Raw genomic sequence first — 72,089 nt, 5'->3', positions numbered from 1 at the left:
CCATCTATCGCTGAACACCATCCAGTTTTGATTTCTATTTGCCATATATTTTCAACTGTGCTGTTTCACAAAAGTTCTAAACCTTTCTACATTTTACAGACACAGTATATTTTACATTAGTTGTCTCATTTTTGTTTTACAAAAGTTCTGATCCTTTCTAAAGATAACATTTTATGCAAAGAGTATTATTATATTATTTATCGATTGACTATGACTTTTCAAATCACCCAGCAGTGCTATTTGCAGAGTTAGGTCCAGGTAAATGTTGCAATTCTTCATCCATTCCTTAACCTGCAACCAAAAACAAGCTACATTTGGACAACACCAGAACAAATGATCTAATATTTCTGTCTCTTCGCAGCAAAATCTGCAGAGCTGGGATGGTTGTATCCCCCATATATATAACATTCTATTGGTTTCAGAAATGGTGTATAATAGTTTAAATTGAAAAACTCAAGTTGTGAATACAAGTGTCGTTTTGTGTATCAGTTCATAAACCATGTGCCATGGAATCAGTACATCAAAAATCTCTTCCCAACTATTTTACAATCTATATAGCACAGATGACAATTTTTGGGCTGTCAACTGGTACAGTTTTTTATTTAACACCATTTTCTTTAACCGATTTTGGTCTTTAATGCAAGGCCGAAAGACAAGTTCCTTACTTTCTACCCCTTCCACTTGCCTCTTCCATTTTTGTGGTAATGCTGCAATTAGTTGCTTGTAATTTTGGATAGAGCAGACATTTCCATATATTTTTGTAAGCTGCATGTGTGACATAACTCCTTCATTAGAACAGTGAGCCATCGTATTCATGCATGAAATAACAAATAATGAAAGAAAAGCATTGCAAGTTTGAATTTTGTAAAGTAAGTGTGGGAGAGTTGGAAAAATGATTGTTATTGATCAATAATGACAAACCTCTTGGCATTGACAATTTAGATGGAAAGCTACGGAGAATCGTAGCATTTATAAGAAAGATTAATGTGATGAAAATCCCAAATTGTTTGCATAGTCAACTTACACACAGCGCTGACTGGTTTAAAAAAAAAACAGATAAAGCAACACCTCATGTCACAATGCCTCTCCACTATTTGACCTAGATAGTTTGTGTGTATGTATTGATATATAGGCTACTTGTGCCTTTTGTTAAAAACATTGTGTTATGTAGTTCTGTTCTTGTCTATTAATGTTCTGTATTATGTCATGTTTCATGTTTTGCGTGGACCCCAGGAAGAGCATCTGCTGCTTTTGCAACAGCTAATGGGGATCCTAATAAAATACCAAATAGCAGTCCTATTTATGATATCATTTAAAAAGATTATACCGTTTTCAAAAATGTTTGTCTTTTCTGGTGGATTAAACTGAAATTTCAACCAACTTTCTATGGCTTGTTATAAAAATAGTGATATTTTGGATATGATTTCATTTTCAAATAACCGAAATTTAGGCCATTCTTGAACATTGGGTGAGACATTGTTACTAATCTGCTAGTTTGGATTTAAGTATAACTTTTGTATGACTGAAGCCTTTAGTGAGAGGTCTAACGCTTTAATATTTCATCATTTCTGCCCTCTGAATTCATATTCATTATATAAATAGGCCCATTTCATTTTGGCTGGTTTACCGTTCCAAATAAAATGGAACATTTTTTTGTTCATATAATTTTTAAAAACAAGTCACTAGGTGTAGGCAAGGCCATAAGAAAATAGGTAAACTGGGATACGACTAAATAGACAGGTATTTTCCTTTCCATGGTAGCAAGATCATATCTATTTTTGTTAACTTTCTATTCAAATTTATTGTAGTGAGATAATTTCTTTCTTTTGGGATTTGAATACCGAGTATGTCCACTTCACAATCAGACCATTTTATTTGTAAACTAGATGGTAATGAAAAAGTTGTCTTTTTTTAGTGATCCAACACGTAATATAGTACACTTATCATAATTTGGTTGTAATCCAGAGGTTAATAAAATGATCTAGATCCTCTATGAGGCTGTATAAGGATCCAAATTGCGGATTAAAACATGATTTGTCAGCATACAATGACACCTTTGTTTTTAAACTCTGTATATATAGCCCCTTGATATTATTGTTGGATCTGATTTTAAAAGCTAACATTTTGATGGCCATAATAAATAGATATGCCGATACTGGACAACCTTGTTTTACTCCTCTTGAATTTAATACTTTCTAAGAAGTAGCCATAATTTACTATTTTACACCTGGTGTTACTATACATAACGTTAACCCATTCTATAAGAGATTCTCCAAAATTAAAATAGTGCAGGCATTTATATATAAATTCCAGTCATACTTCAAAGGCCTTTTCAAAGTCAGCAATGAATACCAGGCCTGGTTTCCCAGATTGTTCATAGTGTTCTATTGTTTCCAGTACTTGTCTTATATTATCTACAATGTATGGTCCATGTAAAAAACCTATCTGATTAGGGTGAATAATATCAGACAATAACTTTTTAATGATATGCGCTATGCATTTTGCTAGGGTTTTAGCATCACAACACTGAAGTTTACGGGGTCTGCAGTTTTTTAGGTGGATTGAATCTTTATATTTACCACCTGGGTCCTGTTTCAGTAATAGTGAAATCAACCTTCTTGTTGAGTATCTGACAGTGTACCATTTTTATAGGAGTGGTTAAAACATGTTAATAACGGACGCTTGAGTACATCAAAAAATATTTGACATACCTCAACTGGTATGCCATTCAGCCCTGGAGTTTTCCCAGAATTGAAGGCTTTAATTGCATCTAGAAGTTGTATCCTGTGTAGCTCAGTTGGTAGAGCATGGTGCTTGCAACGCCAAGGTTGTGGGTTCGATTCCCACGGGGGACCAGTATGGATAATTGCATCTGCAAAATGTGTAAATGTAAAATGAAGATCCTCTTCTGTAATTAGGCCTTCACATGTGTCTTTCTGTATCGCTGGTAATTTTACACTATTAGTAGAAAAACATTCTTAAAATGAATTTAATTTAGTGGAGATGGAGGAGACTGAAATTAAAATATATGCTTTGCTTCCTCTTTCAAAAATATTTTGGTGAATTATGGATGACTCCGACAATTGTAACAAGTTTCTGTAAATACTTTTTGGTAGCATTTCTATGTTGAAGATTTAAGAAGAATTTGTTGCATTTTCCCCCATATTCCATCCAGTTTGCTTATGTAATTTCCTTAAGTGCATGAGGGTGATAGTTTGTAGTGTGATTTCCTTTACGGTCCATTGAAGTATTTAAAACAGTATTATAATCTCCCACCATAATAATTTAGTCATGTTTTGCCTGTAAACTCGATAAATTATTGTATATTTTAAAAGAAGCGTGGATTATCATTATTTGGACCATATAGATTAATGAGACAAATCTGTTTATGGTCCAATAGCATATTTAAAAGGATCCACCTTTCTTGCAGATCTGTTTGAACAGTTTGCACATTTGGATCAAAATATTTGTTAATTAATATCAACACCCCTTTTGAGTTTCTTTGCCCATGGGAGAAATATATTTTTCCATACAACTTTGCCTAAAGCTATAGAATGAGTTTCCTGTAAGCAATAGATATTATATTATATATATACCTATATATTCCTTCTCCTCCAATATTCCACCCGCTAGAACCTCCCCCCATCCCAAGTTGTGTTGTCGTCCCAGTGACTGGCTGACCATCCCTGTACACATAGATCCTAACTAAGGCCTTTAAGAGATAGGGGCCCATCCACCTACAGTACAGAACCAGATCTGCAGCCAACATAATTTTGAACGCTTTTGCCTCAGTCGTACTGCATCTAGTTTATATAAAAAATAAATATATACTGTGTATATAAAAAAATCTTTCATATCTTAATTTATTCCCACAATTGACAAATAATATGCAGAATAATATAAGCACTCCTACAAAGGATTGTTACATATAACCCCCCCCCACACACACACACAAGCACCCACACACAACCACAAAAATCAAATGTTTAACAGTTGTTCCATCTTTAACCCAACTCAAGAGAACACTTGATGTGTGTATGCATATACAGTTTGCCTGTTTAACACCCACACACGCTGGACCCCGTTTTGACCCATCTTCCGAAGCAACTCTTCCGAAGCAAGTCAGACCGTTAGATTATTCTGTGCCGCCAGGGCCACAATAATATACCCTCTCTCTGATTGTCCGAGTGAGACTCCCTCCCTCTGGGTTACTACAGCCAGTGTTGCCAACACTGCCACTACCTGGGTGGGGTACTGCACCGGAATTCCAACATGCTTGGTATGAGGTCGTCAAGGTCCTCATTAGCAGCTTTGAGAAAATCCTTGTGTATTAAGGCTTTGGCTTTTGGACCTACCTTCCCAGACAGGTTCAGACTCTTGTGGGGGCGGTGCTGCTTTAGTGGGTCTCTGACCACATTCACCTTTCTGTCATGGCTGCGTAGGCTACCTGCAGTAGACCTATAAAACAGAAAGGACTTCTCCGTAGAGGGTGGGTTGCTCAAGTGGGTGTCTAGGATATAGGGTTGGCACCATTATTGTAATTTTAAAATGTATATCCCATATATGTGCAAAAATGAAGACTCTCGCTCTCACTCCTGTTCACAGACACACATGGGCTCTGTCATTCGCAACCTTTTTCCTTACTTAACTCATCACATTTTTCCAATCACACAAAACACACAGGCACACCATCTTTCTACACACCCGCACTCCCCTCAGATATACACCTGTACATAAACACATACTGTCTTTTATGTCATCTGTTTGCCGTGTTTTTATTTCTACCTTGTTGATTCCTACCTAATTTCTGGCCTAATTTTTATTTAATTTTTTTCTAGTATTTAGGGATTTATTATTTCATTATTTTATCTATTTATAAATACTATACATAAAAAATAGAATACAAATTATTTTACAACATTCCCTAACTATTTAAAGTTTCTTTATTAATTGTTGCATTTTATTATTTCTTTTTTTATTATTATCACAATGCCTACCATTAATAGTGTTGGATTTTCCATTCTATTTAGAATAGCTATGGAGTGGTCTTGGTGTCTTGGAACAGTTGGTGATCAATATATAGCTTGTCGACTACGAGAGCTACACGTCTCCAGTACTTTGTATTGTTCTGCGATCTCATTTGGGAACTGATCGTTCATGCCTATTTTAAAGCAGACAAGTCTTTTGCCCAGGATTTTAACCAATATTTTATCTTTAAAGGATGCAAATTTGGCAGCGATTGGGCGCTCGCATCGTTGTCCTTTCTGTCCAAAATGATGTACGCGTTTGAGTTTAAGTGTTGCATGGGATCTGCAGCGCTATAATTATGAATTCTTTCACTATAGTCTCTGGATCTTCACCTTTATCCTCTTTAATTCCAGTAAGCACCAGATTTTGCGCATTGATCTAGTCTGTATATCAAGTAGGGATTCTCTTAACAACTTGTTCTCTCTTTTAAGTTCATTTAAGGTCAGATTCAATAACATTGACTGTACCCTTCAGCTTTTTAGTTTCTTTTTCCAGTGTTGCAGCTTTCTCAAAATTCATTTCAAGGCTCGCCTTTATCTCAAGCATGCCTAATGTATCATTTATAGATGTTAGCAGTTCGGTTTCCACGCTTACCGTACAGGGAGGTGAAAATAGTTCATCCGTGTCAGTCGAAGAGTATGTTACTTTTGTGTTAGAGTGTGGTTCTCCATTCTTTCCATGTTTACTCTCCACCATGTTTTTGTTTTGACTGTGTTGCTAGTGTTTGTCTATAAAATTATCTAGCCTTACAAGTTGTTCGAGTTATTATCCAGTTTGGATGTTGTTGCCCACAAGTGAGCAGATCAGTGTAAAAGTACTATTATTTGGTTAGTTTGAAGGACATTCATTTTTATGTTTTTTCACATTCCACCGTAATCTGTGGTGGGTTTGTTAGAAGGCTTCCTTACGTTGTTAAGGTGACCAAATACAAACGCTGAAAGCGACAGTTTCCTCTCAAAAACACACCTGCAAATTTCAGTTTGGAGGAACTTTAGTTTAGGTACAGTGATACACATGCAATCACATGGTCATTTTACATGCCGACACCTAATTAGCCATATAATTAACTTTACACAAAAGTTTTGACCCTGATTCTTGTCTGGATATTCCTACATTCCTATCCCCTCCATTTTTTTGCATTAGTTTGAGGACTTTTTTTCTCCACTCCCCTGAAATTGACAAAGGCTAATGCACTCTGCAATGCCAAATGAAATGAATTCTTAAAATGCATTTATACAACAAACGGAGACATTTGCCATAACTGCAGGTAACATAGATATTACGTTTCTTGCCCTTTTAATTATGAAGTGTTGTGCCATCTGTAGATTATGTTGCCGTTTTAAAACCCTCAGTGGGGTTTAAAGGAACTGGATGCATCCGGTTTTCAGGAGAAATGGAAAAAGAGCCTATGACGCGACTTCCTCTTTTCGACATTAACAAGGCGACACTCCATCTTAACTCCTCCTCCACAATTACTGGATTAGTTCAATAGTGCAGAAGAGAGCCTACCCCAACAGTTTTTTTTTCTTTTGTCAGGACCAAAAAGAAAGAAATGCCGCTCAGGCGAAACTAAGCAATGCTTATTGCTTAGTTCCCGCAAAGACACTCTCCTTTAATGCTGAGTAAACAAAATAGTGCCTTAACTTTGTCAAACCATGTCCCCATAAATTTCCCAGGGGGCCCATTGATTGTACAGTGATTACTAACCCTTCCCAGGGGATAATGACTTTTGTGTGTCTCGAGTGCAAGATGAATAACTTTTTCATCAATAAAGTATACTATATCAAAAGAGAAATAAAATGGAGTGATTGTAGTTCAACATCCTTTCTCGAAATATAGCTCGATAGGATTTGAGGGAAATGTTTTCTGCTGATAGATGACAGTTTAGAATTGTTGTCATTCCCACACTCTTGACAGTGCTTCCATGAAATCTAACGGTGCTTTCATGAAAGCTGAAGAGCCTTAATTAACTTCTATGTTGTTAACAAGCCTCTTCTGTAGATCAGTAAGACCAAGAAGCAAATTACTTTGTTAAATGAAGACTGCAAAAACTGAAATCTGCAATCAGCTTACAGGTTAGTGTCAATGCAGTATCAAGACATTTTTGTGCTGCCTTGATACAGAACATGGAATCAAAATGCTCATTTCAGTGATAAAGCATTGTTGATGTATGACCAGCACTTCAACTTTTATATGGCTGTCTCTTGCATTTGTAAATTTGTCTTCTTTCCATACTCCTTCTTTAGAATTATTATATTCCTCGCCTTTCCGGAGCACATCGACATCCACCTTCTTTCGGATGTCTTGATGTGCCAAAATGACCTAAACCCATTGTGCATTGAGTCATGCATAACAGTGTATCACAGAAGAGCGATAATCACCTTAGAGACACTGCTACGTGCACTGCAACGTTACACCAAGTCCTAAAAGTAGCATCCAAAATAAAGCGGAAATATAATAATCCCTATTTTGTCATGCTTGAAAAATGTATATGTGTTGCCAAACAGAGGAAGAACTAGAACACTGTTCCATTTGCAGGATAGGATCAATGCAACATTCTTTGAACATAGTGTAAGCATGCTCCCAGTATGTAAGATGAAACCCCCTGCCAAGAAGTCTGGACATTTGTGGCACAAGTGGTAGTGTGCTTGCCCTGTCTGCAGGGTTGAAGCACCAATCTTAGCAGAGATACATTTTTGCTATGCCTCGGGAGGGGGTTACTTAAAGGAAGCTTCTGTGGTGGTTACTCCACTATGAGTCAATAAAGATGAAATTGCATCGATGCAAAATTAATCAGATGATCCAATGACTTTACAGAGTCATAGAAGGTGAGTCATACCCTACAGTATTCTCACTGTCTAGATATGGAATAGAGTTCAGTGTATATGAGTCCAGTGTTTCAATTGAGTGTATCTAACCTCAGGCTGTGGATGAAATGAATGGGAAGGATCTGAATGGAATGTGGGCCTAGCCCAGAAGAAGGACAGTGCCAGATGGAGCCGATACACAAGTTTGAGCAGACGAAGCAGGACAACATGACCATATACCAGGGCGTCGATCTATATGTGCAAAATCTGGATGATCACTGGGAAGATGAGCATCTTCGCAAGGAGTTTTCCTGTTTTGGAACAATCACGAGTACAATAATGATGATGACAGAGGTCGGCCGCAGCAAGGACTTAGTTTTTGTCTCAACGGATGAGTGGGTATATCTGATGATGCAGCCCCCAAAACATTAATGATCCCATAACATTTACCTTATACTGTAGTTGGAAAAATGTGTTAGTGATGATGGGCTGTAATCACATCTTTAATAAAGGTGAAATAAAAAAACGTGAACATCTTCTCCTCAGCCTTGCAGTACAAGTACACAGGCAGTGTACACAACACACCATATCATATGACTGCCCTGCCATAGGCCCCCCGGCAGCAGCCTGCTGTCCATGGCCAAGGTCAAGAGTCTTTGAATGCTTCCATGCTGGAAACTGCTTCTCCTCAGTAACAGAAGCAGATGACTGAAGAAAAAAGTTGAAGATAATTAAATATTAAAAAACATAAAACTCAATATATAGGTCTATTTGTAGTGTTTTTTGTTTAGACTGTCCTGTCTTGACTGGCATTAGTTAGGGCTGACCCCGGTCAAACCTATGTCTGTCAAACCGCTCTGCCAAATTACAATATTGTGAAGGACACTCAATTGATTGCCAATAGTAAAAATGTTAGGCGACTGTAAAGACTGAGTTATTACATTATGTACTGATTACTTATTGAACGAATGGTAAAAACTAATCACTCTTTCAATCGATTATTGAAGATGTCGATTAAATGCAAACCATAGAACAGATCAATATAAATCAAATGTTCTTACAATTTTTGGTATTTGATTTATAACTCTTCATTTAGCATATAATAACAGTTAACATTGTGCTCATAATGCCCCAAATTCTATAACAGTGATACTGATACCCTCATTATAAGGTTGGTTTTATTTTTTGAACAATATCAAAATGTGAAAGTTATCGTCTTGAAAAAATGATCCTATTAGCAGCATTTTGTAAGGCAGGCCAAAGTTAATCATGAAAAAAAAACATATGTAGGACTATCCATCCAATAGCATAGTCTCCACTACACCCTGCTGGCTGCTTCAAAGCAGCACTTCACAAAAGTCAGGTGCACCCTTATAGAATACCTCTGAGGACTAGCCTTATAGGGGTCATCTTAACCCTAACATTAACCACACTGCTAACCTTGTGCCTAACCCTAACCTTAAATGAAGAGGAAAAAGCACATTTTTGTTTCATCCATTTTATTTTACGATACAGTGCCAGATACAGTGCCATGCAAAAGTATTCATCCCCCTTGGCTTTTTCCTATTTTGTTGCATTACAACCTGTCATTTAAATTGATTTTTATTTGGATTTCATGTAATGGACATACACAAAATAGGCCAAATTGGTGAAATGAAATGAAAAAAATAAATTGTTTAAAAAAAATACAACGGAAACGTGGTGCGTGCATGTGTATTCACCCCCCTTTGCTATGAAGCCCCTAAATAAGATCTGGTGCAACCAATTACATTCAGGAGTCACATAATTAGTTAAATAAAGTCCACCTGTGTGCAATCTAAGTGTCACATGATCTCAGTATATATACACCTGTTCCGAACAGCCCCAGAGTCTGCAACATCACTAAGCAAAGGGCACCACCAAGCATCATGAAGACCAAGGAGCTCTCCAAACAGGTCAAGGACAAAGTTGTGGAGAAGTACAGATCAGGGTTGGGTTATAAAAATAAAAAAACGGAAACTTTGAACATTCCACGGAGCACCATTAAATCCATTAGAAAAGAATGGAAAGAATATGGCACCACAACAAACTTGCCAAGAGAGAGCCGCCCACCAAAACTCACGTACCAGCAAGGAAGGCATTAATCAGAGAGGCAACAATGAGACCAAAGATAACCCTGAAGGAGCTGCAAAGCTCCACAGCGGAGATTGGAGTATCTGTCCATAGGACCACTTTAAGCCGTACACTCCACAGAGCTGGGCTTTACGGAAGAGTGGTCATAAAAAAAGTTATTACTTAATTAGGGATAGGTGTCCCACGAGCAGGACACAAGCCGACAACATCCGGTGAAATTGGAGGGCGCGCAATTGAAATAAATATTCCTAATATTAAAAATTCAAGTGTCTTATATCATTTAAAAGCTTACCTTCTTGTTAATCTAATTGCATTGTCAGATTTCAAAAAGGCTCTATGGTGAAAGCATACCATGCGATTGTCTGAGGATGGCGCCACACATCAACATAATTTTCAACCAGCACAGGCTTCACAAAATCACAAATAGCATTAAATAAATCACTTACTTTTGAAGATCTTCCTCTGTTAGCAATCCCAAGGGTCCCAGCTACAACATGATTGGTCGTTTTGTTAGATAAAATCCTTATTTCTATCCCAAAAAGTCAGTTTAGTTGGCGCTATCGATTTCAGTAATGCACTCGTTCAACGTGCAGACAAAGGAGTCCAAAAAGCTACCGCTAAACTTCGTCCAAACAAGTCAAACGACTTTTCTATCTAATCCTCAGGTACTCTAAAATGTAAATAAACTATATAATATTTCATACGGAAAGTAGTATGTTCAATAGGAAAGGAAAATTCGTAAGTGCGCGACCTCTCCCTCGCGCGCCAAAAGACTGATTTTCTTCAGGTGGTCTCCTAACAAATACTCCAAATACTTGTTTGTTTTTCAAAAATGAAGCCTGAAACTTTGAATAAAGACTTTTGACATCTCGTGGAAGCCATAAGAATTGCAATCTGGGAGACGGATTTACATAGAAACAATAGGTTTCCATAATAAGAGACTGGGAGCTAAAAAAAAAAACATTCTGGTCAGATTTTCTTTGGATTTTCGCCTGCCATATCAATTCTGTTATAGTCTCAGACATAATTTTAACAGTTTTAGAAATGTCAAAGTGTTTTCTATCCAATGTTACCAATATATATGCATATCCTAGCTTCTAGGCCTGAGTAACAGGCAGTTTACTTTGGGCACGTCAGTTAGGCGGAAATTCAGGAAACTAGACCCTATCCCAGAGAGGTTTAAAAGAAAGAAATAAGCAAACACGTTTGGTGTTCGTCAAAAGGCATGTGGGAGACTCCTCAAACATATGGAAGAAGATACTCTGGTCAGATGAGACTAAAACTGATATTTTTGGCCATCAAAGAAAACGTTATGTCTGGCGCAAATCCAACACCTCTCAACACCTCTCAACACCATCCCCACAGTGAAGCATGGTGGTGGCAGCATCATAATGTGGGGATGTTTTTCATCGGCAGGGACTGGGAAACTGGTCAAAATTGAAGAAATGATGGATGGCACTAAATACAGGGAAATTCTTGAGGGAAACCCTTTTCACTCTTCCAGAAATTTGAGATTGGGATGGAGGTTCACCTTCCAGCAGGACAATGACCCAAAGCATACTGCTAAAGTAACACTCGAGTGGTTTAACAGGAAACATTTAAATGTCTTGGAATTTGCTAGTCAAAGCCCAGACCTCAATCCAATTGAGAATCTGTGGTAAGAGTTAAAGATTGCTGTACACCAGCAGCACCCATCCAACTTCAAGCATTTTCGCCTTGAAGAATGGGCAAAAATCCCAGTGGCTAGATGTGCCAAGCTTATAGAGACATACCCCAAGAGACTTGCAGCTGTAATTGCTGCAATAGGTGGCTCTACAAAGTATTGACTTTGGGGGGGTGAATACTTACGCACGTTTTCTGTTTTTTTGTGTTATTTCTTGTTTGTTTCACAATAAAAAATATTTTGCATCTTCAAATTGATAGGCATGTTGTGTAAGTCAAATGATACAACCCCCCAAAAAAAATCCAGGTTGTAAGGCAACAAAATAGGAAAAATGCCACAGTGGGTGAATACTTTCGCAAGCCACTGTAGACAATTTTGACTTTGCAACTTGGCCATCTTGTGGGAACCCCTCATAGGTCATGGATATGAGTGCATTGCAAACACTGGTGTTAAACATTTGTACCCATGACTTGAGACGTACTATTTTTTACTTCTGTGAATGATTAAGAGAGGCCTAGAATTCCTTTTGTTTTATTTCTCCTTCTCTCTCTTATTTTTATTATTTTCTTTTTTATATAAAGTTGCGCTCCTGCAACTTTATATAAACAGTACAGCCAGACTAGCCTGTCTCAACATCTGTGGTCTATGATTTACACTTTACGTGACTGTAAGCAATCGCTTGAAGACAGTAACTATGGTGACCACTTACGTCATCGCATAGTGGATCGCATACTCTTTATTACGTCAACTACCCTGCAAAATGCTTAGGAAACCCCGGAGTGCTGTTACCATAGATACTGGCGGGGGGAGGGGTGGAGTTTAGAGGAAGCGGAAGTGTTAGCGCAGGCGGAAGTGGTACTGCCCTGAAAATCCCAAGCAGCGAACGGAGGACAGCTTGGTACTCCCATCGTTTAGAGAAAAAGCAGGATTCAAAATACAAGCTAAATGTGAGTTCACTTGCATAAGTTCGATTATATTATTATCTCCTGGGTAAGATCGGTAATTGTGGGTTCATAATAACACAACAATCTCTCCAATCGCTATCTGTTGCGGAAGGTGCCTATTGGGGCTGGGTACAAGGATTTAGGCCGAGACGTGTGATTGAATAGCGAGCTAGAGCTCACAAGCTAGCTAGGAATTAGGTTATTGTAAACCACGTAGGGGAGATCTCAGATCTGCCCTGGGAAATATGAATCAAAATCCAAAATTGTACCGTAATGCCGATGTATATATCCACAGAAGACTATTACATTTTTTTTTGCAAGGCTAATAATGTTACCTGTCTGGTCGTCGTGAAATCAAGACTTACAGTAGCTACCTTACCAGCGCTACCAAGCTAATGCTAACTTGACGCTATCTCCAGCTAATTTTACAAGTGAATGGACTGCAATGCACAGGTTTTTGCGATGACACTGGTGCTTAAAGGCTACTTATTAAATTATCGTTAAGTATATCCAACTCATTGGTAGCATTCGATAACTAGAACTGTTGCTAGATAACGTTAGCTGGTTTGCTAACGGCAGCTTTCATATTAAAATTCCGCAAGGGAATGCGACAGAGAGGGCGTTACTAGCTCTCCAGCTCCATCTTCAATGCCGGACTGGAATCTAGCAAGCTAGCGCTTTAGCGATTAGGTTGGCTACCGATTTTATAGCGCAATGCTGCAGTATTTCCGCCATGGACGTTAAATTTGACATCCGTGATCATAACTAGTTAGCGAGTATTTGCTAACGATCGAAAGATGGTTATGTTGGAGGAAATTGTAGCGATAGTGAAACACAGTGACAATTAAGACAGCCTTGGTAATGTAGGATACCATACTGTCATAGTATACCAGGTTTTTAAAATAAACTTATCTCAACTGGCGCAAGTGACACAGCCATTGTGAGCAAATCCGACTTTATCTCAGTCGAAATTGACTTGAGATAACATGGCCACGAGCCGTATAACTATAATAATACATTGGTTAAACAATAAAGCTAAGATCACCTGCTGCGTTGGCACTACTTTACGTTATGTTTTAGGGATGTATGTCCTTTGAAAACATACCTTGCGTCTAGAGCTGGGTTTCACGTAAAAGTTATGGTTAATTTCCTATAATGGTTGTTTAGAAAAAGAAAGTCTTCTGATTATGGCTTAAACTTTCTAGAGCCCCAATGGGACAAATCGACATTTCTAAGAATGTCGTGTTTTCAAGATAAATGATCAGAAAACCACAATATTGGATTTTTTTTTAGTTGTGGCCAATCATAATTACCAAGTTTGCTCAAATATAATACCTAACATTTACCAAGCTGATCTTATATTGTCCTATATCAGCATTATTTAGCCGTTCCGGTGTAGACAATATTTTCTTTATAACATTGAATTTGTGTTACTGTCCCAGAGAAAGGGGTTCCTTGCCTCTCACCATAGAAAAATGCTGAAAGTGTTCAAAGGTATATTTATACAGTTTTTTTTTAGGACCTTTATTTACCTAGGCAAGTCAGTTAACAACAAATTCTTATTTACAATGATGGCTGTCCTAGAATCTTACAATTAGGGCTATGCAATATATCAAATTAATTCAATCAAATGCCTGTATCACAAGAATAACTTTATTTTTTGATGAGCGTTTGTTCTCATGTTGTCGTTTTGTGTCTTGGCTCCTTGTGTGCTGTGCACCTTCCCATTTACACACATACACCAAGCCCTCCCCCCTGGCACTCCCAACAACAAAGATGAGATCACTTCTTTCTCTCCTTTCTTTAAGACATAAAGGTCGTCAATACAGAACATTTCATGAACTTTGAAAGTTTCTTCAAGTGCAATCGCAAAAACCATCAAGCGCTATGATGAAACTGGCTTTCATGAGGACTGCCACAGGAAAGGAAGACCCAGAGTTACCTCTGCTGCAGAGGATAAGTTCATTGGAGTTACCAGCCTCAGAAATTGCACCCCAAATAAATTCTTCACAGATTTCAAGGAACAGACACATCTCAACATCAACTGTTCAGAGGAGACTGCGTGAATCAGGCCTTAATGATTGAATTGCTGCGAAGAAACCAATACTAAAGGAAACCAATAAGAGGAAGAGACTTGCTTGGGCCAAAAAACACGAGTAACGGACATTACACCGGTGGTGTAATGCTGTGGCTGCTGTGGCTTTGTGAGACGCAGAGTAGGTGAACGGATGAGCTCCGCATGTGTGGTTACTACCGTGAAGCAGGGTGGAGGAGGTGCGGGGGTGCTTTGCTGGTGACACTGTTGGTGATTTATTTAGAATTAATCTGTAACAGATGACATTCATATTCTATCTCTGAAACTCACTTAGATAATACATTTGATGATAGTGGTAGCAATACATGGTTATAACATGTACCGAAAAGACAGAAATAGCAACGGAGGTGGTGTTGCTGTCTATATTCAGAACCACATTCCTGTAAAGCTTAGAGGATCTAATGTTAAATACAGTTGAAGTAATATGGCTACACGTTCATCTGCCTCACCTAAGCCAATTCTTGTGGGAAGCTGCTATAGACCACCAAGTCCTAACAGTCAGTATCTGTATAAAATGTGTGAAATGCGTGATAATGTAAACTCAGCAAAAAAAGAACCGTCCTCACTGTCAACTGTTTATTTTCAGCAAACTTAACATGTGTAAATATTTGTATGAACATAAGATTCAACAACTGCGACATAAACTGAACAAGTTCCACAGACATGTGATTATCAGAAATGAAATAATGTGTCCCTGAACAAAGGGGGGGTCAAAATCAAAAGTAACAGTCAGTATCTGGTGTGGCCACCAGCTGCATTAAATACTGCAGTGCATCTCCTCCTCATGGACTGCACCAGATTTGCCAGTTCTTGCTGTGAGATGTTACCCCACTCTTCCACCAGGGCACCTGCATGTTCCCGGATATTTCTGGGGGGAATGGCCCTAGCCCTCACCCTCCGATGCAACAGGTACCAGACGTGCGCAATGGGATTGAGGTCCGGGCTCTTCGCTGGCCATGGCAGAACACTGACATCCCTGTCTTGCAGGAAATCACTCACAAAACGAACAGTATGGCTGGTGGCATTGTCATGCTGGAGGGTCATGTTAGGTTGAGCCTGCAGGAAGGGTACCACATGAGGGAGGAGGATGTCTTCCCTGTAACGGACAGCGTTGAGATTGCCGACAATGACGACAAGCTCAGTTCGATGATTCTGTGACACACCGCCCCAGACCATGACGGACCCTCCACCTCCAAATCGATCCCGCTCCAGAGTACAGGCCTCTGTGTAATGCTCATTCCTTCGACGATAAACGCAAATCTGACCATCACCCCTGGTGAGACAAAACCGTGACTCGTCAGTGAAGAGAAGTTTTTGCCAGTCCTGTCTGGTCCAGCGACGGTGGGTTTGTACCCATAGGCGACGTTGTTGCCCGTCATGTCTGGTGATGACCTTCCTTACAACAGGCCTACAAGCCCTCAGTCCAGCCTCTCTCAGCCTATTGCAGACAGTCTGAGCACTGATGGAGGGATTGTGTGTTCCTGGTGTAACTCGGGCAGTTGTTGCCATCCTGTACCTGTCCCGCAGGTGTGATGTTTGGATGTACCAATCCTGTGCAGGTGTTACACGTGGTCTGCCACTGCGTGGATGATCAGCTGTCCGTCCTGTCTCACTGTAGCGGTCTTAGGCGTCTCACAGTACGGACATTGCAATTTATTGCCCTGGCCACATTTGCAGTCCTCATGCCTCCTTGCAGCATGTCTAAGGCACGTTCACACAGATAAGCAGGGACCCTGGGCATATTTCTTTTGGTGTTTTTCAGAGTCAGTAGAAAGGCCTCTTTAGTGTCCTAAGTTTTCATAATTGTGACCTTAATTGCCTACCGTCTGTAAGCTGTTAGTGTCTTAACGACCGTTCCACAGATGCATGTTCATTAATTCTTTATGGTTCATTGAACAAGCATGGGAAACAGTGTTTAAACCCTTTACAGTGAAGAGCTGTGAAGTTATTTGGATTTTTGCGAATTATCTTTGAAAGACAGGGTCCTGAAAAAGGGACATTACTTTTTTTGCTGAGTTTGATATTAACAGAGAAATATATTTTCTGGGTGATTTTAAATATTGACTGGCTCTTATCAAGCTGCCCACTCAGGAAAAAACGTAAAACTGTAACCAGTGCCTGCAACTTGCATCAGGTTGTCAGTCAACCTACCAGGGTAGTTAGAAACAGCACAGGAATTAAATCATCAACATGTGTTGATCACATTTTTACTAACGCTGCAGATATTTGCTTTAAAGCAGTATCCAAATCCATAGGATGTAGTGATCACAATATAGTAGCCATATCTAGGAAAACCAAAGTTCCAAAGGCTGGGCCTAATATAGTGTATAAGAGGTCATACAATAAGTTTTGTGATTCATATGTTGACGTAAAGAATATTTGCTAGTCTGTGGTGTGTAATGAGAAACCCGACACTGCACTTGACGAATTTATGAAACCACCTATTCCAGTTCTTAATAAGCACGCACCAATTAAAACCTGTTAGGGACAGACGTTCCGCTAACGGAACGTATAGAGTATAATGGTATATGAATGAATGGTATAGAGTGGCGCGAATTACAAATACCTCAAAAATGCAAAAACGTCAATTTTTCAAACATATGACTATTTTACACCATTTTAACCTCTTACATCTAGACGTTCCGCTAGCGGAACACCTGCTCCAATATCCAATGATGGGCGTGGCGCGAAATACAAACTCCTCTAAAATCCGAAAACTTCCATTTTTCAAACATATGACTATTTTACAGCATTTTAAAGACAAGACTCTCGTTAATCTAACCACACCGTCCGATTTCAAAAAGGCTTTACAACGAAAGCAAAACATTAGATTATGTCAGCAGAGTACCCAGCCAGAAATAATCAGACACCCATTTTTCAAGCTAGCATATAATGTCACAAAAAACAAAACCACAGCTAAATGCAGCACTAACCTTTGATGATCTTCATCAGATGACAACCCTAGGACATTATGTTATACAATACATGCATGTTTTGTTCAATCAAGTTCATATTTATATCAAAAACCAGCTTTTTTACATTAGCATGTGACGTTCAGAACTAGCAAACATCCGGTGAATTTACTAAATTACTCACGATAAATGTTCACAAAAAACATAACAATTATTTTAAGAATTATAGATACAGAACTCCTTTATGCAATCGCGGTGTCCAATTTTAAAATAGCTTTTCGGTGAAAGCACATTTTGCAATATTCTGAGTAGATAGCCCGGCCATCACAGGCTAGCTATTTTGACACCCACCAAGTTTGGTACTCACCAAACTCAGATTTACTATAAGAAAAATTGGATTACCTTTGCTGTTCTTCATCAGAATGCACTCCCAGGACTTCTACTTCAACAACAAATGTTGTTTTGGTTCCAAATAATCCATAGTTATATCCAATCAATTTTTATGCGATTTGTCTCGTAAAATAGTGATAATATTCCAACCGGGAGACGTTGTATCCGTTCAAACACTGAAATAAGAAAATGGAGTCATCACATGCACGCCCGCGCCAGTGTCATTGTTCTCAGAAGTACCACTCTCCAAAACCCATACTGTTTTTCGCCCAGAGACTGCAGAGTTATCATTCAACGTTCTGGCGCCTTCTGAGAGCCAATGAAGGCCTTAGAAAATGTCACGTTACAGCAGAGATCCTGTATTTTCGATAAAGAGGCTACAGAAGGCCAAGAAATGGTCAGACAGGGCACTTCCCATATAGAATCTTCTCAGGTTTTGGCCTGCCATATGAGTTCTGTTATACACAGACACCATTCAAACAGTTTTAGAAACTTTAGGGTGTTTTCTATCCAAATCTACTGATACATATTCTAGTTTCTGGGCAGGAGTAATAACCAGATTAAATCGGGTACGCTTTTTATCAGGCTGTGAAAATACTGCCCCCTATCCCAAACAGGTTAAAAAAATGACTGTAAAAACTGTTAATCTCTCTAGGGTACGTGGGACGGTAGCGTCCCACCTGGCCAACATCCAGTGAAATTGCGGAGCGCGAATTTCAAACTACAGAATCGTAAATATTAAAAATTCTTGAAAATACACATGCAATATTTCAAATTAAAGCTTGACTTCTTGTTAACCTCTATGGGCTAGGTGGGACGCTAGCGTCCCCCCCGTGGTGCACTCCGTCAACAGCAGGTGCATTTCAAGAGCGGCAAATTTGAATCCAAATAAATGTCAAAATTCAAATTTTTCAAACATAGAACATTTTACACCCTTTGAAAGATAAACATCTCCTTAATCTAACCACGTTTTACGATTTCAAAAAGGTTTTACGGCGAAAGCATAAATTTAGAGTATGTTAGGACAGTACATTTACAAGAGTTGTGTGTAATGTTTTGTCAATTCAAAGACAGGGTCACCAAAACCATAAAACCAGCTAAAATGATGCACTAACCTTTTACAATCTCCATCAGATGACACTCCTAGGACATATGTTAGACAATGCATGCATTTTTAGTTCTATCAAGTTCATATTTATATCCAAAAACAGCGTTTTACTATGGCATTGATGTTGAGGAAATCGTTTCCCTCCAATAACCGGCAGTCAAGTCAGCGCCACAAATTAAATAATTAAAATTAGAAAACATTGGTAAAATATTATATTGTCATTTAAAGAATTATAGATTTACATCTCTTGAACGCAATCAACTTGCCAGATTTAAAAATAACCTTACTGGGAAATCACACTTTGCAATAATCTGAGCACTGCGCCCAGAAAAATACACGTTGCGATACAGACTAGACGTCATGTTGGGGAGATCTAAAATCGAAAATACTATGTAAATAATCCATTACCTTTGATTCTCTTCATCAGATGTCACTTCCAGGTATCACGGTATCAAACGAATGTAGTTTTATTCAAAAAAGCTCATCATTTATGTCCAAAAATCTCCGTCTTGTTAGCACATGATCTAAGCCAGCCGGACTTCTCGTCATGAACGAGGGGAAAAAATATATTTACGTTCGTTCAAACATGTCAAACGTTGTATAGCATAAATCATTAGGGCCTTTTTTAACCAGAACATGAATAATATTCAAGGTGGACGAATGCATACTCTTTTATAACGTATTGGAACGAGGGTACCCAACATGAACTCGCGCGCCAGGTGTCTAATGGGCCATCATCGTTCCATGGCTCTTGTTCGGTCAGATCTCCCTCCAGAAGACTCAAAACACTTTGTAAAGGCTGGTGACATCTAGTGGGAGCAATAGGAAGTGCCAAAATATTCCTCAGCCCCTGTGTTTTTCAATGGGATAGGTTTAAAGGTAATACAACACATCAGGTATCCACTTCCTGTCAGAAAATGTCTCAGGGTTTTGCCTGCCAAATGAGTTCTGTTATACTCACAGACACCATTCAAACAGTTTTAGAAACTTTAGAGTGTTTTCTATCCATATATAATAAGTATATGCATATTCTAGTTACTGGGTAGGATTAGTAACCAGATTAAATCGGGTACATTTTTTTTATCCAGCCGTGCAAATACTGCCCCCTAGCCCTAACAGGTTAATCTAGCCACGGTGTCAGATTTCAAAAAGGCTTTACGGCGAAAGCAAACCATGCGATTATCTGAGGACAGCACCCCATCAAACAAACACAGACAATCGTATTTCATCCTGCCAGACGTGACACAAAACTCAGAAATAACAATATAATTCATGCCTTACCTTTGAAGAGCTTCTTCTGTTTGCACTCCAATATTTCCCATAAACATCACAAATGGTCCTTTTGTTCGATAAATTCTGTTGTTATATCTCCAAAATGTCCATTTATTTGGCGCGTTTGATCCAGAAAAACACCGGTTCCAACTCGCGCAACACGACTACAAAATATCTAATAAATTACCTGTAATCTTTGCCCAAACATTTCAAACAACTTTCCCAATTCAACTTTAGGTATTTTTTTTACAGAAATAATCGATAAAATCTACGACGGGATAAACTGCGTTCAATAGCGGATAAAAACAAAGTGGAGCGCGCTTTCAGGTCACACGCCCCAACCACAACCGTACACTAGACTCGACCCTCGTTCTGAACAGGGCTACTTCTTCATTTCTCAAAGGAAAAACATCAACCAATTTCTAAAGACTGTTGACATCCAGTGGAAGCGATAGGAACTGCAAGCAAGTGCCTTAGAAATCTAGATCCCCATAGATAACCCATTGAAAAGAGAGTGACCTCAACAACAACAAAAAATCCTGGATGGTTTGTCCTCGGGGTTTCACCTGCCAAATAAGTTCTGTTGTACTCAGACATCATTCAAACAGTTTTAGAAACTTCAGTGTTTTCTATCAAATACTAACAATTATATGCATATCCTAGCTTCTAGGCCTGAGTAGCAGGTAGTTTACTTTGGGCACCTCAGTCATCCAAACTTCCGAATACTGCCCCCTCCGCCGAAGAACTTAACTTCTTGGGGCTATGTGGGACGCTAGCGTGCCACCCGTGGTGCACCCTATCAACAGCAGGTGCATTTCAAGAGCGGCAAATTTGAAACCAAATAAATGTCAAAATTCAAATTTTTCAAACATACAACTATCTTACACCCTTTGAAAGATAAACATCTCCTTAATCTAACCACGTTGTCCGATTTCAAAAAGGTTTTACGGCGAAAGCATAAAGTTAGATTATGTTAGGAGAGTACATTGACAATAGCTGTGTGTAATGTTTTGTCAATTCAAAGACAGGGTCACCAAAACCATAAAACCAGCTAAAATGATGCACTAACCTTTTACAATCTCCATCAGATGACGCTCCTAGGACATTATGTTAGACAATGCATGCATTTTTAGTTCTATCAAGTTCATATTTATATCCAAAAACAGCGTTTTACTATGGCATTGATGTTGAGGAAATCGTTTCCCTCCAATAACCGGCAGTCAAGTCAACACCACAAATTAAATAATTAAAATTAGAAAACATTGGTAAAATATTATATTGTCATTTAAAGAATTATAGATTTACATCTCTTGAACGCAATCAACTTGCCAGATTTAAAAAGAACCTTACTGGGAAATCACACTTTGCAATAATCTGAGCACTGCGCCCAGAAAAATATGCTTTGCTATACAGACAAACGGCCATGTTGGAGAGATCTAAAATCGAAAATACTATGTAAATAATCCATTACCTTTGATTCTCTTCATCAGATGTCACTTCCCGGAATCCCAGGTCCATAACGAATGTAATTTTGTTCAAAAAAGCTCATCATTTATATCCAAAAAGATCCGTGTTGTTAGCACATGATCTAAGCCAGCCGGACTTCTCGTCATGAACGAGGGGAAAAAATATATTTACGTTCGTTCAAACATGTCAAACGTTGTATAGCATAAATCATTAGGGCCTTTTTTTAACCAGAACATGAATAATATTCAAGGTGGACGAATGCATTCTCTTTTAAAACGTTTTGGAACGAGGGTACCCAACATGACCTCGCGCGCCAGAGTCTAATCGGCCATCACCGTTCCAAGGCTCTTGTTCGGTCAGATCTCATAGTAGAAGATTCAAAACACTTTGTAAAGGCTGGTGACATCTAGTGGAAGCAATAGGAAGTGCCAAAACATTAATCAGCCCCTGTGTGTTTCAATGGCATAGGCTTAAAGGTAATTCAACACATCAGGTATCCACTTCCTGTCAGAAAATGTCTCAGGGTTTTGCCTGCCAAATGAGTTCTGTTATACTCACAGACACCATTCAAACAGTTTTAGAAACTTTAGGGTGTTTTCTATCCATATATAATAAGTATATGCATATTCTAGTTACTGGGTAGGATTAGTAACCAGATTAAATCGGGTACGTTTTTTTATCCAGCCGTGAAAATACTGCCCCCTAGCCCCAACAGGTTAAATCCCCTTGGATTGATGAGGAATTTAAGAATTGTATGGTTGAGAGGGATGCAAAAGGTATGGCAATTAAGTCTGGCAGCCCAACTGATTGTCAAAAGTACTGCAAATTAAGAAATGTGACACAAAAAAAAAGACACTACACTATGAAACAAAGAAATTATATTAAAAAAATGATAGTAAAAAGCTTTGGGTCTCCTTAAATGAAATTTGGGGGGGAAAAGCCAACTCGGCTCCATTTATTGAATCAGATGGCTCATTCATCACGAAGCCCATTGATATTGCAAACTTCGGGATGACATGCCAGCAACAAACTCTGACACTACACATCCAAGTATATCGAACCATATTATGAAAGACAAGAATTGTACTTTTGAATTCCGTAAAGTCAGAGTGGAAGAGGTGAAAAAATTGTTGTCTATCAACTCTGACATTCTAGATGGAAAATTACTGACGATATTGCCACTCCTATTTGCCCCATCTTCATTTTATGCCTACTAGAGAGTGTGTGCCCTCAGGCCTGGAGGGAAGCTAAAGTCATTCCGCTCCCCTAGAATAGTATAGCCCCCTTTACTGGCTCAAATAGCCAGCCAATCAGCCAGTTACCAACCCTTAGTAAACCTCTGGATTTTTTGTTGTTGACCAGATACAATGCTATTTTACAGTAAACAAATTGACAACAGAATTTCAGCATGCTTATAACACAATTGACTGATTTGGCTGAGAGAAATGTATGATAAAATGATTGTGGGGGCTGTCTTGCTAGACTTCACTACAGCTTTTGACATTATTGATCATAGTCTACTGCTGGAAAAAACGTATGTGTTATGGCTTTACACAGCCTGCTATAATGTGGATAAAGCGTTACTTGTCTAACAGAACACAGAGGGTGTTCGTTAATGGAAGCCTATCAAATATAATCCAGTTAGAATCAGGAATTCCTCAGGGTAGCTGTTTAGGCCCCTTGCTTTTTAAATTTTTACTAACGACATGCCACTGACTTTGAGTAAAGCCAGAGTTTCTATGTATGAGGATGACTCAACACGATACAAGTCAGCTACTACAGCGACTGAAATGACTGCAACATTCAACAAAGAGCTGCAGTTAGTTTGAGTGGGTGGCGAGGAATAAGTTGACCCTAAATATTTCTAAAACTAAAAGCATTGTATTTTGGGTCAAATCATTCACTAAACCTCAACTAAATCTTGTAATAAATAATGTGGAAATTTAGCAAGTTGAGGTAACTAAACTTCTTGGAGTAACACTAGATTGTAAACTGTCATGGTCAAAACATATTGATGCAGTAGTAGCTAAGATGGGGAGAAGTCTGTAGTCTAATGTCTAATAAAGCGATACTCTGCCTTAACAACACTATCAACAAGGCAGGTCCTCCAACTTTTTTGTCGGTCCTTGACTACTTTTCAGTCCTGTGGTCAGGTGCTACAAAAAAAGGACTTATGAAAATTGCAATTGGCTCAGAACAGGGCAGCACGGCTGGCCCTTGGATGTGCACAGAGAGCTAATATTAATAATATGCATGTCAATCTCTCCTGGCTGAAAGTGGAGGAGAGATTGACTTCATCACTACTTTTATTTATGAGAGGTATTGACATGTTGAATGCACCGAGCTGTCTGTCTAAACTACTGGCACACAGCTCGGACACCCATGCATACGCCACAAGACATGCAACAAGAGGTCTCTTCACAGTCCCCAAGTCCAGAACAGACTATAGGAGGCACACAGTACTACATGGAACTCTATTCCACATCAAGTAACTGACGCAAGCAATACAATTTGATTAAAAAAAACACCTTATGGAACAGCGTGGACTGTGAAGCAACACAAACATTGGCACAGACACATGCATACACACATACGATAACATACACACTATGCATACACATGGATTTAGTAATGTAGATATGTGGTGGAGTAGGGGCCTGAGGGCACACAGTGTGTTGTGAAATCTGTGAATGCTTTGGCAGCAGCTAATGGGGATCCATATTAAATACAAATACAAATACATCCGGCTGTGATTGGGAGTCCCATAGGGCGGCACACAAAAGGCCACATGCTGTCCGGGTTTGGCAGGGGTTGTCCGTCATTGTAAATAAGATTTTGTTCATAACTGACTTGCCTAGTTGAATAAAGGTTACACACCACACTGACCAAAACGTTATTTTGTTGGCATTTATGTCCCCATTACCAGTAAAACATAATCAAAACCTATTTCTTTCACTTGCTTGTTGTGCTGTTTTTTTTGTTTTGTTAAGTCGTTTCATTCTCAACTCGGATTTCATCATACGTCAAGCAGTGAAGTTTCAGCTCTGTCTGTGGCCTCTTCCTTGGTGCGCAATGTCACTGTGTCCGTTTCCATCTTGTCCAGCTGTTTATGTAACATTTCACGCAAACCCTGTTTCTAGTCTGCATCGAAGTAGCGGTCCTTGTGTACATAGCATCGAGCATGGTGGTGACCGTGGAGAGCATGCCACCAAATGGCTTGAACACAGCCTGTAGGCTGTTTTGTTGAGCAGTGGTTCAATGCCATGACAGAGGGTATCACATCTGCTGCAGGCGCAGTTGATGAGCTTATTTCTCGTGTCAGTTATTCGAATGGAGCGTTATCTTGGCGTTAATGGATTTCTCCTTTGAGCTGTCTCGCTGAAATGTTCTTACTCTTTCAAATGTGCTCGATCCACACAGCAGACGTGGGCTAGGTTAGGAATGCTGTGTTGCACGTATAGCGCAAAATTTTACTTGCCGTCATTACGTCATGTACCTACGTTATATCGGTATGCACGTCAGCTTTGACATCGGTTTTGCACATCGGCGTTAAACTAGACATCGAGCCAGTGTCGATGTTGGCACTTTTAGCCAATATCGTCCGATTCCGATATCTTCACCGATATATCGTGCATCCCTACATGATTTTGTCTTATTTTATCGTTTTGATGTCTTCACTATTCTACAATGTAGAAAATAGTAAAAATAAAAAAAAACCCTTGAATGAGTAGCTGTGTCCAAACTTTTGACTGGTACTGTATATCGTAAATTGCCCTTAAGTTAATAAAATGTAGATTGTTTTTTGGCTATTGCCCAGCCCTATTTAAAATATAGAAATTATGTAACTAGTATTGTACATAAATGTAGATAGTTTGAACTGGAGAACAAAAAATGAACCTGCTGACTACACCGGCCTCACGTCCGCCTGTTGATTTTGTCCATCCAGACCAGATGCGATTATGACATGCATATTAAAATATCAAAACCAACCGTGAATTGAATCAACTATATTAATTTGGGGGCATGTCAAACACACAGTAAACATTCATGGACATTTAGCTGACTTGCTATTGCTAGCTAATTTGCCCTGGGAGATTACCATTGTTTTTTAACCTGAAATGCATATGCTCCTTTTTCGTTTACTGGAAAACACCACAATTTAAATGTTATACACCATCAGAAAGAAATGAGTTATTATTTTGTTAGGGCAGGTTTTAGAAATATTAATTAAATTTGTATTTCAAAAGAACAATCATATTTTAAGTTTTATGTTACTAGTCTGTTTAGTAGTTACTGGCTATGCTGCCGCAAGTGCTCACATGTAGAACGCATGGAATGTCGGCTGTAATATTCTACAAAAATGTGATAATTTGAAATAGAGCCCATGCCTTAATTTTAAAGGAAAGGTTCGCCCTAGGGCTGGGCAATATGACAAGATATATACTGTGACGATAGAAAAACGTCTATCGTTTCATATTATGCTGCTTCGTTTATTTCGTTGTCGCAAATCACACTCTTTACGACAATATTTTATGTGAATTGGAAGGAAATTTGCAACACAAACAAACATGGAGGACAGTGAATGTGACACGGAGCTCGTACCTGAAAGAGGGGCTACTTTGGTCGCGTGCACTTGGTTTGGGTATGAAAGGTCTGACACGGAGTAGAAACCAAGGACCTTGTCCTCTGCAAAATATGCTGCAGGCCGGTCCCGACAACAGGCTCAAACGCCACTAACCTGTTTTACCACCTACTCAAGAATCATGTGAAACAGTACGGAGAGAGTCTACGGATGAGACCCAAAAAGTACAGTTGAGTGCTCAAAACAAACCCTCGACTCAGACGTTGCGAGAGGCTTTTGCCCCGCGGCACACCATATGGCAAAGAATCACGAAGATGGAAGGAGAGAATAGCTGCCGTTACAACTTACATCTGCAAAGACACAGCCCCAATTTACACGGTCGAGAAACAGGGGTTTCGTGAGTTGGTGCTAACAGACTGACTACACCGCTCGCGTTGCAAAATAAATGTAGAAATCTATATTATTCAATTATTGCACCCACACTGCTCGCGCACGCCAACGAGCGTCTGCGTTGCCAAGGGCTAAAATAGAAGTAAGTTCTATTTCTGATGCAGATCGCGCTGCAAGTCCTGCCTTTTCCTTCTCATTGGTTTATAGAAGCAGGTACCCACGTGCCATCTCCTTATTGGTTATACACACGTGGGTAACTGAAAGACAAAATAGGTCGGTGGCAGTAATGCATGTAATTTATCAAAGTTGCCAATCGCAATATAAAGTCAAGAGAAGAAAGCCTGGAAGGTGGAGAGATGACTAGAAACGATTCGGTTGACCGTTTTACATGTGGATTAATTGATGAAGTAGAGGACCTTGTGCATTTCAGGTAAAATAACTCAATGTTTATATCCCAGGACAAATTAGCTAGCAACCGCAAGCTAGCTAAATAGGACAAATTAGCTAGCAAGTGCAAGCTAGCTAGCAAAATTTCCATAAATGTTTAATGCCATTCTACCTGTCCCCAAATTAATATAATTTTTTTTGTTATGATATTTTGTTTGTTTTGATATTTTATCCTGCGTGTCGTGATCACGTTTGGTGTGTGGGGACAAAATACATTTATGCACAACGGCGCACGCGCGCAGCCGGTTTGGGTTCCATGTAACACTCGACTAGAGGTCAACCGATTTTAAGATTTTTCAACGCCGATACCGATACTAATTTATTGGAGGACCAAAAAATGCCGATACCGATTAATAGGCCGAATTTTATTTATTTATTTGTAATAATGACAATTACAACAATACTGAATGAAGACTTATTTTAACTTAATATAAGCCTCAAATAAATAATGAAACATGTTCAATTTGGTTTAAATAATGCAAAAACAAAGTGTTGGAGAAGAAAGTAAAAATGCAATATGTGCCATGTAAAAAAGCTAACGTTTAACCTCTATGGGCTAGGCGGGACGAATTCGTCCCACCTACGTAACAGCCACTTGAAGCCTGTGGCGCGATTTTCAAAACCTTAAAAATCCTATTACTTCAATTTCTCAAACATATGACTATTTTACAGCTATTTAAAGACAAGACTCTCGTTAATCTAACCACACTGTCCGATTTCAAAAAGGCTTTACAACGAAAGCAAAACATTAGATTATGTCAGCAGAGTACCAAGCCAGAAATAATCAGACACCCATTTTTCAAGCTAGCATATAATGTCACATAAACCCAGAAGACAGCTAAATGCAGTACTAACCTTTGATGATCTTCATCAGATGACAACCCTAGGACATTATGTTATACAATACATGCATGTTTTGTTCAATCAAGTTCATATTTATATCAAAAACCAGCTTTTTACATTAGCATATGACGTTCAGAACTAGCATACCCCCCGCAAACTTCCGGAGGAATTCGCTAACATTTTACTAAATTACTCACGATAAACGTTCACAAAAAGCATAACAATTATTTTAAGAATTATAGATACAGACCTCCTCTATGCACTCGATATGTCCGATTTTAAAATATATTTTTGGTGAAAGCACATTTTGCAATATTCTAAGTACATAGCCCAGGCATCACGGGCTAGCTATTTAGACACCCGGCAAGTTTAGCACTCACCATAATCATATTTACTATTATAAAAGTTTGATTACCTTTTGTTGTCTTCGTCAGAATGCACTCCCAGGACTGCTACTTCAATAACAAATGTTGGTTTGGTCCAAAATAATCCATCGTTATATCCGAATAGCTGCGTTTTGTTCGTGCGTCCCAGACACTATCTGAAATGGTAAATCAAAAAAAATCTAAATATTCCATTACCGTACTTCGAGGCATGTCAACCGCTGTTTAAAATCCATTTTTATGCCATTTTTCTCGTAAAAAGCGATAATATTCCGACCGGGAATGTCCATTTAGCTAAACTGAGGAAAGTAAACAAAGCTTTCGGTCGACGCGGCACGCGCGCCTGAGTCTCACAGTACTGTAACCAGCCACTACCCAAACGCGCTACTTTGTTTCAGCCAGAGCCTGCAAAGCCACGATTCAGCTTTTTGCCGCCTTCTGAGACCCTATGGCAGCCGTAGGAAGTGTCACGGGACAGCTAAGATCCTCACTCTTCAATAAACAGAGACAAGAAGAACGACACCTTGTCAGACAGGCCACTTCCTGCCTGAAACCTTGTCAGGTTTTTGCCTGCCAAATGAGTTCTGTTATACTCACAGACACCATTCAAACAGTTTTAGAAACTTTAGGGTGTTTTCTATCCATATGTAATAAGTATATGCATATTCTAGTTACTGGGTAGGAGTGGTAACCAGATTAAATCGGGTACGTTTTTTATCCAGCCGTGTCAATACTGCCCCCTATCCTAAACAGGTTAAGTTCCTTGCTCAGAACATGAGAACATATGAAAGCTGGTGGTTCCTTTTAACATGAGTCTTCAATATTCCCAGGTAAGAAGTTTTAGGTTGTAGTTATTATAGGACTTTTTCTCTCTATACCATTTGTATTTCATATACCTTTGACTATTGGATGTTCTTATAGGCACTGTAGTATTGCCAGTGTAACAGTATAGCTTCCGTCCCTCTCCTCGCCCCTACCTGGGCTCGAACCAGGAACACATCGACAACAGCTACCCTCGAAGCATTGTTACCCATCGCTCCACAAAAGCCGCGGCCTTTGAAGTAGTTGTTCCCCTTGCTCTGCAAGGTCTCAGAGCTAGTGACGTCACCGATTGAAACGCTAATAGCGCGCACCCCAATCACTAGCTCGGGAGTTGATAGGCTTGAAGTCATAAACGGCTCAATGCTTGAAGCACAGCGAAGAGCTGCTGGCAAATGCACGAAAGTCCTGTTTGAATGAATGCTTACGAGCCTGCTGCTGCTTACCACTGCTCAGTCAGACTGCTTTATCAAATACTTAATTATAGCATAATAACACAGAAATACGAGCCTTAGGTCATTAATATCTTCAAATCCGGAAACTATCATTTCGAAAACAAAATGTTTATTCTTTCAGTGAAATACGGAACTGTTCCATATTTTATCTAATGGGTGGCATCCATAAGTCTAAATATTCCTGTTACATTGAAGGTTGTGCAATGTTATGTCATAATTACGGCAAATTAGTTCACAACGAGCCAGGCGGCCCAAACTGCTGCATATACCCTGCATATAACTTTTCTATAGGATTGAGGTCAGGGCTTTGTGATGGCCACTCTAATACCTTGACTTCGTTGTCCTTAAGCCATTTTGCCACAACTTTGGAAGTATGCTTGCGACCAAGCTTTAACTTCCTGACTGATGTCTTGAGATGTTGCTTCAATATATCCACATCATTTTCCTCTCTCATGATGCCATCTATTTTGTGAAGTGCACCAGTCCCTCTTGCAGCAAAGCCCCCCCACAACATGATGCTGCCACCCCCGTGCTTCACGGTTTGGATGGTGTTCTTCGGCTTGCAAGCATTCCACTTTTTCCTCCAAACATAACGATGGTCATTATGGCCAAACAGTTCTATTTTTGTTTCATCAGACCAGAGGACATTTCTCCAATAAGTACAATCTTTGTCCCCATGTGCAGTTGCAAACCATAGTCTGTCTTTTTTATGGTGGTTTTGGAGCAGTGGCTTCTTCATTGCTGAGCGGCCTTTCAGTTTATGTCGATATAGGACTCGTTTTACTGTGGATATAGATACTTTTGTACCTGTTTCCTCCAGCATCTTCACAAGGTCCTTTGTTGTTCTGGGATTGACTTGCACTTTTCGCATCAAAGTACATTCATCTCTAGGAGACAGAACGCCTTCCTGAGCAGAATGACGGCTGCGTGGTCCCATGGTGTTTATACTTGCGGACTATTGTTTGTACAGTTGAACGTGGTACCTTTTTGATTTTCCCATGATGTCAAGTAAAGAGGCACTGAGTTTGAAGGTAGGCCTTGAAATACATCCACAGGTACACCTCCAATTGACTCAAATGATGTCAATTAGCCTATCAGAAGCTTCTAAAGCCATGACATAATTTTCGGGAATTTTCCAAGCTGTTTAAAGGCACAGTCAACTTAGTGTATTTAAACTTCTGACCCACGTTAATTGTGATACAGTGAAATAATCTGTCTGTAAACAATTGCTGGAAAAATGACTTGTCATGCACAAGGGAGATTTGCCAAAACTATAGTCTGTTAACAAGAAATTTGTGGAGTGGTTGAAAAACGAGTTTTAATGACTCCAACCTTAGTGTATGTAAACTTCTGACTTCAACTGTATATCGGGATATGAGATTTTGGCCATATCGCCTAGCCCTAGTTCGCCCATTTTGAATGTTATTTTGTGTTTTTGCATCTCTGATTTGATGTTCAATCTATTCCCTGGATCATTTCATGTGTGTCTGAGTTATTGGCGTTCGCTAAGGCAGAAATCCAGCCGGTATGGCGTAGCACGGTGATAGTCACACTGGAAGTCAAAAGGAATACGTCTATCATACATGTCAGATTAAAATACTGGCTGATGTCATAACTCGGGAGGATGTCTTCTCTCGAATGAGCCATTGATCTTATTTTTGCGATATTCTTACCTCAAATGTGTAATTTAATGGAGGGTGTCGCACATTTTTCCTATTTGTCTGCCTATAGTGCATGGTGCTTTTGCCAAAGACATGTTATAGAAAGAAGATAGGAATCCAATGAATGAAGGAACGTGTAATGCCCCACCCAGCAGACTGTCGACCAATCGCGTTCAATCGTCGCTTAATCCCTTCTCAAAGTCAGTGTATATGTTGAGAAACGTGGCTTTTTTTCCTCGAAAGTACGTAATGTCACCATTCCAAAGCTATACGATACTACAGATAGCGAGTACTTTTTCTCATATCTCGGTAAAGATTTTTAATTTTGTTGCCAAAATTTGTGCTAATGTTGGGTTTTTGAGCTAGTAACCAATAGATTCCCATTCACTCCTTGGAGGAGAGTGCTTCTTGTCCCAGAATTCCCCAGAATGCACTGCGCGGCCCGTTGACGTAGCATGGGCAACGTTTCCCATCTCCTCAAAAGTATATCTGCCGTTGTGAATGTTAGCCTCCTCTGTAAGGCACGTCGATCTGCTGGTTGAACATGGTGAGATTGTAGACTCCTAAATTGATAGCTGTAAAATTGCCTAAAGCTACACTAACTGATATTGTCTTTGGTATTATTTTGTGTAGTTACGTTTGATAGCTACCTAGCCAGCCAGCCCATAGAGCGAGCATTGCATTGTGGATTTTGTTGTCGACTTGAGCTTCAACAGATTTCAAAAAGTGATTTTCCATGTTGCTACCAACCTTATTATAACGGCAAAATGAAAAATCTGTTCACAAAACATATTGTTCTCACAGCTTTGGGCCCGAGCTGACAAGGTAAAAATCTGTCATTCTGCCCCTGAGCAAGGCAGTTAACCCACTGTTCCCTGGGCGCCGAAGACGTGGATGTCGATTAAGGCAGCCCTCCGCACATCTGCTTCAGAGGGGTTGGGTTAAATGCGGAAGACACATTTCAGTTGAATGCGTTCAGACATTCAACTGACTAGGTATCCCCCTTACCCATTAACACTGTAAATTAAAGGAATGGGTGGTTTTGAGTGGATTTTTCCTTTAAGTTGTTTGGCAAATGCACATGTTTTAGAAACCTTAACCTGCTCTTTTCTGGTTTGGAAATCAAAAAGTTTGCCTGCATGAAGAATTATTTTAAGTTGCTTTTTGGTAAACTGAAGCTCCTTTCCTTGTCAATTACCCACACTGCGCTGTAATCTCTTCAATCACAAGGCAATTAATACTATTGTCACCCATCAGAATATTGTAACTGTAATCTGGTCTTCAGGCTACATCCTATTATTACTACATCTATGTGTCAAATTAGTTTTGATATAGTTTAGGTCAGGTGTCACTAACCTTTTCAAGATCACTTTCTGAGTCAAAAATGCAACCCCGAGATCTACTGCTCAGATTTTCTTTAACGTGACTTAAAACATTTAAGTCTATGCAACACTAACCTATTAAAAACAGTACTGTAGCAATGAGGTTTGTGCAGTGGGCTATAGGCTCAATACGTTATCACCGCACATTGGCTTTGCTTGAATTGCCCTCCCAATGCATTGTACCCCCCCCCAAAAAAAAGTAAATTTAAAACTGAGTTATATGATCACAGCGGTAATAGATCAGTCATTGTATTACTTGTGATTCACAGCTGATTGAGCATACATTTAAATCATTTGCTTATTTTATTTTACTGGGCTGATGGTGCCTGCATCTGACTGAGGGTCTGCCTCAACGTCCTGCCGCTCTCCCTTTCCTCTGCTGACACTGCCCAAAAAGGGACACCATCTTCTAGCTGATGACAACTCACGCACCACAAATTCATGTTGTGAACAGAGAAAGTGAAATATTCCTGGATATTAAAAAATAACCAAGCCGCTAATAAAAACGCAAGCCTATCGATACACTTTCCTACTCATTCGTTACAGCTGCAGTGCTGGTTGTAGCACGAGTGGAAGTAGGAAGAATATGTATTTTATGGCTTATAAAAGTGTTGAATAAAGAGTTGACAGTGCTGAGTAAGGACTTACATGTCCAAACTTTTGACTGGTACAATTATTTTGCAACGGTCGCGCACGGAATGTGGTCACTGTGGTTTGCATGTAAGGGAGTAATTCCTGACTGGTATCTGAAAAGTTTTATGATGTTTATTAATGAATTTGATCATGTATCCTATTGAATACTCAGTAATTTTCCATTTGAAGAACACTTGCAGGTTTTGGGTCAGTAACATTTAAATTCAGTCAAGTAAACTTGCTTTTCAGTTTACTTCCAGAATTAACTGAATTGAAATGGAATTGACCGCAACCGGACACACAGACATTTCTGGACATGCTATCGGGTTGTCTTTATATCCGTATATTACTGCATATTTAAAAATCATAATCATTATCAGTCAGAAATGAGGCCCTCCCTTAGCTGAGAGAGATGTCTGTGCTAATAGGCTATTGGTTTGTTAGACATTTTATTACGCCTAATTACTGAGTATTCAATAGGCTACATGATAAAATGGATTAATAACATCAGAACATTATAAAACTTTTCAGGACCCACAGAGGTGCACATTAATGTTCTAGCCCAGCACAAGCACACCAGATGCATCTAATCGGGTCTGTTAGTATACGACTAGATCAAAAATGTTCATCCCCTTGGGTCCACAGTACTAGGATTGTAGAATGGGTAACCTCATACTTTCTAACACTACTAATAACTGTTGCTTGGTGTGACTATGACCACAATAACTCTGTGCCATTTCACAGCCTCGACATGGACAAGAACGACCTGGTACAGAAGGCTAAGCTGGCCGAGCAGGCCGAACGCTATGACGACATGGCGGCGGCGATGAAAGCGGTGACGGAGCAGGGCGGCGAGCTCTCCAACGAGGAGCGCAACCTGCTGTCGGTGGCCTACAAGAATGTGGTGGGGGCGCGTCGCTCCTCCTGGCGCGTCATCTCCAGCATCGAGCAGAAGACCGAGGGCAACGAGAAGAAGCAGCAGATGGCCCGTGAATACCGCGAGAAGATTGAGGCCGAGCTGCAGGACATCTGCAAGGATGTGCTGGTGAGCGAGAGCTTGCTAGTCTGTGCCCCCATCGCTTTTAAAGGAGTCCCTTGATGCTATGGGGACGGGGTGATATAATGTGACACTGGGGCTAGAGTTACATTCATTTAGAGTCCAGGCAATTTGGGAATGTGGTTGGAAGTGGAAATTGTACAGGGAAAATGGCCTATTTACACAACAAGCATTTTTCATTTAGCATGAATGTGAGCTGGAATGAATTTGACACCAAAGCAAGGTTGCAGAGAATCTATTTTTGGTTGGTCCTGTGTGTTGAAAGAGTGGAGTTGACTGACACCCAATCAACCCCTTTTCTTGGTTTTAGGCACTCCTCGACAATTACCTCATTGCCAATGCAACTCAGGCAGAAAGCAAGGTGTTCTATCTTAAAATGAAAGGTGACTACTACAGATATCTGTCTGAGGTGGCATCTGGAGACTCAAAGAAGAGTAAGTAGATCTCTGTTCTGTGAGGAAGCTTCCGAGTCACACTGTTGCCAAGAACCCATAATCGTTAATTGGCCACTTTTCCTCAGCCTCTGATTATCATGGAAATAAGTAAAACCTACATTTTTATAATCTGCTGCTTGCACTGCTTTTTAAGGCTTAAGTGGGATCATCACTGGCCTGATTTGATGTCCACAGTACATAATATCTAGACAATGTTCAATCAGCATCCATTATACAGGAGATGCTCAGTGAAATTAAACATTAATTCTCTTCAACAAAAGCATGATGAGTGAATGGTGTTTATTCATTGGGCCTCTTCTCTCCCCATCACAGCCACAGTGGAGAACTCCCAGCAGGCCTACCAGGAGGCATTTGACATCAGCAAGAAGGACATGCAGCCGACACACCCCATCAGGCTGGGCCTCGCTCTCAACTTTTCCGTCTTCTATTACGAGATCCTGAACTCCCCCGAGCAGGCCTGCAGTTTGGCGAAGGCGGTGGGGCACCGTTATACTCTTTCACACACGTTCCACTATCACACTGCAGTGCCTGTGTGATTCGGACGCCTAAAAAGGCTCATTCTGTATCAATACGGAGTGCAAACACGCCCCTCCAGCTTTTTTTTACACAAACCTGCTCGTTAACACCGGTGCTTGTGCTGTTGGCGTTTGCCAAATATTTAAATGAAAAATAACTGTTGTGATGGTGGTTTGTCATCTGGAGTACCAAGCTTTGTCAATTGGTATGCCCTTTTAGGGGTAATGCGTTTAAAGTGTTTTGGAGGCATTTTAGGTTGTAGTATTCTGAGCCTTATAAAAAAAAAAAAACATGTTTTTACCCCCTTCCATATACCTGTTTTCCCTATAGGCTTTCGACGAAGCGATCGCTGAGCTTGACACCTTGAACGAGGACTCTTACAAAGACAGCACCTTGATCATGCAGCTACTAAGGGACAACCTCACTGTAAGTGCTTACCACCAATATGCACCATGCCAATGTCATGCATTATCGTTCGATAGACTTGGAACTGAATGCATGAATCCAATGTTTTTTTTGTTTTTTCCCCCTCTGCAGCTGTGGACATCAGAAAACCAGGGTGACGAGGGGGATGCCGGCGAAGGGGAGAACTAAAGGCGTTGCACATCACTGTTAATCCACCCACTCTTCTTTTACACATATACAGCCCATACATCCCTGCTCCATCCAGCCCCCTCCCTTTCTGTATGACAAGCAGCATGAATTGTACCTGACCTACCAGTTGTGCCCTTTCTCAGATATGCTCAGTTGTTAACAAGCAGAGTATTGTTTTGTGAGGATAAAAGAAAAATACATTTACCCAGTTGAGTGGCAAGGCCATTCAACCCCCCCCCTTTGATTCTCTCCTAACATTTCATAAAGATATGTTCTTTCACCTAGCAAGATATGCATTTATAGTATCCTTTTTTGCTTTGCTAGTGTACTGGCGATTGCTGGTTTTTATTCAAAAAGGTCATTAAACTGTCCGTTTATTTTCAACAAACACTGTGATGCTTAGTTTTTCTCTACATAATCACAAATAAATTCTGGTCGCTAAAATTCAGTACTGTATGTAGCAGTGCAATTCTGCTGTGGCCTCATAGAGAATGGTAGAAGAGGTTGTATTGTGACACTGACTAACATGCATATTGCTGTGTATTGTATATTTTATTTTGGATCTGGAACTAAAATGAATACAAGGGACCCTAGGTTTTGCCATTGAATGCATGTCCAGCTGAAGAAGAAGAAAAAAACATTCCATTAGAACCTAACATTAAAGGTAGACTCATCGAAGTAACGTTGCCACACGCAGCACTGCAGATATTGAGATGAGCAAGACGCAAGACTTTGGTCTTACACGGTCACACAGTATCTGTGCATGCGCACGGGTTTGCTTCACATTGTTAGTGTGGTAGGTACGAGACCAAAACAGAGTAAAAGTTGAGCTCCCACTTCAACGCTCTTAGTTGCGGAAATAGACCCACTATGCTGTTTACTTTCTGCATCGACGTCATTTCGCTGAGTCTACCTTCAAGATGTTATAAAAAAAAAATGAACAAACCGGAGCATTCTCCTAATGTTATGTACTAGAACAGTTGACAAAGGTGCTGTTTGACATTAGTATAATGATACTATTTTGTTCTTAAATGTTACTTTTTTGCTTTGCGTAATAATGACTCGCACATTGGTTCAAAACTGTAAATTGTAAACCCTTTTAAAGTACATTTAAATCTGTCTTAAATTTTGTTGTTAACCTGCTTGCAAAGAAACACCTTAAAGCTGTTTTACGTTGAACTTTTACATATTGGTTATTAAAGCCTATCTTGAAGGCCTTATGCTGACAGTCCAAACTGACCAGTCAAAAGTTTGATATCATTTCATAAAGGAAACGATATCTAAGAGAATGCATGCTCTTGCCCACGAAGAGTGTGTAAGCAAGTCCCCTAATGTAAGTTGTGTCATAGTCAGAGATGGCATTGATGCTTTTGTTTATCTCCAGACTTAAGGGTCTATCAGAGGAGACCATATTGTAGTGGAATGCGGTCAGTGGATGGGTTAGATTGTGGAGTAGCGCAAGGAACTTGTAGAAGTAGCTGAATTCACTCAGTGTCACAATTCTTTGTCATCACCATAACATTCCACTTAGGTGTTGAATTCATCTGGTTCAGTCTTGCTGAAGACAATGTTTCATGCACTGAAGAAAGATCTCCCCCTTAGCTGAATAAATGGCAGTTATTCTACGCTTAATTAAAAAAAATGCAGTAGTGAATGTGGAACCGAGCCTGTCTGTATATCTGGTATCTCCAATTGCATTGTTTTTACTGACCAGTATTCTGCCTAAAGTTTGCTTCTGTGATGGTTTATATTGCCTAGCGCGCACGTGGTTGTGAAAATTTAGAATAGCATTAAAACAAAAATACACAAAAAAAACAACCCCTGGTTATTGACGTAATACTAGATTTGTATGTCTTTTAAAACAGTTCTAGTTTCACCCTACATGTTATCAGGAAAGTGTAAAAGACAATTTAAAGTGAAATAAAAGTTTTATCAGTTGCAAATTGTCCTGTTTTGTTTTTGTAACGAGTGGTTTGTCTGACAGAGTTAAACACTCCCGCATACATTTAAGTCATTTAGCAGACGCCTTTATCCAGAGCGACTTACAGTAGTGAATGCATACATTTTTTTCTCCGTACTGGTCCCCCGTGGGAAACGAACCCACAACCCTAGCGTTGCAAACACCAACTCTACCAACTGAGCCACACTGGACCACATTTTTACTTAGTCTGATAAGCATTATTTAATGTTGAATTAAAACAGGCTACTTATTTAGTTGACAGAAATTGCACTACACCTCACAAAGGCTGCATTTACACAGGCACTTGCAGCCCAATTCTGTTTTTCACTAATTGGTTTTTCGACCAATCAGATCAGCAATTGGTCAAAAGAACAATTAGTGGGAAAAATGTCTGAAATGGGCTGCCTGTGTAAATGCAGCCAAAGAAGATTCAATCAGATCAAGCATTAACCGGATAGCCAACACCCGCATAGCTGATGTTTTGGCAGTGTCGAAGGTGTAACTGCATTGGAGCTGCCAAATTGGTGAGAAGCTGCTCTTGATCATTAAGCCACACCGCCCTGCTCGCATTAGACGTTCAGAATGAGAAATTGTAGGCTATATAGAAATGACGCTTAAATTTGAAATAATGAATGAGGATTTCTATCAACCTAACTGAGGAGTAGATTAGGCCTACAAGTCACATTCCACTGTTCGAACTTGTGAACAAGGCTGCATGGGATTGCTCTTATTAATGCGACTCCGTGCAGCCAATGGCAATGTCCCCTTTAGGTATAATGCCAGGAGCTGCTTTTGGATTTGACAGCTCTAACGCAGCTCACCTTTGACACTGCCAAAACAACCGCTATGCTGATGTATGAAAGCGGATCTGATTGAATAGAGCACTTAATTTATTCCTCAGGCGTCCTATTTTCATTTGGTCCTTTCCACTATGGGCTCTTGAATTAGGCTATATACTATTGCACACAACCTAGAAATTGAAATGAAGCATCAGGGCACTAGATACATCCTGAAGTGCAGTCATTAACCACAATGAAGATAAATGGGGGAAATGATTTTGCTAGACCAGCAAAAGATTGCCAAATATTAAAATTGATTGAATAGCCCCAGGAATTGACCAGCAGTTCTGAAAATCTGAGGATGGGCTTCCCCTTGAGATTGAGTCATTTCTGTGGGGCTCCCTCTTTGAAGTCTGGTTACTCTCATGGATTTTTCCTATTTAGGGAGTTTTTCCTTTCAACTCCCCAACACTGCTTATTTCCTATGGGATCATCACGGCACTTGCTTTCTCTTTAAAATTCAATGTTGTGATAGGCCAACCATGAACCCAGAATCGGCTGGTATAAAAACAGTATACCTTGCATTATTTGACAGGATTAAAAAAAAAAAATGGTTTTAGTTGGGAAGTTGGGGAAAACAGGGCAGTGGGTCATGAGATATGCAGTTGAAGATAAAATAAACAAAAATGCAAAACAACAGCTGAAAATAATTTAGTCAGCGAACCTAAAATTAAGAAAATCTGCATAGTTTCCCTGCAGTTAAGTGGCTTACAGTATTATTATATAGATTTTCAACTTCTGAGAACAAGAACCAATCAGCATAAAGTGGCTTGGCTGACCACTCTTCAGAGTTACACTATCAAGCAACTTCAAATGGATAGCTTCAAATAAATAAAAAATCTCTCAATTTAATTCCTACTACTACATAGCCTATATGATACATCTCGTACATTATTCACATTAGCATGCATGTAGAAATGTTATGGCGTATACCCTTAGTGACCTGGAATTGGTTGAAATAGCCAGCCTATGATTAAACCTTAAAGTGCAACTCGACAACTTTTCAACCTTATATTAGTTATCTCCAGCATCTACATACACCCTATATACAAAAATATGTGGACACCCCTTTCAAATGAGTGGATTCAGCATATTTCAGCCACACCTGTTGCTGACAGGTGTATAAAATCGAGCACACAGCCATGCAATCTCCATAAAAAGCCATGCAATCTTCATTGTTTTATTTCACTGTAGAGCCCTCAGTCCCGCTCAAAATGCCTTAGATGGCTCTTTTGTCCCACCCCACACACGTGGAAATCTCACCTAGGTTAACTGACGCCTCCAGAGACAACCTCTCTCATCGTCACCCAACGCATAGGTTTACCTCCACTGTACTCACATCCTACCATACCCTTGTCTGTACAGTACATTATGCCTTGAATCTATTCTACCATGCCCAGAAATTGGCTCCTTTAATTCTCTGTTTCGAATGCACTAGACAACCAGTTCTTATAGCCTTTAGCCGTACCCTTGTCCGACTCCTCTGTTCCTCTGGTGATGTAGAGGTTAACCTAGGCCCTGTAGCCCCCAGTACTACACCTACTCCCCAGGCGCTATCATTTGTTGACTTCTGTAACCGTAAAAGCCTTGGTTTCACGCATGTTAACATCAGAAGCCTCCTCCCAAAGTTTGTTTTATTCACTGCTTTAGCAAACTCCGCCAACCCTGATGTCCTAGCCGTGTCTGAATCCTGGCTTAGGAAGGCCACCAAAAATTCTGAAATATCCATCCCCAACTACAACATTTTCCGCCAAGATAGAACTGCCAAAGGGGGTAGAGATGCAATCTACTACAGAGATAGTCTGCAGAGTTCTGTCATGCTATCCAGGTCTGTGCCCAAACAGTACGAGCTTCTACTTTTAAAAATCCACCTTTCCAGAAATAAGTCTCTCACTGTTGCCGCTTGTTATAGACCCCCCTCAACCCCCAGCTGTGCCCTGGACACCATATGTGAATGAATCGCCCCCCATTTATCTTCAGAGTTTGTACTGTTAGGTGACCTAAACTGGGATTTGCTTAACACCCCGGCCGTCCTTCAATCTAAACTAGATGCCCTCAATCTCACACAAATTATCATGGAATATACCAGGTACAACCCTAAATCCGTAAACATGGGCACCCTCATAGATATCATCCTGACCAACCTGCCCTCTAAATACACCTCTACTGTCTTCAACCAGGATCTCAGCGATCACTCCCTGCGTCCGTTATGGGTCCGCGGTCAAACGACCACCCCTCATCACTGTCAAACACTCCCTAAAACACTTCAGTGAGCAGGCCTTTCTAATCGACCTGGCCCGGGTATCCTGGAAGGATACTGACCTCATTCCGTCAGTAGAGAATGCCTGGTTATTCTTTAAAAGTGCTTCCTCAACATCTTAAATAAGCATGCCCCATTCAAAAAAATGTGAACTAAGAACGGATATAGCCCTTGGTTCACTCCAGACCTGACTGCCCTTGACCAGCACAAAAACATCCTGTGGCGTACTGCATTAGCATCGAATAGCCCCCGCGATATGCAACTTTTCAGGCAAGTTAGGAACCAATATACACAGGCAGTTAGGAAAACAAAGGCTAGCTTTTTCGAACAGAAATTTGAATCCTGTAGCATAAACTACAATAAATTCTGGGACACTGTAAAGTCCATTGAGAATAAGAGCACCTCCTCCCAGCTGCCCACTGCACTGAGGCTAGGAAACACTTTCACCCCCGATAAATATTTCAAGAAGCATTTTTCTATGACTGACCATGCTTTCGCCCCTGATAAATCTACGACAATCGAGAATTTCAATAAGAATTTTTCTATGGCTGGCCATGCTTTCCACCTGGCTACTCCTACCCCGGTCAAATGGCTCTGCACCCCCCACAGCAACTTCCCAAGCCTCCCCCATTTCTCCTTCACCCAAATCCAGATAGCTGATGTTCTGAAAGAGCTGCAAAATCTGGACCCCTACAAATCAGCTGGGCTAGACAATCTGGACCCTCTCTAAAATTATCTGCCGCAATTGTTAAAACCCCTATTACTAGCCTGTTCAACCTCTCTTTCGTATCGTCTGAGATCCCTAAAGATTGGAAAGCTGCCGCGGTCATCCCCCTCTTCAAAGGGGGAGACACCCTAGACCCAAACTGTTACAGGCCTATATCTATCCTACCCTGCCTTTCTAAAGTCTTCGAAAGCCAAGTTAACAAACAGATCACCGACCATTTCGAATCCCACCGTACCTTCTCCGCTATGCAATCTGGTTTCTCAGCCAAGCTCAAGGTCCTAAACAATATCATAACCACCATCGATAAAAGACAATACTGTGCAGCCGTCTTCATCGACCTGGCCAAGGCTTTCGACTCTGTCAATCACAACATTCTTATCGGCAGACTCAACATCCTTGGTTTCTCAAATGACTGCCTCGCCTGGTTCAGACTGAGTACAGTGTGTCAAATCGGAGGGCCTGTTGTCCGGACCTCTGGCAGTCTCTATGGGGGTGCCACAGGGTTCAATTCTCGCGCCGACTTTTTTCTCTGTATACATCAATGATGTCATTCTTGCTGATCCACCTCTTCGCAGACACCATTCTGTATACTTCTGGCCCTTCTTTGGACATTGTGTTCATTACCAAACCTCCAGACAAGCTTCAATGCCATACAACTCTCCTTCCGTGGCTTCCAACTGCTCTTAAATGCAAGTAAAACTAAGTGCATCCTCCCACCCGACTAGCATCACTACTCTGGATGGTTCTGACTTAGAATATGTGGACAACTACAAATACCTAGGTGTCTGGTTAAACTGCAAACTCTCCTTCCAGACTCACATCAAGCATCTCCAATCCAAAATTAAATCTAGATCCAATTTCGTAACAAAGCATCCTTCACTCATGCTGCCAAACATACCCTCGTAAAACTGACTATCCTACCGATCCTTGACTTCGGCAATGTCATTTACAAAATAGCCTCCAACACTCTACTCAGCAAATTGGATGCAGTCTATCAAAGTGCCATCCATTTTGTCACCAAAGCCCCATATACTACACACCACTGCGACCTGTATGCTCTCGTCGGCTGGCCCTTGGTTCATATTCGTCGTCAAACCCACTGGCTCCAGGTCATCTATAAGTCTTTGGTAGGTAAAGCCCCGTCTTATCTCAGCTCACTGGTCACCATAGCAGCACCCACTCGTAGCACGCGCTCCAGCAGGTATATTTCACTGGTCACCCCCAAAGCCAACTCCCAAAACCTTTCCTTCCAATTCTCTGCTGCCAATGACTGGAACGAATTGCAAAAATGACTGAAGCTGGAGACTCATATCTCCCTCACTAACTTTAATCATCAGCTGTCAGAGCAACTTACAGATCATTGCACCTCTACATAGCCCATCTGTAAATATCCCACCCAACTACCTCATCCCCATGTTATTTTTGTTGTTGTTGCTCCTTTGCACCCCAGTATCTTTACTTGCACATTCATCTTCTGCTCATCTATCACTCCAGTGTTTAATTGCTAAATTGTAATTATTTCACCACTATGGCCTATTTATTGCCTTACCTCCCTAATCTTACTTCATTTGCACACACTGTATATAGACTTTTCCATTGTGTTATTGACTGTACATTTGTTTATTCCATGTGTAACTCTGTGTTGTTTGTGTCGCCCTGCTTTGCTTTATCTTTGTTCTCAACTGGCCTACCTGGTTAAATAAATGTGAAATAAAAAATGTAAAAAGACACATTGGTAGTAGAATGGCCTGTACTGAAGAGCTCTGTGACCAAAGTGGCACCGCCATAGGATGCCACCTTTCAAACAAGTCAGTTTCTCAAATTTCTACCCTGCTAGAGCTGCCCTGTGTAAGTGCTGTTATTGTAAAGTGGAAACATTTAGGTGCAACAACGGCACAGCCGCGAAGTGGTAGGCCTCACAAGCTCACAAAACAGGACAGCCGAGTGCTAAAGCGCGTAAAAATCATATGTTCTCGGTTGCATACTCACTACAGAGTTCCAAACTGCCTCTGGAAGCAACGTCAAGAAGAACAAAAACTGTTCACCGGGAGCTTCATGAAATGGGTTTCCATGGCCGAGCAGCCGCACACAAGCCTATGATCACCATGCGCAATGTCAAACGTCGGCTGGAGTGGTGTAAAGCTCGCCACCATTAGACTCTGGAGAAGTGGAAACGCATTCTATGATTAATCACGCTTCACCATCTGGCAGTCGGATGAAAGAATCTGGGTTTGGTGGATGCCAGGAGAACACTACCTGCCCGAATGCATAGTGCCAACTGTAAAGTTTGGTGGAGGAGGAATAATGGTCTGGGGCTGTTTTTCATGGTTTGGGCTAGCCCCCTTAATTCCAGTGAAGGGAAATCTTAACGCTACAGCAGACAATGACATTGAAGACAATTCTGTGCTTCCAACTTTGTGACAACAGTTTGGGGAAGGCTCTTTCCTGTTTCAGTATGACAATGCCCCTGCATACAATGCGATGTCCACAGAAATGGTTTGTCAAGATTAGTGTGGAAGAACTTGACTGGCCTACACAGAGCCCTGATGTCAACCCCATCGAACACCTTTGGAATGGATTGCAACACCAACAGTGAGCCAGGCCTAATCGCCCAACATCATTGCCCGACCTCACTAATGCTCTTGTGGATGAATGGAAGCAAGTCCCTGCAGCAATGTTCCAACATCTAGTGGAAAGCCTTCCCAGAAGATTAATGGCTGTTATAGAAGCAAAGGGGGGACCAAATTCATATTAATGCCCATGATTTTGGAAGGAGATGTTAGACGAGCAGGTGTCCACATACCTTTGACCATGTAGGATACGTGCATTTGGGAAATATTGCTGACCCTTAATTGACATATTGAAATTCCATGATTACATGGTGTATAAAGTAATATCTTTATTATTTTGCACCATGAGGTAAGCGTTCCAACATTTCACAGAATTGAAAAAAAGTGCTGCAATCACCAATATACCCAGATGACATTGCTGAAATGTAAAACACTCAGACTAACTTGCGTCACCACTGCAAAAGCACTGATTCCAAAGATAAATTTACCAAAAATGATGTTCAAACATTCCGTAATTGAAGCAACAACTGGACGATGGAAAACAACTAGTTTCACAACTGGTATCATCCAATTCAGCCCCCATCAGGGAGGATGAGAGTTTGATTTGTCCCTTGTTTGTTTCCTGAATCCTAATCTGCAAAAAAAAATGACATCTAAAGATTATGCATTACTGATAGAATTGTCAACATGTTAGGTGATACAGGTGGTAATGATGTTTCAATATGCTCTTAAATTCACAATAATACGGTAACCATCTGTTTCTCTGGTATAGTGTTACTTTCCTCGACTCAATGAAAATACCCATAAAATGTTACGATTTTTTTAAATTGTACCTTTATTTAAACTAGGCAAGTCAGTTAAGAACAAATTCTTACTTACAATGACGGCCTAAACTGGCCAAACCCGGACGACGCTGGGCCAATTGTGCGCCGCCCAATGGGACTCCCAATCACGGCCGTGTCTGTAGTGACGCCTCTAGCACTAAGATGCAGTGCCTTAGACCGCTGTGCCACTCAGAAGCCCAAGATAACTACGATCTTAAAGGGATAGTTAACCTATAGCTATATTAAAGATAATATAAATAGATGCTTATATTACAATTTTCATGCTTCATGTCCAAATCATCCTAAAGTATCTAAAAGTGGATTGTTTAACTCATAAGTTACTTAAAATGATTTGGACATTAAGTGCGAGAATGCTAATATAGGTACGATAGACTTGCATTGGATTTGTGCCATAAATGTTAAAAAGTTAGCATTTGAAACAGTGGCCAGGTAAACAAAAATGATGCATGGATTGCTGTCCTACCTCGTCCATAGAATGCTTACAGAGTAAGTCTAAGTAAACCAATGTAATTTTGTAATTTGGGTGAACTATATCTTCAACTACAATAGTAGTTGATCGTGAAAATCTCTTATGCTAGTGGAAATGCATACAAATGCATTGTCCTTGTGAAACAATGGTTGAATGTTATATTTTCAGTTTCATGCAGTGATTGCATGATGTATATGAAGGCTAAATATGCACTGCATTGACTGTGCTTCCTCTGTAGTAGTCAAAGCAATACTCCATCTTGAGTGGATTTAAGTTAAACAGGCCAGGAAATAGATTGGAAAACCTGCTTCTGTGAGTGAATACAGGCACTTCAGGCATGTACACCAGGTCAGCGTAGGGTCCTTCACATCCACAGGCAACCATCCAAATCACAAGCTCATTTCTTCTTTTGCACTTCCAGCAGTAAATTCTGTCCGGCTGTGTTCTTTGGCTCAACTTTCAGCAAGCTGTTTAGATCTTCAATGCAAGCTTTGTAGTCCTGAACGGCAAAATGAACACATCAAACAAAATGCAAAAACTCCTTACAATGTACTAACAATTTTTTGTTCATCAGAAAGGCTCTCACTTTCAGCTCCTTGTGTGCCTGTGCTCGTCTGTACAGGGCCTTGATATTAGCGGGGTCGAGTCGCAGGGCCTCTTCACAATCTTGCACTGCCTCCTTGTACATCTTCACAGAGAGGTAGCAAAGTGCCCTATATAGTACAAAAGGCACAAATTAGTCCCATATAGGAATTATGCACATCCATTGTACAACAGGAGCTGGGCAATAACATTTCACAGAACTATATAGCAATGCAGAGTAGGGAATACCACTCCCAAGGCTTTGTTGGCATTTGTCTACACACCAGATAGACATTATTAGTCTCACCTATTTGTGTAGGTTGTGATTTCTGAGGAACTGTGTTTGAGGCTCTGAGTGTATTTCTCTATGGCTTTCTTGTACTCTCCTTTTTTCACCTGCGCATTGCCTTCCTCTTTCAGGGTTAGGGCTTTTTTAATGGAATCCTCTCCTGGGACTGAAATAAAAAATGATACATCTTATTATTTACTGTACATCTGTTACAGGTTGTACAAATATGAGAATCCAATAGTAATAGCCAAATTATTAACAGCATTTTGTGTTTCTACTCATATTTGAGAGACTGAATCCTATGAAAGACCAACCAGATTTCTCATTTTCTCTGGTGCCATTGTGTTGCGTTGTTCGTTGGCTTGTTGCCAGAGACAATTTTTCTTTGACGGCCATCGGAACAGTGGGAATAAGTGGGAGCTTCTCTCGCCATGAGAGTCCATCCACCTCTGTCAGACACTTTGTCATTCTAGAAGGAAAGAGGTGTTAACAAGTTGTACATTCCACTATCTTGATTATGTCCCCTATATATGACAGAAGTTCTCATAAGTTAAAGGACGTGAAAGGCTTTTTGTAAGTGAAAATGGATTTGTGCAACATGTTATACCTGTTGGTACCATCATGGGCTGCAGGTATGTTACAGTCGATCTGTAAGGCCGTCTTGTAGTCCACATAGGCTAATCTGTATTTCTCCAATGCTTCATACGCTGCAGCCCGGCGAAGGAGAGGCTTGATGCCAAACGGAACTAGGTCAAGAGATCTATAAAATAAAACATTTTTAGTTAGCATTGTTGCAGTAGTATGGACAAAGAGAGCCGGAGAACCTATACAACAGACGAAGTAATGTGCTACTTGAGTATATTGGAAAAAGATTATCGTGATATGTTTTAGGTATGAGTGTTTCTGCAGTAGTATGGACTAGAGGTCGACCGATTAATCGGAATGGCCGATTTCAAGTTTTCATAACAATCGGAAATCTGTATTTTTGGACACCAATTTATTTATTTTTATTTTACGCCTTTAACTAGGCAAGTCAGTTAAGAACACATTCTTATTTTCAATGACGGCCTAGGAACGGTGGATTAACTGCCTTGTTTCGGGGATTCGTTTTTGCAACCTTCCGGTTACTAGTCCAACGCTCTAACCACCTGCCTTATATTGCACTCCACGAGGAGCCTGCGTGGCAGGCTGGCTACCTGTTATGCGAGGGCAGCAAGAAGCCTCGGTAAGTTGCTAGCTAGCATTAAACTTATCTTATAAAAAGACAATCAATCTTAACATAATCACTAGTTAACTACACATGGTTGATGATATTACTAGTTTATCTAGCGTGTCCTGCGTTGCATATAATCGATGCGGTGCCCGTTAATTTCTCATCGAATCACAGCCTACTTCGCCAAACGGGTGATGATTTAGCACTGTCGTTGCACCAAACCTAACCATAAACATCAATGCCTTTCTTTAAAATCAATACACAAGTATATCTTTTTAAACCTGCATATTTAGTTAATATTGCCTGCTAACATGAATTTCTTATAACTAGGGGAGTTGTGTCACTTCTCTTGCGTTCTGTGCAAGCAGTCAGGCTATATGCAGCAGTTTGGGCTGCCTGGCTCGTTGCGAGCTGTGTGAAGTCCATTTATTCCTAACAAAGACCGTAATTAACTTGCCAGAATTGTACATAATTATGACATAACATTGACGGTTGTGCAATGTAACAGCAATATTTAGACTTAGGGATGCCACCCGTTAGATAAAATACGTAACTGTTCCGTATTTCACTGAAAGAATAAACGTTTTGGTTTCGAAATGATCGTTTCTGGATTCGACCATATTAATGAACAACGGCTCGTATGTCTGTGTGTTATTATGTTATAATTAGGTCTATGATTTGATATTTGATAGAGCAGTCTGACTGAGCGATGGTAGGCAGCAGCAGGCTCGTAAGCATTCATTCAAACAGCACTTTCGTGCGTTTGCCAGCAGCTCTTCGCTGTGCTTCAAGCATTGAGCTGTTTATGACTTCAAGCCTATCAACTCCCGAGATTAGGCTGGTGTAACCGATGTGAAATGGATAGCTAGTTAGCGGGGTGCGTGCTAATAGCGTTTCAATCGGTGACGTAACTCGCTCTGAGACTTGGAGTAGTTGTTCCCCTTGCTCTGCAAGGGCCGCGGCTTTTGTGCAGCGATGGGTAACGATGCTTCGAGGGTGGCTGTTGTCGATGTGTTCCTGGTTCGAGCCTAGGTAGGGGCGAGGAGAGGGACGGAAGCTATACTGTTACACTGGCAATACTAAAGTGCCTATAAGAACATCCAATAGTCAAAAGGTATATGAAATACAAATGGTATAGAGAGAAATAGTCCTATAATTCCTATAATAACTACAACCTAAAACTTCTTACCTGGGAATATTGAAGACTCATGTTAAAAGGAACCACCAGCTTTCATATGTTCTCATGTTCTGAGCAAGGAACTTAAACGTTAGCTTTTTTACATGGCACATATTGCACTTTTACTTTCTTCTCCAACACTTTGTTTTAGAATTATTTAAACCAAATTGAATGTGTTCCATTATTTATTTGAGGCTAAATTGATTTTATTTATGTATTATATTAAGTTAAAATAAGTGTTCATTCAGTATTGTGGTAATTGTCATTATGACAAAGAAATAAAAATTGGCCGATTAATCGGCATTGGCGCTGAAAAACCATAATCAGTCGACCTCTAGTATGGACAAGGAAAGACAGAACAGAACCTAAGCAACACTAGACAGTTTCAAAGTAATGAGTTACAGTAAATTGGGAAAATGTTATGTTGATACGTTTTAGGGTAGGAGTGTTACTGCAGTAGTATGGACAAAGAAAGACAATCTAAGCAACACCGGACAAAGTAATGAGCTACAGTATATTGGTAAAAGATGATGTTGATATTCTAACGACCCTGGGTTTATAAGCGCTGCCAGTTTCATTCCAATATGGCTTAGGTAGGAGTGTTACTGCAGCAGTATGAACCAACTGTAGAGCCGAAGAAATAGGCCTTCATGGCCTACCACAAAACATAATGTCCACAATGTAGGCTACTTACACTGTACAGTCCTTCACACAGTCCCAACAATTTCCATCCTTCAGATAACTGGCTGCACGGTTAGAATACAGGATACTAAGATCCTCTGGATTCTTCTTTCCTGTAAATTTATTTACAGTGTTAACAATGTATCAGAACATCGAAAGCTTGTTCTGGTTTTAGAAAACTTAAATGACGCACAATATAAAACACATGTATATGGTGTTAGGTGACGCGACAAACAATGGACGCTATGCGAGAATTGTACCAAAAGAAACGCAATAAACACATATTTTCAATAATGTGGTCGTCAAAATACAAAATAAATAACTTAAACGTTCATGTGGCAGTTGTTACCCATGTCTAAAAATCCCAATACTGTTCGTTATCATATTTACGCGATATGAGCCCAAATGTAAAGTCCCGTGCTAAAGAACGTTCAAATCTGTGGGACAGCCCTTTTTGTGAAACCCACGAATTCTGTGTATTTATATTTGCGATGGGTATTCCTCAACACATCAGAGCAAGCTCAATAGGGGGAAGTAGGGGGTGTTTCACTTTCATCAGACGTCTTTTGTCTGAAATATATGGTGAAATGTTTTTCCTTCGCTTCTGTCATTGATGTTTTCATAGACACGAAAAAAACATCACGTTACAAAGTAGAGTTTCGTAGCTATGTTTATGTATAGGTCGTCAGGGATTGGTCCGAATTCACGTGTCACAACTCCCATTTCAATGATGAGCGCTAGCTTGTTAGCTGTGGGATATGGAACGTGTTTTGTGCGAGTGTCTGTTCGCTGAGGCAACGAGCTGGGCGAGCAGTAGCACTGCGAGGCATTGACTGTATTTTGCCAGCTGCGAATTTTGTGATTGATGGTTTTATTATTTCAAGTAAAAACTACCAGAAATCAGTGACTACAGCCCTACAATCGATAAAAACATTGCTAAATAGCAGTTAATTGAACATGTGTCCCATCTATCTTTCTGTGCAGCTGGCTAGCTCCAGCCACCCAGGTCATAGACTGTTCTCTCTGCTACTGCACGGCAAGCGGTACCGATGCACCAAGTCTGGAGCCAACAGGACACTGAACAGTTTCTACCCTCAATCCATAAACTGGCTAGATGCACCGAAAGATACAAAGATGAATGGGCTATATTTGTTCTCTTTTCTTTTCTTACAGATTAATTAGCATATTAAATATCTCATTTGCATAAGATAGTATATAAAGTTGTATTCTAATTTCATAAATTGTTAAACTCTCAGTTTTGCATAAAGTCTTGTTAATAATATGACTAGGCTACCTTCAATTATTGGGCTTAAATTATGTATTCCGTAATGCTTCATTTCAAATCGTTATTTGTCACATGCTTAGTAAACAACAGGTGTAGACTAATAGTGAAATGCTTCCCAACAATGCAGAGAGAAATAATAGAAAAGTAAAATGTAATAATAAAAGTAATAAATAATTAATAAATAAAGAACTTGTATATATACACACATACTAGGGTACCGAGTCAATGTGCAGGGGTATTAGGTAATTGAGGTAGATATGAAAATATAACTAGGAAAAAATTGACGGATAATGAACAGTAGCAGCAAGTGTATGTGATGAGACAAAAAAGTCAGTGCAAAAAGGATCAATTTATTTATTTAACTAACTATTTAGCAGTCTTATGGCTTGGGGGTAGAAGCTGTTCAGGGTCCTGTTGGTTCCAGACTTGGTGCATCGCTTGCCTTGTAGTAGCAGAGAGAACAGTCTATGACTTTGGTGGCTGGAGTCTGACCATTTTTAGGGCCTTCCTCTGACACCGCCTGGTATAGAGGTCCTGGGTGGCAGGGAGCTCGGCCCACAGTGATGTACTGGGCTATACCCACTACCCTCTGTACCACCTTGCAGTCACCAAGCGGTGATTCAGCCAGTCAAGATGCTCTTATTAAATATGTAAATAAAAACCTTTACCATTACAAATGTAGACAGGACAAAGAATAGACGCCAAACCAATTATAATTTTAAAGCTTGTTTCTCAAAAATTTTGTCCACAAATTGGTTTACATTTCTCCCTTGCCAAGATAATCCATCCACCTGACAGGTGTGGCACATCAAGAAGCTGATTAAACAGAATCATCATTACACAGGTGCACATTGTGCTGGGAAAAATAAAAGGCCACTAAAATGTGCAGTTGTGTCACACAACACAATGCCACAGATGTCTCAAGTTGAGGGAGTGTGCAAATTGGCATGCTGACTGCCGGAATGTCCACCAGAGCTGTTGCCAAATAATTGAATGTTAATTTCTACCATGGCAGTACATCCAACCGGCCTCACAAACGCAGACCACGTAAAACCACTCCAGCCCAGGTCCTCCACATCCGGCTTCATCACATGCGGGATCGTCTGAGACCAGCCACGCGGGCAGCTGTGGGTTTGCAAAACCGAAGATTTTCTGCACAAACTGTCAGAAACCGTCTCAGGGAAGCTCATCTGCATGCTCCTCGTCCTCACCAGGGTCTTAACCTTACTGCAGTTCGCCGTCGTAACCGACTTCAGTGGGAAAATGCTCACCTTCGATGGCCAATGGCACGCTGGAGAAGTGTGCTTTTCATGGATGAATCCCGGTTTCAACTGTACCGGGCAGATGGCAGACAGCACGTATGGCGTCGTGTGGGTGAGCGGTTCGCTGATGTCAACGTTGCGAACAGAGTGCTCCATGGTGGCGGTGGGGTTATGGTATCGGGAGGCATAAGCTACGAACAATGAACACAGTAGCATTTTATCTATGGAAATTTGAATGCTGAGACACCGTGACGAGATCATGATGCCCATTGTCGTGCCATTCATCCGCCGCCATCACCTCCTGTTTCAGCATGATAATGCATGGCCCCATGTCGCAAGGATTGGTACACAATTCCCGGAAGCTGAAAACGTCCCAGTTCTTCCATGGCCTGCATACTCAGACATGTCACCCATTGAGCATGTTTGGGATCGACAGCGTGTTCCAGTTCCCACTAATAACCAGCAACTTCACACTGGGATTGTGGACTGGGATTCCACAAACCACAATAGCCTAATCACCTGCTCATCAAACATCTCATTCCAAAATCATGGGCATTAATATGGAGTTGGTCCCCCGTTTCCACTAGATGTTGGAACATTGCTGCGGGGACTTGCTTCCATTCAGCCACAAGAGCATTAGTGAGGCCGGGCACCGATGTTGAGCGATTAGGCCTGGCTCGCAGTCGGCGTTCCAATTTATCCCAAAGGTGTTCAATAGGGTTGAGGTCAGGGCTCTGCAGGCCAGTCAAGTTCTTCCACACCGATCTCAACAAACCATTTCTGTCTGGACCTTGCTTTGTGCATAAGGGTATTGTCATTCTGAAACAGGAAAGGGCATTCCCCAAACTGTTGCCACAATGTTGGAAGCATAGAATCGTATAGAATGTCACTGTATGCATTTAAGATTCCCCTTCACTGGAACTAAAGGGCCTAGCTCAAACCATGAAAAACAGCCCCAGACCATTATTCCTCTTCCAACACAGTTGGCACTATGCATTCGGGGCAGGTAGCATTCTCCTGGCATCTGCCAAACCCAGATTCGTGAAGCGAAGAACGCGTTTCCACTTCTCCAGAGTCCAATGGCGGCGAGCTTTACACCACTCCAGCCGATGCTTGGCATTGCGCATGATGATCTTAGGCTTGTGTGCGGCTGATCAGCCAGGGAAACCCATTTCATGAAGCTCCCGACGAACAGTTCTTGTGCTGACATTGCTTCCCGAAGACAGACTTTAAAAAAAACGCTACACACTTCAGCAATCCCGTTCTGTGAGCTTGATTGGCGGTGTGCTCGATTTTATACACCTGTCTGCAAGGGGTGTGGCTGAACTAGCCAAATCCAGTAATTTGAAGGGGTGTCCACATACTTTGTATACAGTACATTGGGAAAGTATTCAGACTGACTTTTTCCACATTTTGTTACGTTAGTCTTACTCTGATTAAATAAAACATTTTCCTCAATCTACACACAATACCCCATAATGAGAAAGCGAAAAACAGGTTTTTAGAAATGTTAGCAAATTTATTACAAATAAAAAACAGAAATACCTTATTTACCTAAGTATTAAGAGCCTTTGCTATGACTCGAAATTGAGCTCAGGTGCTACTCTGGTACACTCAATTGATTGGACATGATATGGAAAGGCACACACGTCTGTATAAGGTCCCACAGTGCATGTCAGAGCAAAAACCAAGCCATGAGGTCAAAGGAATTGTCAGTAGAGCTCCGAGTCAGGATTGTGACGAGGCACAGATCTGGAGAAGGGTAACCACCAAGACTCTTCCTAGAGCTGACCACCCTGCCAAACTGAGCAATCAGGGGAGAAGGGCCTTGGTCAGGGAGGTGACCAAGAACCCAATGGTCACTCTGACAGAGCTCCAGAGTTCCACTGTGGAGATGGGAGGACCTTCCAGAAGGACAACCATCTCTGCAGCATTCCACCAATCATGCCTTTATGGTAGAGTGGCCAGACAGAAACCACTCTTCAGTAAAAGGCACGACAGCCCGCTTGGAGTTTGCCAAAAAGCACCTAAAGGACTCTCCGACAATGAGAAACAAGATTCTCGGGTCTGATGAAACCAATATTGAACTCAATGCCAAGTGTCACGTCTGGAGGAAACCTGGCACCATTTCTACTTTGAGGCATGGTGGTGGTAGCACCATGCTGTGGGGATGTTTTTCAGCGGCAGGGACTAGGAGACTAGTCAGGATTGAGGGAAAGATGAACGGAGCAAAGTACAGAGGGATCCTTGATGAAAACCTGCTCCAGAGTGCTCAGGACCTCAGACTGGGGTGAAGGTTCACCTTACAACAGGATAACAACCCTAACCACACAGCCAAGACAATGCAGTAGTGGCCCAATGCCTTGAGTGGCCCAGCCAGAGCCTGGACTTGAACCTGATCGAACATCTCTGGAGATACCTAAAAATAGCTGTGCAGCGACGCTACCCATCCAACCTGACAGAGCTTGAGAGGATCTGCAGAGAAGAATGGGAGAAACTCCCCAAATACAGTTGTGCCAAGCTTGTAGCATCATACCCAAGAAGACTCAAGGCTGTAATCGCTGACAAACGTGCTTCAACAAAGTACTGAGTATAGGGTCTGAATAATTAGGTAAATGTGATATCAGTTTATTTTTAATACATTTGCAAACATTTCTAAAAACCTGTTTTTACTTTGTCATTATGGGGTCTTGTGTGTAGATTGATGAGCGGGGAAAACTATTTCATCAATTTTAGGATAAGCCTGTAACTTAACAAAATGTCTGGGAGTCTTTCCGAATGCACTGTATATAGAGTATACATTCATCAAAATGGCTATTGATGTCAAAAAGGCTATAAGACCATCTTGAATGTCCTTTTCTTTTAAAAACTTTGAAAGCTTTCAACTTTCCAGCTGAAATAATAAATGTGCTGATGCAAAAATATACACAAATAATACATTATCTGATTAAATTGCTTAAGAAAGGGGCACTGGCAACTGAATCTCTTGCAGAAAGAATTAGACAGGACCCAAGCGTAACAAGTATCAGTATTGGCAAACATTAATATAAACTAAACGCATTTGCAGATTATGTCCTGCTATACCTAACCAATATTGAAAACAATGCCCCCCTTGCTAAAATTATTTTCAGAATACTAATAAAATTCACCTGGGGGAAAAACAAAATAATGTCAATAGGAAGACTAATGATCTACAGCAATCTATTAAGTTGACCACAAACAATATCAAATACTTAGGATGCTTATTAGTGACCACAAACAACAAATATACGCTAAGTGTAAAAAGCATTAAACAAGTGCTCTTTCCATGACAGACTGACCAGGTGAATCGGGTGAAAGCTATGATCCCTTATTGATGTCACTTGTTAAATCCACTTCAAATCAGTGTAGATGAAGGGGAGGCGACAGTTTAAAGAAGGATTTTTCAACCTTGAGACATGGATTGTGTGTGTGCCATTCAGAGGATGAATGGGCAAGACAAAAGATTGAAGTACTTTTGACGGGGTATGGTAGTAGGTTTCAGGCACACCGGTTCGAGTGTATCAAGAACTGCAACGCTGCTGGACTTTTCACACTCAACAGTTTCCCATGTGTATCAAGAATGACCCACCATGCAAAGGACATCCAGCCAACTTGACACAACTGTGGGAAGCATTGGGAGTGAACATGGGCCAGCATTCCTATGTAACTCTTTTGACACCTTGTAGAGCGCATGCCCTGACGAATTGAGGCTGTTCTGAGGGCAAAAGGGGGTGCAACTCAATATTAGTAAGGTGTTTCCAAGGTTTTGTACACAGTGTATAAAGATAACTTTATCCCATTACTCAACAATATGAAAGCAGATCTAATTAAATGGAACAATCTTCCCATAAATCTTACAGAATAAACCTCTTCAGAACGTCATGACTCCCAAAGTTTTTATAATAATTCTCAGTAATACCAAGATATTCTTTTATAAAGTATACTGGAACTGCCTGTGCCATTAAACCCCTACAACTCATCCAGAACGCCGCAGCCCGTCTGGTGTTCAACCTTCCCAAGTTCTCTCACGTCACCCCGCTCCTCCGCTCTCTCCACTGGCTTCCAGTTGAAGCTCGCATCCGCTACAAGACCATGGTGATTGCCTACGGAGCTGTGAAGGGAACGGCACCTCCATACCTTCAGGCTCTGATCAGGCCCTACACCCAAACAAGGGCACTGCGTTCATCCACCACTGGCCTGCTGGCCCCCCTACCTCTGCGGAAGCACAGTTCCCGCTCAGCCCAGTCAAAACTGTTCGCTGCTCTGGCACCCCAATGGTGGAACAAGCTCCCTCACGACGCCAGGACAGCGGAGTCAATCACCACCTTCCGGAGACACCTGAAACCCCACCTCTTTAAGGAATACCTAGGATAGGATAAAGTAATCCTTCTAACCCCCCCCCTTAAAAGATTTAGATGCACTATTGTAAAGTGGTTGTTCCACTGGATATCATAAGGTGAATGCACCATTTTGTAAGTAGCTCTGGATAAGAGCGTCTGCTAAATGACTTAAATGTAAATGTAAGTATACTCTGGTCATAAGACTTTATAGGGGCAAATAAAACTGAAAAAAATGAAAGTTTTACATCAAGTCTGAGGGTGTTTTTTTACCTTCCAGACTTGGAATTGTATGAACTCTCGTCAGTGACCGAGAAACAAAATGGTGCATTTGAAGGAGAGTGATGCGAAATCTTGAGATGGGGGTGAGAGCAGGTGGGTCTGGGAAGGTAAGGTCGTTGTCATTTGTATGTTTTGCATTGTTAAAAAATAAATTAAAAAAAAGCTCTCAATGGCACAGCTGGATAACTTTTTGAGGATCTGAGGGCCCATACCAAATCTTTTCATCCTCCTGAGGGGGAAGAGCCGGTCCTATCCTCTTAATGACCATTGTGTGTGTGGACCATGATAGATCCTTAGTGATTTGTATATTAAGTGACTCATTTGCATAATATAACATTTCAATTTAATACATTTCACTTTCATCTGAATCCTCTGTTCTACATCAGCCCATAAAATGGCATAACAATATGAATTTGTTGAATTTAAGAATCCAGGTGTCTTGGTGCCATTATTGACTAGGGATTAACTTTGACCCGTCCACTGCCTTCTTGACCTTTTCCGTTAACTTAAAAATAAGATTTTAACAATGTAAATCCTATCCTCATGAAATAGCGTTGTGTTTCTGAGAAGCTTCTCTATAACATGGAATACAAAGTAGAACACCAGAACCAACGTTTAATGTAGTCCCCTACCATGTAGCCTGGTCACAGAAAACACTACTAGAACATTAAGCCATTGTTGTGACTGGCTTGTTAGGTAGCTGCCTACCTGACTTCTCCACTTCTTTGATAGCCTGGCTGTAACTAGAAGTAGCCTCCCCATACTGTCCAGTTTTAAAGAATTCGTTGCCTGCTTGTTTCAACTCTGTCCAAGAGTGGGTACGACGCTTCTGTGACATCTTTGTTTTGCTGTAACACATGACAGAAACATTTGCTGTAACACATGACAGAAACAGTTACAAGATTACGTTCGTTGGCTAACGTTAGCTTTACGTTTGGCTAGCAAGCAAGCTACATTTTACAGCAAACAAGTTCTTCTTCATAGCTACTAAATTTAGCCAGCCAACTAACGTTAGCTTCTACATACTTCCGTTGAATAATCTGGCCTGCATAATTTTAGCTAATTCCTTAAAAAAAACAGTAGCTAACTAGCATAGTATTAGTGCATCCAGCTAGGTCTCAATTTACCAAGTGACAGAATTAATATTTATATCTGGGCAAGCCGGTTGTGTAACTAGCTATAATTTACTGTACTCGTCCACAAATCGCCTAACTAATAATGTTAGCTAGTAACCCAAGATCTTAAACAAATTAGCTATAGAGGTATAATACATGTCTCGCTTACTAGCTAATCACGATCAGCGGTTTTCAGAATCACGTTAACTTCTGTTATTGGCAAGACCGCTGTGATTGAAAAAGACAAGAACAAATAAGTACTTCCGGGTCACGGATTGTGGAATCATTCAGAGTAAAAGTTCCGTCCTGTATGCTTTGTAAATTAATAATGAAAATGTGCACAACTATCGACATATATACTAATTTATACTAATTATCATACAAATAATAATTAACAGTATTTCCATATTATGTTATGTAATTTATTTTTTATGTATATTTTTTCCAAGCCTAAATGGTCAACAATGTTTGTGTGTGTGTACTTCTATCACTTATTGCACCATACAAAATTATCTGTATGTTGTGTTGCAGTAAAAAGGCGGTCCATTCTACTCAAGAGCACTTCTAGTGTCCAAATCCACAGAGTTTACACCCAGAGGAGCGTCTCTGCTCATTTGGCAGCCCTTATAGAGTGGGCCATCAACTTAAATCCAGTAGTTTTTTCATATTGGACATACGTATTGCACTGTACAAAATTATCTGCACGTTGTGTCACAGTAAAAGGGGGTCCATTCTACTCAGGAGCACTTGAGGTTTTCAAATCCATAGAGTTTACACCCAGAGGAGTGTCGTTGGTCATTTAGCGGCCCTTATACAGTGGTCCATCAACTTAAATAACATTTCTTCTTCATATTGGACATACATATTGCACTGTACAAAATTATCTATACATTGTGCCGTTGTAACCGTTCTACTCAATAGCACTTTTCATTTCCAAATCCACAGAGTTTACACCCCCAGTAGTTTCGCTGCTCATTTTGAGGCCATATTTCATGTCGGACATACATTTTGCACCATTTCTGTACATTGTGTTGCAGCAAAAGGGGGTCCATTTTACTCAGCAGCACCTGTAGTTTCCAAGTAAACAGAGTTTACAAGATATATAAGAAAATGAACACGATTAATAAAAGAGAAACATATTTATTAAAACATTTCACTTTGAACAACTACCCCATCTAGTGTCCTTTTAAAAGTCTGACTAATGATGGAAAATATCCTTTTTTTGTAGCGTTCAGTGTTACATTGAACATATCAGAGGAGGCTGGTGGCAGGAGCTCATTTTAATGGCTGGGATGTAATCAATCGAACGGGGTTAAACACGTTGTTTCCATATGTTTGGTGTGTTTCAAGTCAAATAAAATGTTATTGGTCACATACACACACATATTTAGCAGATGTTATTGCGGGTAGAGCGAAATGCTTGTGTTCCTAGCTCCAACAGTACAGTACTGTCTAACAATTCCCAACAATACACACAAATCTAAAGTAAAAGAATGTAATTAAAAAATATATAAATATTAGGACGAGCAATGTTGGAGTGGCATTGACTAAAATACAGTAGAATAGAATACAGTATATACATATGAAGTAAGTAAAGCAGTATGTAAACATTATTAATAAAGTGACTAGTGTGCCATATATGGCAGCAGCCTCTAAGGTGCAGGGTTGAGTAACCAGGTGGTAGCCGGCTAGTGATGGCTATTTAACAGTCTGATGGCCTTGAGATAGAAGCTGTTTTTCAGTCTCTCGGTCCCAGCTTTGATGCACCTGTACTGATCTTGCCTTCTGGATGGTAGCGGGGTGAACAGGCCGTGGCTCACCTGGTTGATGTCCTTGATGATCTTTTTGGCCTTCCTGTGGCATAGGGTGCTGTAGGTGTCCTGGAGGGAAGGCAGTGTGCCCCAGTTGATGCATTGGGCAGACCGCACCACCCTCTGGAGAGCGCTGCGGTGGTGGGCGGTGCAGTTTCCTTACCAGGCGGTGATACAGCCCAATAGGATGCTCTCAATTGTGCATCTGTAAAGGTTTGTGAGGGTCTTAGGGGCCAAGCTGAATTTCTTCAGCCTTCTGAGGCTGGGTATCATTCCATTGATTCCATTCCAGCAATAACAATGAGCCTGTCCTCCTATACCTTCTCTGACCAGCCTCCTCTGGAACATACATATTGCACTAAACTATTATAGTGGCCCTTAATCTGTGGAAAAGTTACAGAAAACTGATATTTGAGGCATAGAGCTGGTTATGCTCCTTAAGTGAGTTGCTGATGAATACGAATGCAAAATAATGACAAATGGAAACAAAAATAATGTCAATGCTAGTTTTTATTTGTTGCTACTTTGAAATACCTATTTTCAAGAGGGAAGTGAAGAAACAGATACCTGCTTAAGCCAATGTTGGAGAAACTGAAAAATAACTTCCCTGATCGCTTTTAAGACAATCGAGCAAGCTCCTGGAAATACACAAATCATTAACAACAACTAAACTATTTATATGGAAACATACTTTCAAATACATGTAAAAATAGTGACATATTACAACAAAAACAACCATTTAATAGCCAAACCTACAATAATCAGACTTTGGAACTAGTACTTAATAATTAGGGCTCATGCCTGCTCTTAAAGACCCACAAGCTGTGCAAGACATTGTTCAAGCCCAGTTCTACCATACATGTTTCTACTAATAAGCTGATTAGTAGAATCAGGTGTGGTAGAACGTGGATGGAACATGAAGCCATCCCTGATACAAAATACTAACAAATCACAAACTGCTGGGAAACACCCATAAAAGGATGAGTCATTAGACAAGTACAGAAGCACAAAAAAATTAACAAAATGAAACAGAAAATAAGTCATACATTGATAACTGGCCTAAAATCTATGCTTTCAAACTTTTGGCTAATATAAATGTCATAAGTAATGCTTATGAATTTAAACAATTAATTTACAAGAAGATCAACACAACTTCCACTTGGTTCTCTTCGTGATTTCAGCAAAAGTCCTTGGCAAGGAACATTATGTTTCAAAGGTCCCAGGCTTTCAGTTCCTGAAAGACAAACTACAATTTCTGATAATCATGCAACATATAGCATTCAACAGATGATTGTGATTTCAAATCCATCTTGGAAAAGTACATCAAATAATTATATGTCCAATATGAAAAAACGATTGGATTTAAGTTGATGGGCCACTCTATAAGGGCCGCCAAATGAGCAGTGACACTCCTCTGGGTGTAAACTCTTTTGTTTTGGAAACTATAATAATATAGTAATATTATTAATATTGTTATTACTATTATTATTAGTAATAAAGGCTTTTTAAATAATGTTGTGTAATTTATATTACTCTTGTTACCATGATAACTATCTAGTAATTATTACTTTTAATGCTGTTAACAATAATGTCAATGCTATATAATATTATTTGTGCTATAAAGGCTATTACATTTATACATTTTTTCATATTGTTAAACAAAGTCTGCTAACATTTCCTCATAAAATATTACGAATTTCGACTGTTTGTATTATTTTTTCATCTTCATTGTGGGACTTTTATTTTGAAGGAAAATCGCCGAAGTCACGGCCTTATTATTGCAAGTTCTTGCTTATTCTTGCTGGCGGAATGGAGATCTTGGAAAGGAGGGACACGCTATCTCAAGATCATGCTACCTTGCTCTTGTATGGTGTTAGATTTCATTTTCGGTTCTACCTTTCTTTGGACAAGGAAGTATGGGTAGCTACAGCCCAATATGGCGACCGGAGAATGGGCGAGTGGGTGTGTCAAAAGTAGTGGGTGTATGGAAAGCGAATCAGCTAATTGGGCAGATTTGTTGCCACACAAGACCGTTTTGCGTTGCTGATTGGTCTGCACTATTACTCATAGTAAATCTGCGACCAGTGCCCCTGTGTTGTGCTTGCCTACTTGAAGTGTGTCCCACTTGGTATCATGGTAGTGTCATTGGCAGTAGCTACGTGGCCATTTTTTCTCTCTCACATCAGTTTATCTAAAGTAGGATAGCAACCTACACAATAAATGTCTAATATTGATATCCACCTAGATTTCACCTTGAAAAAATCTACAGAATGTCTGCAAAAATCCATCCGTTTCATCTTCTCCCTTTGCAGGCTACTGGGCTTCCTCTCGCAACCATATTTGGTAGTGAGTGGAAACGCCAAGCGGATGCTTCATATTTATACATCCGGTGAAATATCTGTCTCATTGTTCTATCTGTGACACTACTGTCAGGCAACGGGCATAGGAAGTTGCTACCTAGTAGCCAATATCAGGGTGACAGTCACAGAAAGCACACGCATACAACACTAGAAGCAACAGTACACCCATCATCTATACTTTTAATTTTAAAAAAAACAATCAGAATTTTATAACTGAAAATAAACAATTATTTGTGTAAAACTAACAGTGAAATACGATTCAGACTCATTCTTTGCTTAAAAACAGAAGTCCAAACTCTCGCGGTATGGTAGCTCAATGTAAGTAATTGCATGGTAAGAAATTAACACAGCTCAATCAAAACCGTTAAGGCAGTTGTTCCCAAACTTTTTATACTCCCGTACCCCTTCATACATTCAACCTCCAGCTGCGTACCCCCTCTAGCACCAGGGTCAGCGCACTCTCAAATGCTGCCACACACACACTATACAGTACATTTATTAAACATAAGAATGAGTGTGAGTTTTTGTCACAACCCGGCTCGTGGGAAGTGACAAAGAGCCAGGGCACAAATAATAATATAATAATAATCAATCATTTTGCTCTTTATTTAACCATCTTACATATAAACCTTATTTGTTCATCATAAATGGTGAATAGCTCAACACAGGTTAATGAGAAGGGTGTGCTTAAAAGGATGCACATAACTCTGCAATCTTGGGTTGTATTGAAGAGAGCCAGTCTTAAATAATTTTTCACACAGAGTCTGTGCCTGTATTTAGTTTTCATGCTGGTGAGGGCCAAGAATCCACTCTCACATAGGTACGTTGTTGCAAAGGGCATCGGTGTTTGGCTGAAGTAGGCCGTCATTGTAAATAAGAATTTGTTCTTAATAACTGACTTGCCTAGTTAAATAAAGGTTAAATAAAAAAATTAAAGTGTCTTATCAGCACGATTTGCCAAGGCAGGATACCTCTGAGCCAAGGCAGGATACTTCCTAACCAGAAATCTGTCAGAAGCTTCTGATTAAATTCAATTTTCAGAGAACCGGTTGTTGCAATTTGATGACATTGTCTGTAAGCTTGAGTTCATTTGCACACCAAAAATTATACAATGATGGAAAGACCTGTGTGTTGTCCTTGTTAATGCAGACAGAGAAGAGCCCCAACTTCTTAATCATATCCTCAGTTTTGTTCCGCACATTGAATATAGTCGATGAGAGTCCCTGTAATCCTAGATTCAGATCATTCAGGTGAGAAAAAACATCTCCCAGATAGGCCAGTCATGTGAGAAACTCGTTATCATGCAAGCGGTAGACAAGTGAAAATTATGGTCAGTAAAGAACACTTTAAGCTCGTCTCTCAATTTAAAAACGTGTCAATACTTTGCCGCTTGATAACCAGCATCTTGTAAAAGTGTTACATGGTCGCTGTCCATATCATTGCATAATGCAGAAAATACACAAGAGTTCAGGGGCCTTGCTTTAACAAAGTTAACCATTTTCACTGAAGTGTCCAAAATGTCTTTCAAACTGTCAGGCATTTCCTTGATTTCCTGGATTACTGGTAACATTGTTGAGTAGATTTGGCAAACAAACCAACAAACCAAACCAACGGGGGTAGGAGCGTTGGGCCAGTAGCAAAAAGGTTACTGGATCGAATCCTCAGGCTGACAAGGTAAAAATCTGTCGTTCTCACTCTGAGCAAGGCAGTTTACCCACTGTTCCCCAGGCGCCGATGACGTGGATGTCGATTAAGGCAGCCCCCCGCACCTCTCTGAGGGGTTGGGTTATATGCGGAAAACACATTTCAGTTGAATGTATTCAGTTGTACAACTGACTAGGTATCCCTCTTTCCCCTATTGGACGGACGGACGGACGAGTGCAACTGCAAGCCTAAAGTTAACAGCTAAGACCATAGCCCCCTCTCGCTCAACTTTATTTTTTTTGCACTGCACGCACTGGTATGTTCAGTGCGGCTGAACTATTATTGCTTTCAGGACTTATTATTGACAGTGGTGTTCAACGGAGTGTGCATTTGAGATTGTTTATTATTTTGGATAATTGATTGAACTGGATAGATTTTTGTGGGACTTTTGTAATTTGGCCAAAGAGACTTTGAGACATTTGAAGGCCTTTTTTGTTTTGTCTATACACACACACACAAATACACATTCATGACCCAGTCACTCCTCCATCTGGGAAGGAATACAGATTATTGTAAATCCTTTGTTGATTGCTGGGTTCTTTATTAACTGTTGACTCTATGAAGTTGCCTCTGAGTTACTCTAATCATTATTATTGTATGAGGAATTATTGGTTGGTTTACCCCCACTGGCTAACTGGTAAACAGGATCTTCTGCTGGTGTGTGTGTCCAGACCAAAGGACAACTTTCCACCGGTCTAATGTCCATTGCTTGTGTTTCTTGGCCCAAGCAAGGCTCTTCTTCTCATTGGTGTCCTTTAGTAGTGGTTAATTTGCAGCAATTTGACCATGAAGGCCTGATTCACAAAGTCTCCTCTGAACAGTTGATGTTGAGATATGTCTGTTACTTGAACTCTGTGAAGCATTTATTTGGGCTTAAATTTCTGAGGCTGGTAACTGTAATTAACTGATCCTCTGCAGCAAAGGTAACTCTGGGTCCTCCTTTCCTGTGGTGGTGTCACGTTTACTGCAGCTCCCCCTCTCCGGCGCTCGACGTCGGAGAGGGGGAGCTCATCATTACGCACACCTGCGACCATCGTTACGCGCACCTGCGCCTCATGACACTTACCTGGACTCCATCACCTTCCTAATTACCTCCCCTATATCTATCACTCCCCTTAGTTATTTCCCCAGGTGTTATTGACTATGTGTCTGTTTCATGTCTGTAAGCTTTTTGTGTTTCTTGTTTTGTACTATGTTTTATTTATTATTAAATTTGCACTCCCTGTACTTGCTTCCTGACTCCCAGCGTATACGTTACAGGCGGTCCTCATGAGAGCCAGTTTGATGGTTTTTGCGACTGCATTTGAAGAAACTTTTAAAGTTCTAGAAATTTTCCAGATTTACTGACGTTCATGTCTTAAAGTAATGATTGATTGCCATTTCTCTTTGCTTATTTGAGCTGTTCTTGCCATAATATGGACTTGGTCTTTAACCAAATAGGGCTATCTTCTGTATACCACCCTTACCTTGTCACAACACAACACAAGTGATTTGCTCAAACACATTAAGAAAGAAAGAAATTCCACAAATTAACGTTTAACGAGGCACACCTGTTAATTGAAATGCATTCCAGGTGCCTACCTCATGAAGCTGGTTGAGAGAATGCCAAGAGTGTACAACTCTGTCATCAAGGCAAAGGGTGGCTATTTGAAGAATCTCAAATATATTTTGATTTGTTTAACACTTTTTTGGTTACTACATCATTCCATATGTGTTAATTTATAGTTTTGATGTATTCACTATTATTCTACAATGTAAAAAATTAAGAAAAACCCTTGAATGAGTAGCTGTGTCCAAACCTTTGACTGGTACTGTGTATATACACATACATACATACATACATACATACATACATACATACATACATACATACATACATACATACATATGTAACCGATGTGAAATGGCTAGTTAGTTAGCGGTGGTGCGCGCTAATAGCGTTTCAATCGGTGACGTCACTCGCTCTGAGACTTGAAGTAGGGTTGCCCCTTGCGTTGCAAGGGCCGTGGCTCTTGTGGCGCGATGGGTAACGATGCTTCGGTGGGTGTCAGTTGTTGATGCGTGCAAGGGTCCCTGGTTCGAGCCCAGGTTGGGGCAAAGAGAGGGACGGAACCTACACTGTTACATTGGTGCCGTGACCCGGATCATTGGTTGCTGCGGAAAAGGAGGAGGTCAAAGGGGGGGTGAGTGTAACCGATGTGAAATGGCTAGTTAGTTAGCGGTGGTGCGCGCTAATAGCGTTTCAATCGGTGACGTCACTCGCTCTGAGACTTGAAGTAGGGTTGCCCCTTGCGTTGCAAGGGCCGCGGCTTTTGTGGCACGATGCTTCGTGGGGTGTCAGTTGTTGATGTGTGCAAGGGTCCCTGGTTCGAGCCCAGGTTGGGGCGAAGAGAGGGACGGAACCTACACTGTTACACGTACATACGTATGTACGTACGTACATACATATGTCTTTTAAAAATATATTTTCCTTAAATTTTCCTCTAACCCTCCCCTAATTAGAGTAAACTAATGAACAAGAACACATAGGCTTCTACTTCCAGCTTATACACACTATATACATTTTACGGACACAATCTATTTTACAATAGTATGATTTTGTTTGTTTTTAGTCCTGTCCTTCCTCTACCCTCCCATCTATTTCGGATGTCCATCAAGTTTGATTTCTATTTGCTATATATTATTTGCCATAATTAGTACTAGAGGGAGAGACACACAGCTGCATGCGAGCTCTCACATTTTTCTATTTTTTTTAAATAAAAAGATAGATAAACTTGGATCTTTCGGCAGGGACATTTACAGGATGCTACCCTCCACAGGATAAACTTCCCGCCAGATTGTATTACTGCTGATGATATTTGGAATTGTGCATGTACACCCTGGCCCATCTATTGTTGCTAGCCCCAATTCTGACTTGTGCTCTGATATCTTCTTCACTGATTCCTGCTCTCGTAAAAGCCCTGGTTTTCTAAACATTAACACTAGAAGCTTATTACCTAAAATGGATCAATTGAAAGTGTGGTTTCACAGCACCACTCCAGATGTGTTGGTCATTACTGAGATGTGTTTAAGGAAGAGTGTTGAATACTGATGGTAACCTTTCTGGTTATAACATTTTTGGCAAGACAGATTTTCCAAAGGTGGTGGAGTGGCAATCTTTAACCAAGGATAATGTAGCCAATATCAGCTAATGTAAAAAGCTGGTTTTTGATATAAATATGAACTTGATTGAACAAAACATGCATGTATTGTATAACAATGTCCTAAGGTTGTCATCTGATGAAGATCATCAAAGGTTAGTGCTACATTTAGCTGTGGTTTGGGTTTATGTGACATTATATGCTAGCTTGAAAAATGGGTGTCTAAATATTTCTGGCTGGGTACTCTGCTGACATAATCTAATGTTTTGCTTTCGTTGTAAAGCCTTTTTGAAATCGGACAGTGTGGTTAGATTAACGAGAGTCTAGTCTTTAAAATGGTGTAAAATAGTCATATGTTTGAAAAATTGAAGTTTTTGCATTTTTGAGGAATTTGAATAACGCGCCACGGGATTACACTGGCTGTTGCGTAGGTGGGACGAATTCGTCCCGCCTAGCCCAGAGAGGTTAACCGTAAGGTTGCAATAATTATATGCATATTCTAGTTACTGGGCAGGAGTAGTAACCAGATTAAATCGGGTACGTTTTTTATCCGGCCGTGTCAATACTGCCCCCTAGCCCTAACAGGTTAAGTCAGGATGCCTATTTGACTCAGCCATGCCTCCTTGCCCGTCCAACATTTTCTCATCTCCCACCTCTTCTAATGCGACTAGCCCCGGTGCTCCTCCCTCTTTTTCCCCTGCCAACTATAAAGTTTCTCCCTGCAGGCGGTCACTGAATCCGAGGTGCTAAAGGCGCTCCTGGGGCTAGGGGGCAGTATTTTCACGGCCGGATGAAAAACGTACCCAATTTAAACAGGTTACTACTCTGGCCCAGAAAATAGAATATGCATATTATTAGTCGATTTGGATAGAAAACACTCTGAAGTTTCTAAAACTGTTTGAATGGTGTCTGTGAGTATAACAGAACTCATATGGCAGGCAAAAAAACGGATAAAAATTGAATCAGGAAGTGGGAGAAATTAGAAATGTAGTTTTTGTTTTGAATCCCTTGAAAAACTACAGTGACATAGGATTTACGTTGCACCTCCTAACTCTTCCATTTGCTGTCAACAATATTTAGGAACTGGTTTCAACCGTCATCTGTTACCGGGCAGAAAATTATGGCTCAGTCAATCACTGGCCAGTCTGAGGAGAGTGTCTTATGACGCGCGTGCACGTGACTTCGGTGGTTTTTTATTTTTCTTCTGGGATGGATACCTATTGCCCGGTTGTAAAAGTATCGCAACTTTACGTTAAAAAATACCCTAAAGGATTGATTGTAAACATCGTTTGACGTGTTTCTACAAACGGTAATGGAACTTTGAACATTTCGTCTATGGATTTGCATCCAAGCCACATGGCATTGTAAAGTGTTCTGGATGGGTCAACAAAACAGACGTATTTGGACATAAATGATGGACTTTGCAGAACAAATGAACATTTCTTGTGGAAGTGGGTGCCCATCCGAGTGCATTCCGCCGAAGATCAGCAAAGGTAAGTAAATATTTCGAACATGTTGTTAGAGATTTGTCGACGTCGTGGTTGTAGGCTAACTGTATAGCTTAGCATTGAAGGCTAAGTTCTGTACTCAGAATATTGAACAATGTGCTTTTTCCGTAACGTTATTTTGAAATCTGACAAAGTGGTTGCATAAAGGAGTAGATTATCTCTAATTCTTTAAATAATTGTTATAAATTCCATCAACGTTTATGAGTTCTTCTGTAAATGAAATGTGCCTATTCCTTTGAGGTTATGGGGAGAAAACATTTTCTGAACGTCACGCGCCAATGTAAAAATAGGGTTTTTGGATATAAATATAAACTTGATCGAACAAAAAAATGCATGTATTGTCTAACATGATGTCCTAGGAGTGTCATCTGATGAAGATTGTCAAAGGTTAGTGCTTAATTTTAGCTGTATATCTGGTTTTGTGATGGCTATCGTGCTTGGAAAATGCCTTTTTTTTTGCTGAGGTGCTATGCTAAAATAATCCAATGTTTTGCTTTCACCGTAAAGCCTTTTTGAAATCGGACAATGTGATTGGATTAACGAGTAGAGTATCTTTAAAATGCCGTATAATACTTGAATTTTAATTTTGAGATTATTTTGTTTTGAATATCTCACTGGTTGTTGTCCAACCAATCCCGTTATCGGGATTGTATCTCAAAGGGGTCCTCAAGAGTTAATATGTAATGAAATAACATGTACATATGAAGACAAACCTGAAAGGATCAAGTATGAAACGTAATTATTGTTTGCTGAACTGAAATTCTGATATCAGACTAATGGAGATTATAGATTGAATAACTGATCGATTTTTATATGCATTATCCTTCTCATGATTATGATGAATGGTTATGATCCTAAATGACTCCATTCTGCTTCATAATGAATTCCAATGGAACCTTATTGCTGAATTACCTCATTCTGTTAATAATGAGAATGATTGTTATGATTTGACTTTCTGATTTGAATTTGATTGGATACATGTTATTCTGTTTCCTTTGTTATGCAGCACAGAAATTACTAGAGGTCGACCGATTAATCGGAATGGCCGATTAATTAGGGCCGATTTCAAATTTTCATAACAATCGGTAATCGGTATTTTTGGCCACCGATTTGCCTATTTGTAATTTTTTTTTAAACCTTTATTTAAAATTGGCAAGTCAGTTAAGAACACATTCTTATTTTCAATGACGGCCTAGGAATGGTGGGTTAACTGCCTTGTTCAGGGGAAGAATGACAGATTTTTACCTTGTCAGCTTGGGGATGCAACCTTACGTTAACTAGCCCAACGCTCTAACCACCTGCTTTACGTTGCCAAGGTAAGTTGCTAGCTAGCATTAAACTTATCTTATAAAAAAAACAATCAATCAATCATAAACACTAGTTAAATACACATGGTTGATGATATTACTAGTTTATCTAGCCTGTCCTGCTTTGCATATAATCGATGTGGTGCGCATTCGCAAAAAAGGACTGTCTTTGCTCCGACGTGTACCTAACCATAAACATCAATGTCTTTCTTAAAATCAATACACAAGTATATATTTTTAAACCTGCATATTTAGTTAATATTGCCTGCTAACATGAATTTCTTTTAACTAGGGAAAATGTGTCACTTCTCTTGCAAACAGAGTCAGGGTACATGCAGCAGTTTGGGCCGCCTGGCTTGTTGCGAACTGTGAAGACTATTTCTTCCTAACAAAGACAGCCGACCTCACCAAACGGGGATGATTTAACAAAAGCGCATTTGCGAAAAAAGCACATAAACATCAATGCCTTTCTTAAAATCAATACACTGAAGTATATATTTTTAAACCTGCATATTTAGCTAAAAGAAATCCAGGTTAGCAGGCAATATTAACCAGGTGAAATTGTGTCAGTTCTCTTGCGTTCGTTGCACGCAGAATCAGGGTATACAGAATCTGGCTCGTTGCGAACTAATTTGCCAGAATTTTACGGAACTATGAAATAACATTGTAGGTTGTGCGATGTAACAGGAATATTTAGACCACCCGTTAGATAAAATACGGAACGGTTCCGTATGTCACTGAAAGAATAATGTTTTCGAGATGATAGTTTCCGGATTTGACCATATTAATGACCTAAGGTTTATTATATTATAGTTAAGTCTATGATTTGATATTTGATAGAGCAGTCTGACTGAGCGGTGGTAGGCAGCAGCAGGCTCGTAATAGTCAAAGATATATGGTTTAGAGAGAAATAGTCGACGCGTCATAATTTCTGTAATAACTTGCGGCTGAACTTGAAAGGGGTTCCTTCGTTATTTTACCGTTCATGTCTTCCATAGAGAATGTCTTGATCTACTTCAAATAAGGTCTGTGTTTTGTGCTTAAACCGCCTCGGCGTTTTGATACCCGTGTAAATCTCACTAGGTAACGTTTGTCAACATATTTTCATAAATACACTCTACAAAAAAAATTATCTTCGCTTATATTGATCAGAGTTATATCCTATGGATATCTACACAGTTATAAAATTGGCAAGGTGGTGTAAGCCTAAACCAAACACAGACCTTATTTCAAGTTAATCTAAAAATATCCTATGGAATAAATGAAGGAATCACTTTTCAGATTTTGCTAGAAGGTGTCATGGGAATTGTGACTCGCACTTTGGTAGTCAATTCTTACCATGCCCATTATTAAAATAGGATTTCCTGCATATAGAAATTACAGTTTTTGTTTTCAGCATTCATCACAGGTAACTTAAACTCTATTTTTATTATTCAAACAGTTGAGAGTATTTGTCTCCTAAGCAGACTCTTCAGTATCATTGTCACTTCAGAGCTCTGTGTGTGTGTGTGTGTGTGTGTGTGTGTGTGTGTGTGTGTGTGTGTGTGTGTGTGTATATGTGTTAAGGGTGGCAGCGGCTTTTTTGCCCCCCCCCCCCAAATAATCGGTATTGGTATCGGTGTTGAAAAATCATAATCGGTCAACCTCTAGAAATTACCCAGTAAATATACCACTTTGTGGTTAAAGGAATTCCTGCCTCAGTCTCATCCATTCCTGACCTGTTCACCTTCACTATTGTCCGTCATCCTACCTGTCCAGATACCCACACAGGTTCCAATAATCTTTCAGTGGTCCTCGAAGGCGTTCAGATCTTCCACCACATCAGATGGAGTATCAGTGATCTCAAAGTACGTTCTACAAAAATAGCAATGGAAAAACACTAAGTCAAACACAAATGTTTTATACTACAGTATATGCAATAATTGTATATACAATTGCATTGTTTACCTCAGTAAACAGCTGTGGCTTCCTTCCGTACAGCAGGCGATAGGGTGAGTACTCTGGAGGCCTGGACACTGCTGTTGTGTGCCAAGACAATTACCTTCAGATTGTCCTCCCACCATTCCTAGTAGCCGTCAAGGGACTTGCCCATGGCAGTCCCGTTGGTCCCTTCATCCAAACCTGGAGTCACCATACATCTACACATTCTACACATTCACACTACATATCACTGTACTATCAGTGTCAATTTCAATTTTTATTAATTACTGGAGGCCTATTAGGCACTAACATGTAAGCTAACATTGACTAAAACCAACTAGCCTAGAGCTAACCCTGCACTTAGGCAAGCTACATTTTTGTTAGCATCAAGCTAGCGAACTGTTAAATGC

The 72,089-nt window shown here is 40.2% G+C and overlaps 2 protein-coding genes across 2 annotated transcripts; one reads left to right on the top strand and one right to left on the bottom strand.

Annotated features, from left to right (window-relative positions):
- Positions 1-12,381: 12,381 nt before the first annotated feature.
- On the top strand, positions 12,382-37,953 carry LOC106582657 (14-3-3 protein beta/alpha-1). Its single transcript, XM_045705814.1, has 6 exons — positions 12,382-12,557; positions 34,138-34,438; positions 34,761-34,884; positions 35,218-35,381; positions 35,752-35,847; positions 35,959-37,953. Exons 2-6 carry the CDS (start codon positions 34,145-34,147, stop codon positions 36,013-36,015), a joined length of 735 nt encoding a protein of 244 aa, XP_045561770.1. The 5' UTR covers positions 12,382-12,557; positions 34,138-34,144; the 3' UTR covers positions 36,016-37,953.
- Positions 37,954-44,680: 6,727 nt separating this feature from the next.
- Positions 44,681-58,186, bottom strand: tomm34 (translocase of outer mitochondrial membrane 34). Its single transcript, XM_014165910.2, has 8 exons — positions 58,099-58,186; positions 57,523-57,662; positions 49,641-49,740; positions 47,164-47,316; positions 46,871-47,025; positions 46,575-46,722; positions 46,272-46,398; positions 44,681-46,184 (listed from the first exon to the last, which is right to left on the bottom strand). The coding sequence occupies exons 2-8, from the start codon at positions 57,650-57,652 to the stop codon at positions 46,083-46,085; spliced, it is 915 nt and encodes a 304-aa protein (XP_014021385.2). The 5' UTR covers positions 57,653-57,662; positions 58,099-58,186; the 3' UTR covers positions 44,681-46,082.
- Positions 58,187-72,089: the final 13,903 nt, after the last annotated feature.

This window comes from Salmo salar, chromosome ssa22, assembly GCF_905237065.1.
Source record: "Salmo salar chromosome ssa22, Ssal_v3.1, whole genome shotgun sequence".
Lineage (NCBI taxonomy): Eukaryota > Metazoa > Chordata > Actinopteri > Salmoniformes > Salmonidae > Salmo > Salmo salar.
The sequence above is the reverse complement of the archived record's forward strand: the minus strand, read 5'-3'. Positions and strand labels throughout refer to the sequence as shown.

Bases quoted from the DNA above. Each gene is read 5' to 3' on its own strand.
- LOC106582657 (XM_045705814.1), top strand. From the start codon at position 34,145: ATGGACAAGAACGACCTGGTACAGAAGGCTAAGCTGGCCGAGCAGGCC. The intron at 34,885-35,217 runs GTAAGTAGATCT...TCCCCATCACAG, and splicing joins ATCTGGAGACTCAAAGAAGA to CCACAGTGGAGAACTCCCAG. The intron at 35,848-35,958 runs GTAAGTGCTTAC...CCCCCTCTGCAG, and splicing joins TACTAAGGGACAACCTCACT to CTGTGGACATCAGAAAACCA.
- tomm34 (XM_014165910.2), bottom strand. From the start codon at position 57,652: ATGTCACAGAAGCGTCGTACCCACTCTTGGACAGAGTTGAAACAAGCA. The intron at 47,026-47,163 runs GTATAACATGTT...CTTTCCTTCTAG, and splicing joins GCCCATGATGGTACCAACAG to AATGACAAAGTGTCTGACAG. The intron at 46,723-46,870 runs GTTGGTCTTTCA...TTTTTATTTCAG, and splicing joins CAGAGAAAATGAGAAATCTG to TCCCAGGAGAGGATTCCATT.